Source organism: Simochromis diagramma, unplaced genomic scaffold, assembly GCF_900408965.1.
Source record: "Simochromis diagramma unplaced genomic scaffold, fSimDia1.1 OVJJ01000753.1, whole genome shotgun sequence".
Classification (NCBI taxonomy): domain Eukaryota; kingdom Metazoa; phylum Chordata; class Actinopteri; order Cichliformes; family Cichlidae; genus Simochromis; species Simochromis diagramma.
The window spans coordinates 18,586,028-18,649,604 of NW_024387523.1; the positions used below are offsets into that span (position 1 = coordinate 18,586,028).

Sequence of the window (63,577 nt, forward strand, 5' to 3'; positions counted from 1 at the left end):
GAGCCATATGTCTCCCATACCAGCTTCTCTTCGTTGGCTCCATGTTAAATCCAGAATCAAATTTAAAATTGTTCCTTACATACAAAGGTCTAAAATAATCAGGCTCCACCTTATCATAATGGTTAATGTACAGGTTCTTATATGGGACTTGTCTGCTGTACCTGAGCACACCAAGTGCTTTACCCAACTTGCCTCATTCACCCAAGCACTTTTTAATGCTGTTTTTAAGTGCTTTCAAATGTTCACTCATTCATCCTCAGATGGATGCTTCAGGGAGCAACAAGATCCTCTCATCAAGATCTCCCATCCCAACAATGGACTCTTCTCACTGTTGAGGTCTGGGAAGCGCTTCCGCTCCCTTAAGGCCAAAACAGAGAGAATGAGGAGGAGCTTCTTCCCCCAGGCTATTCGATCGGCCCTGAACCAGGTGTAGGACTGGACTCTCCCCACACACATTACATCACTATAAGACTGGACTCTCACACACATCACCACACGCACTCTGGGTTTTCTTCATGCACACTTCCTATAATTTATAATCTCTTTCTGCTATTTGCACATTTTTTTACTGTAAATTTCTAAGTTAAATCTGTCAATTTTGTATAACCTGTGAATTGTAAATACTGTAAAACCACTGTCATTTAATGGTCGGGCATTGCATTGCACAGCTACAAGCATTTCACCTCATGTCATACTGTGTATGGTTGTGTGTGTGTGTGACAAATAAAATTTGAATTTGAAGATATTTGGCATGCAGATTGTAATCAAACCACCAACCTTCCACCACCTGAGCTACAGCCACCGCAAATGGACATTTAAAAAGTAGAATGGGAAACATAGCTTTGAATGAATGAATGAATGAATGAATGAAAGCTTTATTTGTCACAAGCAGGTTGCCCTGCAGTGAAATGGGAACCCCCCCCCCCGACCTTACACACATAACACAGACATCACATGGGGTTACAAGTCGGAGATCGGTAGCGTTACAGAAAAACACTGAAATGTGCACAACAACGGGAAGGTACAAGAGGAAAAAAAGAGACCTCCACTCATGCTGTGCTTCCATGGTAGGACAGCACGAGAACAGGAAACAAAAAAAACTCCTCTGCACAAAAAAAGCACATGAATGTCCACAGCACAACATTGTGGAAGACATGACAAGCCACGGGGATGGGTAGGGGATGAGGAGTAACCCCAGGCAACACAGCAGCCATCCTGCAACGGCGCCGTTTCCAGCGCGGGCCCAGACCCGCCTCGTGTTCCCAGGGGGCAACAAGCATCGAAGGCGCTGGAAAGGGAGGGGGGATGAGTGAGTGCTTATCAGTGTAAGTGTATGTGTGTGCGTGTCCATAGTTCAGCTTCTTCTGTGGAAGAATCCAGCAGATGGCCGCTCCTCCCTGAGCCGGTTTCTGCTGAAAATTTCTTCCTGTTAAAAGAGTTTTTCCTTTCCACCGCCACACCAAGTGCTTGCTCAAGGATCATCTGATTGTTTAGGTTTTCTCTATTTTATCGAAGGGTCTTTACCTTACGAAGCACCTCGAGGGGACTGTTATAATTATGTTTCTGAGTAAAATCAGCTGCTCTGTTCTCAGCACACCTGTGCATGTCTCTTCAACGTGCTGCCAACACCAGCCCATTCATATGAATGTGCTGTAGCCAGACTAATAAATCCTGGGTTGATTTATTAAGCTGATAACCAATTTCATGTGACCTCCTGTCCTGACTGATGATGTTAGATTAGAGAAACCATCTGAAAAAAAAAAAAAAAACTTACTTCTTATTACAACTAGGTGTCAAACAAATCCAGATGAGACATCCTGTAATGTGAAAGTTGTTTTTTTTTTTTTAATTATTAAAAAACACCAGTGACATGTCAGCTGACATCTGATGAAGAAAGAAACTGAATCAGGCAATTCTGATATATTTTATTAACAATCAACTTAACTTTGCTTCTTAGTTTCAAAGTAAAAATTTAAATCGTACATCTTTTAATCTGAAAGTCAAAGACTGGCCCCAAGGTGGCAGACTCTTCATCTGTGAGCAGCTGCTTTAAATGAACCCTTTAGACCTTTAGAGTAAGAATATGACATCATCAGAAAGGGACACGAACCTGTCAGGGTTCAGTAACAATGACTGAGGGTTCAGAAAAAGGATTTTTAAGTTTTATTTATAAACATTGTATTTTATATGACCTACTGAAAAAGTAAAAGAAAGCTTCAGAATAACCATGAGCATAAGAGCCCACAGGTTTTTCAAGATGGCTGCCAAGTGTTGAGCCTGGAGGTTTGATTCAGCAAGAAATCGATGAGGACAGAGTAAGATCTTATCCAATCACCAATCAAACACATTGACTGTCTTTAAAAACACAAATGGGTACACGGATTCTGCTGTGTGCTGACTGGCTGGAATGTCACTGTGATGTCATCTGTTTCTAAAACATTAAAACTGTCTCTGGCAACGCAGTGAAATGATTAGTTGATTGGCTCGTAGGAGGCTGAGGATGCTCCCTTGCTTTTACGGATGCAGAGCCAGATTCCACCAACCAGCAGGATGATCATGGGAATTCCCAGACCAACTGCCATGATGGCAACAACCAGAGGAGAGAAGGAGTCAACAGGCGGTGACCCAACACCCACCAGCAGTGTCCTGGAGGAGTAAGGAGGAGATGAGAGCTGATCGGCTGAGAGTAAGAGATAAAACAACAAAGAAATAACAACAAGCCTACCAGCTGAGGAAGCGTGTGACGTTGTAGAATGGTTCCCCCGCCAGGCCAAAGCTCACGTTCAGTGCCATGCTCTTTGGATCTGAGAAGAAGCCTCGGATCAGACCGGACGAAGCCGTCACCATCGACCCACTCTGAGCCCGCGGCACCGAGTGACGGCATGGCGTGGCATCTTCCAGAGCCGGCCGTGCCTGACGGTACGCCACTGGCTTCCACAGCGCGTAACCCAGAACATCAGAACTGCCATTCACTGATGACACCCATTGGGAAACCTGAGGGGTCAGAGGTCAATACAGGACATTCAGTCAAACTTTACTCAAACTACATTGTAGACAGAATGAGCAGGACCAGAAACATATGGAAGAAAAACCAAAGTCATACTCCCGCCCACACCAACAGGGCCACTGTCTACAGTAAAAAAAAAAAAAAAAAAATCTATCGAACTATATTTCTGTGACTCAACATCAAAACCTCATTTGATGTGAGAAAATATTCAAAGATCCAATCTGTGTTTGTCCAACAAGAGAAAACCCATTTTCAGCAGCATTTCAGCAGGGTAGAGCACTCTTTTCTTCTGCAGGGAAGCTTAAAACAAGGTGGAGCAAACCTCCAAACCAGCCCCCCAGACTAAAGGAGTCCATCTGCACTCTGATGTGCAGATGGACACATGCGCACACAACCCTGGATGTGGCAGGTTATTGGTTGAGTAGGTCGTCACACTGGATGTCCCGCTGAGTTTATGTCTAATCACTGACTGGGTCTGTCGTCAAACAGCACACCATACTCAATTCAGACCACATTAATTCATAATAAAAAATAAATGTAGTTAATGATGGGCCAGATTTCTCATTTTGGGTGGTACATTTATTGAATTTAACATGATATTTAAAGGGTCCTTATCATTCATTGGTTTAGGGATAAGTCTTTTGATGAGGATGATTTCCTCCAAGAAGAAAATAAAATGATGTCAGAACAAGAAGAAGAACATAACGCACAGCACAAAGCTACCTTGAATATCGATGGCGTATACTCATCGTCGATTGATTGGTAAACGTCGACTGTGCTTAAAGGATAAGCTTCCCCTACTGCATGCATCTCCAACAGGAACCTGGACTGAGTGGCTCGGGCCGGTATGCCATCCAACCACACCTCCAACTGGGAAGAGTTAACAGAGTGCAGGAGGTGCGGCCATGCCTCTCCCCGCCCCTCAGAGTCAAAAACCGACAGCTGAAATAAAAATAATGACTGTCAGCGTATCGATCATTTTTGAATACTGATTTCACTGTGCTCAGCAACAGACCTGAAGGCAGAGCGAGCCATTGGTGAAGGAGGCATCGGTGCCACACAGAAGTGCCATGGGTTCGGACAGGTTGATGGGGTTCCAGGTGAAGTTCTGCAGGTTGTATGGAGGGAAGAGGTCAGAGGTCGGCTCAGCCGTGTCGTTCACATCGTCATACTCCAACAGCTGAGAGAGAAAAAAAAAAAAAAAAAAAAGGCTAAGGTCAGATGTATCCAGACATACCCTAAAGATTTAAGGTGGACTGAGCTTGTTCTGACCCGGCTGAAGACGACAGCACTGCTGTACATCAAGCTGCTCTCTGGCTCCACTTTCAAGCTGCCGCTGGTGTTACGAGCCACAAACTCAGGCCAGTTCACCTGGGACACAAAGCACACCCAAGGTCAGAATATTATGAACAGTCATGTGACTGTCACACATATATCAACATTAGGGTGTCAAGAATGTTACAAACAACAGAAATTACTTAAACAATTTATTTATTTTAATTTTTAATTTAATTACTTTTTTATTTTAAAAGGTTGGGCTCAAGTGTTTAGCCCCTTCTTTTGGCAACATTTAACCTCCAGCTGTGAGCCCATAGCCCCAAAACCCCCGCCAATGACAGGCTTATGGACAGACCCTGGGGTTCCCAAGAAGTCTCTGTGCCCTCTCAGCTGAGTTCTCCTGATATACTTTCACATTAAAAAGTAAAAAGTCTCAGTAAAAAGGAAATCCTAGGGTCTGCTAATGAAACATACAAATGCCTGATAAGTGAGAGAAATAAAAGGCACACTGATGTTATCGGCTTGTTAACTGTGGCTCAGTGTGTGGGCAGCAGGACCAAAAAGGACACTGAGTCTGAAGCACACTGGATAATGCAGGACAGGCTCATGTTCCCAGGTTCAGAACTGATTACCTGTACAGTTTGTATGCTCTGACTTCAAGCCCCACCCACGATGTGGATCTCAGTTCGTCTATAATTTGGAATTTGGGCCTAATTATTATTTGGTAAATACCTATTCATACATGCGTAAGTGCTTTCTACCTATTATTCACACTCCAATGAACACATCAGAACCAACTTGGGGTCTTTCCCAAGGATATTTAGCAATTAGACTGGAGCAGCCAGGGATCGAACAACCAACCTTCCAATCAGTAGATCCTCTAGCTCAGGAGGTAGAGCAGATCTTCCATCATCTTTTAATCATTATTATTAAGTGAACAGTGTTTGTCGGGGACAGATTTATTAAAATTAATGCAGCTCTTAGGATATAAAATAAAATAAAATAAAATAAAAATCACCCTCTCAGTAGGCTGAAGCTTTTCATCCATTTTTTCATTTTATCAGAAGTATATTTTTTATTCTCACAAAGCTGGCCGTTCACACTCTGTTTCACTTGATTGTTTACGCCCTTTCTGAAACTTTTCTCTGTCCGATGACATCACACTGAGTTTACCGACTTCCTGTCCATACCTGCACTTCAGAAGAAGTTGAGTTGGTGTGGATGAGCAGCAGCGTTGGCGCCCCCTGGCTACAGAACAGGAAATGCAGCGTGTCATTGTCTCCCACGGCTCTCACATGCAGCAGGTCACCAGCTTGAGGGGTTGAATGTGAGCTGGGGTAAAACTGCATTGAAATCTGCAAGACAGAAGAAGCAAACCTACTCAGAGCATTTCATCTTTTCTACAGCCATTGGTCTCATCTTGCTGAATATTTTTTTTCCCTTTATTGAATAGTACAGAGTACAAAAAAGGGCATTTTTTTTAGCAAAAATGTTCATTAAATTATGCAAACAGCAAAAGATATAAAAAAAAAAATCACTATGGGATAAAACCACGGAAGGCCCAATTTATTTTGTTTTTGATTATTTCTTTTAAGTGTAAAAAAGAAATTGTAATTTTGATGAGATAAACATCTGTGCCAATTATGGCCTGGAAGTTCCGAGCTCAAAATGGGAGACACCCCCTGGAGAAAGGCCGAGGTAAGATCCTGTGGCACTTCCAGATACAGACAGACAAAATGGTGGTGGCTCCCCAACCAGACATAGTGGTGGTAGACAAACTGAAGAAAACGGCCATAGTGATAGATATAGCGATACCGAATGAAAGCAACATAAGGAAGAAGGAACATGAGAAGCTGCAGGAGTACCAAGGGCTCAGAGAAGAGCTCGAGAAGATGTGGACGGTGAAGTTAACAGTCATCCCGGTGGTAATCGGAGAACTAGGTGCATTGACTCCCAAGCTAGACTAGGGGATCCAGCAGATCCCAGGAACGACATCCGAGATATCTGTCCAGAAGAGCGCAGTCCTAGGAACAGCTAAGATACTGTGCAGGATCCTCAGCGTCCGCATCACTGTTTTATTTGTGCCACTCCAAAAACTTGTTTGTTAGTGCCTTCATTGTTTTAACACACAAAACAAAACAACCAACTACACTAGTCAACACAACACATTAACTACACACTCCAAATATGCCAAATCTTAGAAATCTCTCACATCTCAAATTCAGTATCCGATGGCGCGATATGGCAGCCTCGCTTCTGTCAGTCTGCCCCAGGGCAGCTGTGGCTACAACTGTAGCTGCCTCCACCAGTGTGTGAATGTGAGAGTGAATGAATAGTGGAATTGTAAAGCACTTTGGGTGCCTTGAAAAGCGCTATATAAATGCAATCCATTATTATTATTATTATTATTTCTTCTCTTTCGCTCGCTCTCTCACCTCCGTCACTCCCCTCTTCCTAAACAACTAAACCCCACGTGGTGCCATATAATTTTTTTATGGTCGACATGGTACATTTTTCGACCAATAGGAAAGGGTTTTCTTTTTTGCACTGTGCTTAGACATTTTTTTACCGTTTTATTCGCACAATGAACATGATGATAGTATTCAGTAAAGAGCATTGTGTATATATACACAGAATATATTCTTTTATCATAACTCTGGTTTATTACTGTTATATAGTTTGAAGTCCGCACTTTCAACACAAGTTGAAATGGATACTCATCATTCTTTGCTGCCATGTCATCTGAAATCGGTCATGTGATTTGGATTTGCGTGTCCGTTGACCCCAGAGGGTTAATACCACTCACCTTCGTTCCATTTCCAGAGTGTAACAGTCAAACCACCTGTGTTAAAATCTAAAAATGCCCATGGTGTTGATTCAAAATGTGATCTAGCACAATTATGGCCATCGGTTGCTACTGAAAACAAGAAATAAAGCCAGTCCGCGCTATGGACTGAACCATTTTTTAATGGTGGAGGGGGGGGGGTTACACTATGCAATATATTCAGTTTTAGAATTTATATTCAATGTTAATAGTAGGTAGATCCACGCATTAATGGCTGAAAGCTCCGCCTCCCATTCTACTTGTAAATAATCTAGGAACCACAAGTAAGCCACAGTCCGTAGGATGACATGGTACTATAAGGTCATTAAGAAGGGTCCTTATTATTCAAGACCGTGTAGTATGTGAGGAGCAGGATTTTGAATTCAATTCTGGATTTAACAGGGAGCCAGTGAAGGGAAGCCAATATAGAAGAAATATGCTCTCTTTCTAGTCTCGGTCAGCACTCTTACTGCAGCATTTTGGATCAACTGAAGGTTTTTCAGGGAGTTTTTAGGACATCTTGAGAATAACGAATTACAGTAGTCTAGCCTAGAAGTAATACATGCATGAACACGTTTTTCAGCATCTCTGAGACATGGTATTTCTGATTTTAGAGATATTGCACAAATCAGAAAGTATTTATACATATTTGTTTAATATGTGCATTAAAGAACATATCCTGGCCAAAAATGACTCCAAGGTTCCTCACAGCGTTACTGGAGGCCAAGGTAATGGCATCCAGAGTAGTCATCTGGTTAGATACCATATTTCTAAGATTTTCAGGGCCAAGTGCAATAACCTCAGTTTTATCTGAATTTACAAGCAGAAAATTAGAGATCATCCAGGTCTCTATGTCTTTTAGATATTCCTGCAGTATAATTAATTGGTTATCTGCCTTCATGGATAGATAAAGTTGGGTGTCATCTGCATAATGTTAAAAATGTATATTAACACCTACAGCATGCTCTAATCACTGTAATAAAATATTATTGTCAACAATATTGAATAAAGGACTGAGGCCTAGCAGGAAAGGCACAGAATGAGTCCACTGTCAGAGGCCATAAGACACAAAGATTGTAACCTTTACCACTTCTGTACTGTGATAAGCCCTGAAATCTGACTGAAACTACAACTACTGTTTAAAACATTTTTGAGATAAAAGGAAGGTTGGAAAATGGCCTGTAATTAGCTAACACAGCGGGTCGAAAGATGGCTTTTTAAGTAATGGTGTACTTACTGCCAGCTTGAAGGCCTGTGGTTTGCTGATTATATTTAAAATTGAAACATTAATTAATGATAGAAGCAATCATGTAGGAATGGGGTCTAAAAGACATGTTGGTGGTTTGGAGAAAGTAATTACTGAAGTTAACTCAGAAAAAGGAAAAAAAGAATAAATATCAGTGGCACTGAAAGTAGCTGTATGTGTTACGTCCGTGAGATGATTATGAGCACATTTAAAATTATTTCAACTGCAGGACAAGCAGTTAAGGAAGTTTCATTAAGAAAAGAAAAACCTGATAGGTGTCTCCCCAAAAGTTGATTCTGTTTATCTGGACGTGGCATTTCAGTGGGAGAAACGTTTCGTCACTCATCCAAGTGACTTCTTCAGTCTCAGCTGTCTGCAGGTTTCTCCAATCTTACAAACAGTACATTTGCATAATGACTGAAACCAGCCCACTGAAAGGAACAATGGGCTGGGAGGTCAGTTCCTTGATCATTAATATGTAAATTCTCATGACCATTAATCAGCAACCACTGATCAGTGGACACTGATCAAAGGGACCATGAGTACCACTCAGAAAGAGTTGGGGAATGGCTGCAATCACTGCATTGTAAGATGGCAAAAGATGTACCCTTAGCCCCCCTCTTGGATTCAGAGATGGTCTTTCCCTTTTCACATAAACTACACAAAGACACAGCCTTAAGAAACAAGTGCGCCTCAACTGTTTAATACTCCTGACACATACAGGATCACTATGGGATTTCACTTAGGCAATGGTTGTCCTTCTCTACTGGATCGGCTGGAGCTTTCTTTAGGTGCCTTCCTAGCTTGATCCCATTTATCAATGGCTTTTGATCAGTGGGCTTTGAGCAGTTGTTGTTGATCAATGGTCATGAGATTAAAAACCAAGGAACTGACCTCACAGCCCATGACTTGCCACTGGTGCTAGTTTCAGTCATTATGCAAATGTACTGTTTAAGGTTGGGGAAACCTGCAGACAGCTGAGACTGAAGAAGTCACTTGGATGAGTGACGAAACGTTTCTCCCACTGAAAACGTCCAGATGAACAGAATCAAACTTTCTGAGATTCATTTACCTTGATGATTGAGCATGCATCAAGACTGATAGATGTCTCAGTAACTGAAAGGATTCCAACTGCTCTCTGATTGGAGGACCACAGGCGGTTCTACCCGCTGCGCCTCTTTACGACTCTATTCAAAACAATCGGGAAACAGCTAATCGATCACACGATACAACCTTAATCCCGGGTCTATAGCCCTCAGCTGAGCTGAGCAGCTACCAAACAAGCCTCCGTCACTTCCGGCTTCCCCTTCTGGCCCTCACGCTCTCAGCCGGTTCGGAGCCGGTTCCGGCTTCACCTGTGAACTCACCTGTCTGCGTCCGGGCTCCGCGGAGCACGTTACAGTGACGATCCACAGCACGAGAACCACGTACAGTCCGCCACTCCACGCACTCCCCGCTGCCATCGTCTCTGCTCGGTCTTTGATCACATGATCCGCTGGTTCCCTGAAGTCAGCTGACCTGGCTGCTTGTAGTGTCAGAAAGAGATCAGCCAACCAGAGCTGAACTCAGACTCACCCAGTCATGGGCTGAACTGCGCAGGCAGCAGGTTTATCTCACAGCTTTAAGTTTGTCGATCCTGAGTCGAAACTCCGGCTTTTTTGTTCCAGTCAGAGTTTCAGCTCTGTGAAACTGACCAAAGGCTTATACTGCAGAGTTAACCCCGGGTTTTCTGCCCTACGACCGTGGTTCACTTTTTATATATGAATTATACTTCTGCATCAGATCATTGTAACTTATGCCATTTTGCTGTTTCATAATTTAATGAACATGTTTGCTAACGCCCTCCTCTTTTCAAACTTTCTTTATTTGAACATAGAGCACAATCATACATAAGAAAGTCCAATCTGGGTGCAGAGTGCTTTCTTTATTCTTTATTTTGTTTAAGAATCAAACTGTGTACAGACAATGGAAACATTAAAGGGAAGAGGCAGAATTATGCAACACAAAGCCAGAATCTCAAAGCAACTGAGACTAGACCAGCAGCTGCAGAGGCTGCACCTATGACTCCACTTTTATATCCATCTTTGTCGGCAAGCTCACCTCCACCATATCAAGGTACAACTTTTGAGCAACTACATTGAGGCAACAAAGAATCCCAGAAAAAGAAAAAAATGTACAACTGGCTAAAGCAACATGAGATTTCAAAACAAACCAGAAAAGATAGAAGAAGCAAGAAGAAGAACCACCTTAGGTCTGTGGGAATGTAAGTGAATGGGAGATTTCCTGGAACCTTGGAAGGAAAACTTCTAAACGAGGACAAAACTGCTGATTGAGAGAGGACTGTTATTCTGAATCAGAAGAGGATGAAGAGGAGGGAGCTGCCTTACCATGAAAATATTATACAAGATCTCAGACACAGATTGAACAACAAGCTTGGAGCTTTCTTCCCAAAATACAGATGCCATTGGGAACTGCACCCACTAACCAGTTTGTGTATAATCCTTTTAGCCACTGCAACACGAAAGGACTAATTGCCAAACTCCCACCTTTGACAGGAGGAGCTTCAGCTTGGATTTCAGCTCTGAAAGACAACACAGCTGGAGAAATACATGCCTTAGGAGACATCTGTGCAATGTTCTCATGCATTGAAGGAGTTGATGTGACCATGAGATTGATGTTGGATGAAGGCATTTCACTCAGAGTGGGGCGACAACTTCAGTCAATTTAGAAATGGACTTGGCAGCACCTTAGTCACCTATCCAAGAACTATAGATTTGAGAACACAGAGAGTAGATTCACCCAACTAGGTTTAGATTTATGCCAGGCAAACCATTTAAACCCCATTCTGCACCTTTTAGATATCTGTTTGTTGTTAATAAAATCTCATCACAAGCTACCGGTAATTAAAAATCACCTCGTATCATCGCATAGTCAGTGGTGAATTCTGTCTACAGTTCCCTTATTACAATTGATGTCTGATGCAAAAAATATTTTTTTGTTCATTGTTGTATCCATAAATAAATGTTAATTAGAATGGATGTTAAAAATATTCAAAACACCAAATGTCCATCTTTATCTGCCTTGTCACACACAAGTTTTTTTTTTGTTGGTCCTTAACAAACAGAAAAACAGCCTTCCACTTAATGGAGTCCTTACGTCCTCTTGTTTTAAAAGAAATAAATGAAATATAAGTTTTTAACTGAAAGACAGAACGCATTACAAAACAGTCTTTGAAAAAGTTAATGGAGATGGAGTAAAAAAGTTTGATGCAGAAGTCTTCTGTGTGTTTGTTTCAACTTCTACTATCAGCCCATATCTGAATTAACTTTATTCATTCCTATTCTTTATTGCCTTCCATGTAATTAAGCTTTCCTTCCTAGCCTTGTCAAATCTCAGCCACGGTGCCTTTTTGTGTTTTTCAGTCCCTGGATGTATGGCAGGCTAGCTTATGTTAAAAGTTCTCTTGTATAATAAATACCGATTCGACAGTGTGCATTCAACTTTTCATTTTTTCGATTCCTCAACACACATGGCACAGAGCATGTTACACACCATAAACAATCCCACTCTAAACAATAGGTAGGAACAAAATGGCATAATAAAAAACTTAAACGTTACAAAAGTTTATAAACTCAGGCAAGTGATAATGAAATTATTAAATATTAAAATTTAAAGCTCACACAATCTTTTTTTTTTTTTTTTTTTAAATGGACACTTCTTAAAAAGCTGATTCAAATAAAAACATTACCTTCAGCTTTCCAGTAGCAAGCTAAAGATGTTGCACCTAGGTTCAACTGTTTATCGAAACATCAGGTGGGGATGGTGTTAAAGTGTGAAAACCCAAGCCCCTGAGTATGAGAAAAAATCTTTTACAGCTAGGCATGTAAAGGCAGAGATAATTGTAAGCTTCTTTGTTGGCAGAATGAAAAATAAATCTAAACCAGGTTTACAATCTCATAAAAAACATAAAAGTACATCACGCAGGTTTCAAAGGTAACTTTATTAACTGTTGTTACAGTTCACTGAGTCAACTAGTCCCCATCCATACACACAAACACACACGCACACACACAGAGGAAGAGAGACTGACGTGGATCTAGAGTGATGCGGACAGATGTGGGTCTACTCAGCTCCCTGTCCTCCCATCTGCTCCTCTTTGTTCTTCTTCTTGTGACCAGAGACGATGTCATCAATACGCAGCAACAAGATGGCCGTCTACAAACACAGCAGTATCATCAGTATCAATCACACTACTGATCAGTAATCATTGATATCAATCACACATCAGGATGTACTGCTGTGTGGGAAGTTCTGACCTCCACGGCGGTCTTGTAGGTCTGAGCTTTGACAGCGAGTGGCTCCCAGATCCCAAGAGCTGACATGTCGGACAGACAGCCACTCTCACCGTCCACACCCCAACACACACTGTTATCCTGAGTGTGTTTGGCCTGAACACACACACACAAATACAAACAACTGACTTCTCAACAACACACACGTTAAATAAAGTTTTATTGCTGTTACCTCATTTGCTTACCCTCAGTGATGTCAGAACGCGGATGGTGGAGGCACCACAGTTCTGGATCAATGTTCGGGGGATAACCTCGAGCGCCTGAGCTACAGCACGGTATGGCCACTGTTCGACACCGGTGAGAGCACGGGAACGCTCCGTCAGGTGCTTCGACACCGCCATCTCCACTGCGCCACCGCCTGGCAACAGGAAGGGGTCGAGCAACACATTACGGCACACCTGCATGGCGTCCTGCAGGTTCCTCTCCACTTCCTGTGGACAGTGAGACAGTGTTAACCAATCCTTGGATTTACCAATCACCTCACTGACTGATTGATTGATCGACCACCGCTCACCGCCAAGATCTCCTTGCTTGCCCCCCTCAGCAAGATGGTGCAGGCTTTGGGGTCTTTGCACTCAGTGATGAAGGTGAAGTACTCATCTCCGATCTTCTTCACCTCAAACAGCCCAGCTCCAACGCCCATGTCCTCCTCACGCAGCTCGTCCGTCCGACTCACAATCCGGGCGCCGCACGCCCTGAGAGAGAAACAGTTATTTACAGCTCACTAAAACTTCCTGTCTGAGGAGCAGAACGCTGATTGGCTGCTGCGTACCTTGCAATGCGGTTATTGTCAGTCTTCCTGACGCGACGGATGGCGGTGATGTTAGCTTTCACCAGGTAATGTTGAGCGAGATCTGACAGGAAACGGGAAGTAAATGCTACGCTGTTATTTTGTTTCAGGCATTGACCTCAGAGGACTTTCCCTTCATGTTTGTTCACCATCTTGGTGCTCTGCACCAGCTCCACACTCTGCTGAGCTGCAGCTGACATGTACCTGAGATCCCCTTCTCGGTGAAGAGCAAGTCTGGTTTGAGGCGGATGATGTCCTCACAGATCTGCTGGATGTACTCTTCCTCCATCTGCAGGATCCGGGCAAAGTCTTCCTCCTTACTGATCTCGATATCTGTCTGCAGGGGGCGGAGCCACAGACAAACATTAACACAAGTAACACACATACGCAAACAAGTGTAACTACCTCTGTCTGTCTGTGTGTGTGTGTGTGTGGTGGGTGGATCACCTGACTCTCTCCTTTCTTGTACTCAAGCGAGCAATCGAGCAAGACAATTCGTGGGTTCTTGATCATCCTCTTCATCCTTGGGTGCGTCACATCTTTGTTGATCATGACTCCTCTCAGCACGCATGAGTCCTCGATGAATCCACCAGGAACCTGTATGCAGCACACCATCATTGGAAACGGGACAGATAAAACTTTATTAACAAACAGCCTGAAGGCAGGCGAGCCAACCCTAGTTTAAAGCGACTGGCCCACAGTGATTCGTACCTTCTCCACCTTGGCGTACTTCTTGATGTCAATCTCTTTGCGACCGCTCTCCTCCAGTTCCACAGTGCGCACGGCGTCCAGCGCAATGTTACAGGCCAGCTCAGACCAGCGGCTCAGAGCTTTGGTGTTAATGGCTGAGTGGACAATCTTCAGCATCATGGAGCGGTCTGACGTATCCACAGGGGTGCTAAGAGGGGAGGGGGCAGAGTTACACATAGCATAGGACATGGCAACATCATCGCAGCTGGAACAGCCGTTACCTGATCTCCTTCAGGGTGTCCAACATGTCCTCCAGCGCCCGGCGGTAAGCACTGATGATCACAGTCGGATGCATCTGCTGCTCCAGAAACTGCTCAGCCACTGCCAGCATCTCACCGGCTGAAGGTCACACAGGTGACAGGGAGAGAGAGAGAGAGTGAGAGAGGGGGCGAGAGAGAGACAAAGACAGGTTTTAGATCAACTGAGAGATCGTGTGATTGTGTGCCACGTTTCTCGTCCTCTTCCTCACCCAGTATGATGACCGAGGTGGTTCCATCTCCCACCTCCTCATCCTGTGTACGGCTGATTTCAATCATCGACTTCGCTGCTGGGTGCTGTACCTGGATCTGTTGCCAAGGAAATGCAGAAGGTGAGGAATCACACGCCTGATTAGATGTTGAATGAGTGTGAGCGTGTGAGTGACTGACCTCTCTGAGGATGGCATTTCCATCATTGGTCATCACGATTCCTCCAGTGGGATCGAGCAGCATCTACATATACACAAACACACACAGGGGCACATGTTAGCATATTAGCATGCCGACAACACTTCTCTTGCTGTGCTGTGCATGTGCAGAGGGTCTGACCTTCATCATGGCCCTTGGGCCAAGGCAGGTCCTGATGACATCAGCGATGGTCTGAAACGCACAAAGAGATCAAGGGGTCAATCGATCACTCAATCAATCCCAGCGGGTCAGATCAATAGTTCCTTTCACCTGTAAGGTTCTGGCGAGTCTGTGCTCACGACCCACTGGGGATCTCAGAGTTAGCATGACATCTGTAACATGTGTCAAAGAGCCAGGTGTACAACTGCTTATTGATTATTATTTAGTCATGCTGATCACACTGGTCTGTGTTAATATGATCAGATTTTATCTGTCACACACAATTTGAGTTCATTTATCCTCCTGCAGTGAATCTATGTAGAGCACTGAGAGACCAGAATGCCAATATTCTGCCACGATAACTAAAAGTCAATAAAAGCTGGAGCTTCAGCAGATTGTGTGTGTGTGACAATGGTCAATAATGGAGCACACAGGAGCTGGCTCTTTGCTGAGATGTTTGTGATGGTACTCCTGGTCCTTGAGCAGCACCTGGACCAGCCTGAACCGGTCTAGTTATGTGCCGACTCAGTCTCTGAGTATCACCTTTTTGCTTTCTGTGCCACAGCCAGTCCGGCATTCAGAGGAAACACACAGCTCCCCGTTAGTGTCTGACGCTGTTAGCAGAATGAAACCCGTGTACACATTGTTTCAGATTGAACTATCAGCCAATCAGTGAACACGATTATGTCACTGTCAGCACTGTAAACTGCTCTCTGCAGGTGTTTTTTAGGTAAGCCATCAGTGTGCACAGGCTGTGTGTAACACACTAAAATCTAAATCTGAGTTTGACCCGTTCTGCACAAACTCTCTGCTGGTCTGTAGGGTTGTTATGTACACACACACGCACACAACTAACACATTCATTTAGTGTAGGACTGTCAGAAATCTTCATCAGACAGTAACATTTACCTTACTGATAAGTGCATTTTTAACCAATTTGTTTTTGCATTTAGGACAATGTTTTATATAAAAACAATTTAATACCGCATGTGAATGCGCTACACATCCTTTGGCAGATGTTTTCTGCAGCTTCTAAACAGAAAGCTAACAAAGCACAAAAATTTAAACACCTTTATAATCTTCTCCAAATTTTACTCTTCTTCATTTATGAGGAAATATATGTATAAATTCAATGACTAAATAATCATAAACACTTGGGTAAAGCTATTCATTATTTTAGTAACTGAGTATTCTATTAATTGCTCAGTGACAAATAAACACGTTCATCCTATTAATTACTAATATTAAATATTCAGGAGATTAAATCTTAGAAATGTATACAATCAAATAGTTTAAACAGCTGTCCAAACACAATACTTTTATTTTAGTTAAAAAAAAAAAAAACAACACAAAAAACTCTATCCAAGCTATGACAGGGTGAAAGGATGGGGACACACTGCACAGGTACTATGGGTTCTACATAGAACCAAGCTAAAAGCATGAGTAGAGGAGCAGAGGAGGCCCTGGCTAACCCAGGCTACTGTCACTGGTGGATTTCCTCAATTAGCCAGACCTGAGGTTTTTTGCTCAGACACAGAACATAATGTTTGTTTGCCTTCTGTGAGTGCACTTGGACACAGCTGCTTATTAAGTAACTAACCAATAACTTTAAGGACAGTGTGAAGCTCATCAAGAAGCTCATTGTGCTATGAGACCAATCCGGTCATGATTCTATTTTTTTTTTACCCAGCCCAGCTCCTACAAGAAGAGGAGCAGGCCAAGACTGACTACAACCAACAGCTGGAGCACCTGCCAGATTGGACATGTCAGTTACCACGGTAACAAATTTGATAGGCAAGATATATGTCAGCAGTGGTGCGGGGACCGCTGTGCACAGCACCAACACATCATCTGGATCACAAAGCAGGTTATTCAGTTCGTGACCTAAAGGGCACAGAAGGAAGTGAGCAGAGCCTTGTAGAACAAACGCACCTTTGCTGCATTGATGTTCCCGGTCTGGACTTTACGTCCAGACTCCCTCTTCACGTTCTGGTCTGCAGAGACACAAACACACACAGGAAGTTACTGCCCGCATACACGCAGTGCTGTTACTCTTTATTCTTATTCGTACAGTGATGATCCGTTTTCAATAGGCAGAGGTTCCGCCTGAAAAAGAAAACGATCAGTACTGATGATGACTCTTCTCTCTGGATCAATCACAATGATCAGAAACACAATGACATGTTCCTAATGACATAATCAATAAGTGAGTTCACACTAACACAGGTGGAGGATTCCACCTTCACTCCACATGAACGCCTGATTTTAGCCTCAAAGGAACCGTTAGCCTGCTAGCTCCGTGTTCATGCTGAGTAACGGGTTAGCTTAAGTTAGCCTATCATCCATCTGCTAACCGGGCTAACATGCTAACGCCGGCCGCGCCCCGCTTTGTGCGTCTCTGGGTTGTTAGCGGATCGAAGGCAGTTCCGAACGGCCTGCGTACGGTTGTCGGTGGTTTTGTAAAAGCTTTAGAGAAAAATAAGAATACTCACTGAGCACTAAAACCTGCTGGCCGATCATTTTCACAGCGCGTGCCGGACAACAGCCTGGAAGCTTCTGGGTGGCACGAGGAGAGAGGAAGGCTCCACCCACAGGGGCGGGCAAACAGCCCGGGTCCGACTAATCAAAGAGAACATTGCGTGACAGATAGGCAGATCCACCAATAAACTGAATGAGGCAAAAGGGTCGCTCTTTCATGGAGACTAAAATCAGCCTTTAGTTTCATATTATTTCCGTGTATTAAAACTGTTTCAGCTAAAAATAGAGCAGCTTCTACAATAAGCACCATCAGAATTCAGAGTTTTGGACTGAACTTCTAAAATGGCATTTTTTGCTTTTTTTATAGAAATAATTTATGCTCAGGAGCATGGGCGTCTCAGAGCTTTTTCTAACCCTCATCCTACCTACCTGTGGTGCGCCGTTTGTAAACTGAAAATGCTGAAATTAGCGGCAACAGTTTTCCACATTTAGCTCCAAACCTTATGAAAACATTTTTCGAGTCACTTTTTACAACATTTACGAAAATATTTGTAACGTTTTATATTTCAAACTTTTTATATTTCAAAATATATATAATCTAAATACTATATAAAATACAAATTTTACATCTAAATATTATATTTAAATCATCAGATAGTTTCTCAGATAAAAACGGAACATCCAACTGTTGGAGAAATGATGCTGATGGGACACCTGCATTCCAAAAATATAGTGGTTCAAAGATGGCGTCTAAGAGAGTCACTAGGGGGAGTGGACTCGGCTGGTGTTCTATCCAGAAGAGCTGCAATTGCTTGGCGAGTATATGCCGTGCCTCATCCAAATTTCATATGACATATAGATGCAAATCACAAGCTGATTCGTTGGAAGTTTGTTTTTCATGGTGCAATAGATGGATACAGCGGGGTGTTGATGTTTGATATCAGAGCTGAGACTGTAAAAGCCTCTTTACTGCAGCTGTTGGACAATTTGGCAGACCCCTGCATATCTGGGGTTACGTGAGAAGTCTCACATTTGGGAGGACATGTGCACAAGCAGGGGTGAAGGCTCTGGCTTAATGGGAAGTTCTGTGCACAACCAGAGGATTGAGCTTTTCAACCGAGACTTAAACAACAACCGCAGCTGGATTTATGCATCTATTTATTAAGTGGAATCGCTTGGTATCCTAGACTTAGAAAATGCAACAGACCTAATGTGATCTGCTGTATAAAGTGCTTTGAGCACTCAGAGTAGCCTACAGTTAGGTCCATATCTACAGTGGGGCAAAAAAGTATTTAGTCAGCCACCGATTGTGCAAGTTCCCCCACTTAAAATGATGACAGAGGTCAGTAATTTGCACCAGAGGTACACTTCAACTGTGAGAGACAGAATGTGAAAAAATAAAAAAATAAAAAAAATAATAAAAATCCATGAATCGACATGGTAGGATTTGTAAAGAATTTATTCGTAAATCAGGGTGGAAAATAAGTATTTGGTCAATAACAAAAATACAACTCAATACTTTGTAACATAACCTTTGTTGGCAATAACAGAGGTCAAACGTTTACTATAGGTCTTTACCAGGTTTGCACACACAGTAGCTGGTATTTTGGCCCATTCCTCCATGCAGATCTTCTCGAGAGCAGTGATGTTTTGGGGCTGTCGCCGAGCAACACGGACTTTCAACTCCCGCCACAGATTTTCTATGGGGTTGAGGTCTGGAGACTGGCTAGGCCACTCCAGGACTTTCAAATGCTTCTTACGGAGCCACTCCTTTGTTGCCCGGGCGGTGTGTTTTGGATTATTGTCATGTTGGAAGACCCAGCCTCGTTTCATCTTCAAAGTTCTCACTGATGGAAGGAGGTTTTGGCTCAAAATCTCACGATACATGGCCCCATTCATTCTGTCCTTAACACGGATCAGTCGTCCTGTCCCCTTGGCAGAAAAACAGCCCCATAGCATGATGTTTCCACCCCCATGCTTCACAGTAGGTATGGTGTTCTTGGGATGCAACTCAGTATTCTTCTTCCTCCAAACACGACGAGTTGAGTTTATACCAAAAAGTTCTACTTTGGTTTCATCTGACCACATGACATTCTCCCAATCCTCTGCTGTATCATGCATGTGCTCTCTGGCAAACTTCAGACGGGCCTGGACATGCACTGGCTTCAGCAGCGGAACACGTCTGGCACTGCGGGATTTGATTCCCTGCCGTTGTAGTGTGTTACTGATGGTGACCTTTCTTACTTTGGTCCCAGCTCTCTGCAGGTCATTCACCAGGTCCCCCCGTGTGGTTCTGGGATCTTTGCTCACCGTTCTCATGATCATTTTGACCCCACGGGATGAGATCTTGCGTGGAGCCCCAGATCGAGGGAGATTATCAGTGGTCTTGTATGTCTTCCATTTTCTGATGATTGCTCCCACAGTTGATTTTTTCACACCAAGCTGCTTGCCTATTGTAGATTCACTCTTCCCAGTCTGGTGCAGGTCTACAATACTTTTCCTGGTGTCCTTCGAAAGCTCTTTGGTCTTGGCCATGGCGGAGTTTGGAGTCTGACTGTTTGAGGCTGTGGACAGGTGTCTTTTATACAGATGATGAGTTCAAACAGGTGCCATTCATACAGGTAACAAGTGGGGGACAGAAAAGCTTCTTACAGAAGACGTTACAGGTCTGTGAGAGCCAGAGATTTTCCTTGTTTGAGGTGACCAAATACTTATTTTCCACCCTAATTTACGAATAAATTCTTTACAAATCCTACCATGTGGATTCATGGATTTTTTTTTTTTTCACATTCTGTCTCTCACAGTTGAAGTGTACCTCTGGTGCAAATTACTGACCTCTGTCATCATTTTAGGTGGGGGAACTTGCACAATCGGTGGCTGACTAAATACTTTTTTGCCCCACTGTATTTGGACACTGACAACTTTTGTTTTGTTACCTGTTTACTGAAATATATTCTAATTATAGTCATATTATAGAAATGACATTTAATTTAGGGTATCCATATTCAATGTGGATGAAGTGTTTAGGAGTTTCTTCTTCTTAATATGTGGCACCCTCTTTTTGAAGGGACCAAACGTTAATGGACAAGTGACTCAACAGCTATTCATAGGCAGGTATGGATAATTTCTTCGCTATGTCATTATCAATTAATTAGACAAAAAGCCTGGATTTAATTTGAGGTGTTGTGCTTGCATTTGGAAAATTTTATTATGAACAGACACCACGCGGTCAAAGAGAACAGAAAAACCCATCCGAGAAATTGCTACAATATTAGAAGTGGCAAAATCTACAGTTTGGTAAATCCTGAGAAAGGAAAAAAAGGACAGGTGAACTCAGCAACCCCGAAAGACCTGGGTGTCCAAGGAAGACAACAGTGGTGGATGATTGCAGAATCATTTCAATGGTGAAGAGAGAACCCATCACAACAGTTAACCAAGTGTAACAACACTCTCCAGGAGTGGTTCCCAAACTTTTTTTGCTGGGCCCCCCCTTTGTTTTACAAGAAAAATGTTCGTGGGGGGGGGGCACACACCCATATTTTGCTCCATTGTGGTTTATTTCACATTGTAAATGTGAGAGTGAATGAATAGTGGAATTGTAAAGCGCTTTGGGTGCCTAGAAAAGCGCTATATAAATGCAATCCATTCTAATCCATTTCACACCTCAAACATTTAGTAAGCAATTAAGCAAATACAAGTAATCTGCAATAAATTACAGGTAGTAAGAAAGTAAACTACTAACTCTTTTACGCTATGTCCACACCTAAACGGGTATTTTTGAAAACACAGCTTCTTCATCCACACATAAACGGTGTTTCGAATCACCGAAAACTGAGATTTCTTAAAAACTCCTTTTTTGCGTTTACATGTGGACGAGGAATACAGAGTTCATCACACAACGTCAAAGGTATGTGCCTTTTTTCACGTCACGCTGTGCGCCACGTTATTGTTTACATGAGATTAAATTGCAGAATGGCAGATAGAGACAAAATACTGTTAATCTGACTATCTTCAGGTTTTACACCCTTACATATACACACGCAGTTACTGTCCCTCCATTTAGAAAGGCAGAGGCGTGTGACATGCAGGCACTGGAAGCTTTCCTGGCAGACAAACAGTGTGAGTTTGTTTTCAGTGCTCCTTCTGCAAGTCATGCAGGTGGCCATTAGGACCATTCGTAATGTGCTAAATGCCACTACTGCTCAGTGTGCAGGAAGACTAGACGATGCCTCTTTTAGAACTTTGTTTTATGAAGCCATGGCTATTGTAAATAGCCACCCATTGACTGTGGACAGTATCAGCGACCCAAAAGCACCTGAACCTCTTACTCCAAACCATCTTATACTGATGAAGTCCAAGGTTGCCCTACCACCACCTGGGAAATTTGTGAAAGAAGACATGTATGCAGTGAAGAGGTGGCATAGAGTAGAATACTTAACTGAGCAGAAAAGAGAATACCTCATGAATGCCTCCACAAGACAGAAGTGGCACAAAACCCTCCGCAATCTAAAAGTGAATGACGTTGTTATCATCAAAGAAGGTATGTTACCAAGGTGTCAGTGGCAACTGGGACGTATAGTTGAAACTATCGAAGGGGATGATGGTTTAGTCCGTCGGGTCAAGGTTCAAGTAGGAGACCAAAGTCGGACCAAAAAACAGGACCGTGCTTTCAAGCCCCCCATTATCGAGCAGCCTATCCAAAAATTGGTGGTTCTTGTTGAAAAAGAATAATAACAAACATGTTATTGTCTGAGATGAACTGACATATTGACATAAACAATGTAACATTCCAAGCGGCAACTGCTCTATCATGGTCTGTACGCCTTTATATTGGCTGAAGTGGTTTCATTTTTGTTGTTGTTCAGAATCATGTATGATTTAGCTAGTTTGTAAATCATAGCATGATTGGTGGGAGTGTAATGAACGTCTGTACCATTGTCGGAGCTTTATGCACAGTAGCATTAATGATAGATGCGCTCAGAGGCGTGCCCTGTAACCTGTATAGAGCAGTCTGTCGTGCAGAGGAATAAACTGTATAAAGTCCATCTTAGACATGTGTGTCACTCAAGCTAGCAGCGCCCCATGAGAAATGGGCCGAATGTTTACGTGTTCACGTGTTCCCACTGTTGCCAAAGTACTTGCTCACAGGGGGTCATTTAATTGTTGTTTTTCCTGTATGTATTATTGTAGGGTCTACCTTAAAATTGACTGTTGTTGTGATTTGGTGCTGTATAAATAAAACTGAAAAAATTGAACCGTTTTAATCTGGCTTCCGTTCATTCCATAGTACAGAAACAGCTCTAGGAAAAATCACAAATGCTCTTTTGTTTGCAGCGGATTCTGGACTCATCACTATCCTCATTCTCCTTGACCTTATGGCAACTTTTGATACAATCTCCCACGGCATCCTTCTTCATAGATTAACATCTATTGGCATCAAAAATATAGCACTCGCCTGGTTTACCTCATATCTCTCTGGCCGTACAGTTTTTTTCAATTACTTATTCACAGATCACCATCTACTCCAGTTAAGTCCTGTGTACCCCAAGGCTCTGTCCTGGGATCTCTGCTTTTTAATATCTCCTACCTCTAGGTAATATTTTCAAGAAATATAACATTCAATTTCACTGCTACGCAGATGACACCCAAATCTACTTCCAAAACTATAGTTACTCTCATACCCACATCTATTTCTTATCGTTAAAGTGAAATCAAGGTTTCAGAACTTTCTTAAACTTAATGGTAATAAAACAGAATTTATTCAAATATGCACCAAATCTATACTGACTAAAGTTGGGACCATAAATCTTTCATTATCCATTGATAACTATTGTCATACCTTCCCCTCAGGTTAACAGTGTTGGTGTCATAATTGACAGCACTCTTTCCTTCACAGCACATAGAAATAATATCACTTGGTCTTATTTTTTATCATTTATTTTGTTGTACTAATGTAATTTTGAGGATCTTTATAAATAAAATGTATTATTATTAAATCAGACTTACTCCTGGTAATGAAAACCAATCTTTCTACAGGACCGGAAACAACCAAAAACATCAGGTGCTACCACTTTCTCCCTTCCTGTCTGTTAAGGAGCAAAGGTTACACTTTTTTCCAGCTCGTTTTCCCACTGAGCAGTGGGCAGTCACATCAGAAGTCTTCCTCACTCCCAGCAGGGTTGTAGCAGCATCACGTCTCCCTTTCATGGGTTTCATGACCAGGAACCGACCCAGCTGTCTGAGGTTAATGCAGTAACATCTCCAGTGTTCTGGTAATTTCTAGACTGGATCAGGTGATTCATGAAACAATGAAGCCTTTCTTCTTTAAAATGACTGACAGAATGCCCCACCACCTTTGATATTGTGTGATACCTTAGTTTAGGATCCATGGCAAGCATGAGGTGAATAAATAGTTTCATTTATTGAAACTGCATGGGAGGAGGGGGTGTTTTTGACTGGGGTTCCCAAAACATTTTTATTAAGTACTTCTCAAAGCAGAAAATGGACTACAGTGCTTTTCTACTCTATGTAACATTTAGACTCATGAATGCATCAGAGAGTTGGTTCCAAGAACCAACCAGCCATAAATACAATAAAAGTGGGATTACCGTCATGAAAATGTGGCAAATAATGTGAGCAGTCATATGTGAATTTAATTATGCTTATATCTAACAGGCTGATTGTGAATGTCTCCTTCATTGAGGAGACTCAGGGCTAGTGCTCATGTAGCACTTTCTGCATTTCTTGTGACTTATTTGTACACCAAGCTGAGAATCAATTTTGACTGATTTGCATTCTGAAAACACACGTGGATATTCCCATGAGTGTGTTTACCTGTGTCCAGTGACATCACATGTGCCTAAAGCATATTGGGACGACAGGTCGATAAGCAGCTGTGGGCCTGAACGAGCACAAACCTGTCCAAGTCTCTGAAATTCATACAAAACTTTATTGTCCCAAAAAACAGAAGAAAAACACCTGCAACCTGTTTGTGCACGAAAGGAGGTCGACTGAAGTTAACAAACAAACAAACAAACAAACAAATAAATAAATAAATAATGAGGCTGACAATGGCATGATTAATAGCGGTGTGTTTCAGGGATGAGTGAGCGATTTGATTTGATGCAACGAGTGTCCTGATGTAATGTCCAGTATTGGAGCTCCAGATTCAGGCTCTCCTCCTTGCTGTTGGGGGTGTCAGAGTTCATCTTTGAAGCCACTCAACACCAAGCTGTGACTCGCCTCTCGCTTGAGGAACCGGAGGAAGTCTTTGAGCTCGCGGGTGCCCTGAAAGCACATGGGAGATGTCATGTGACCCCAGAAGGAAGTTAACAAAGACTTTATCTTGTAAAACCTGTCAGTGGCTCAAGCACCACCCTTACTGTGAAGCCTTGCCTTCACAAACTGCACAGTGTCCACAGTGTCTGTGTAAGCTTCAGCAAACTACCAACTATTAAACACTAGACTTTAGCTCCACTTCCTCCACTTGCAGCTCTGGATGAATGAGGGTGTATTAAAAAACAGACTGGTCCGAGCAGGAAATGTGGCTGTGTGTGTACGTAAATGACAACAGACTTTCAAAGTAAAATTCTTCATTTATAATCCCTGTAGGCTCTTCTTTGGCGGTGTATGAGCCTATTGTTCAGAAACAGCTGTAGTGCCGTTTCTGAACAATAAATGTTGAGTCAAACAGTATAAACACGTTGGGTTTTCCAGGAAAGACCACAGCCTGAAGTTACAGTGCAATCAAAGCAAATATTTGTCACCAGGAAGGATTTTTAACATCCAGCCCGTTACAGGCTCACATTAGTTATTATTATATATACACACTTTTATTTATATAGACCAGCTGAGGAATAAGACGAGGATTTAATTAATTAGTATAAAATCAGGACTTTAGCAGCAGTTGGCAGACCCTGAGGGTACTGTGTCCGTATGCCCTGTGGATGATAAATGAGAGCAGTAAAAAGCACACTGGTGTTATTGGCTGCTCAACTTTTAAGATTAGGCTTAAAACTTTCTTTTTTGCTAAAGCATATCATTAGGCTGGATCAGGTGACCCTGAATCCTCTCTTAGTTATGCTGCAATAAGTGTAGGCTGCTGGGGGATTCCCATGATGCACTGAGTCTTCTTCACCTTTCTCACTCACTATGTGTTAATAGACCTCTCTGCGCTGAATCGTTGAATGACTCACTTCTGCACTTTGAGAAAACGCCTCTTCTGATCTGCGCACAGATGTGGTTGTACCTGTACCATATCAGTCAAGAGCCTGTACAAGTGGAAGCAGGTGCAGTTTAATGGACCAAATTATGTCCTGTGTTTCTTCTGAGCTGACCATGAATGGCTGTGGAGAAAAATGAGTGTCTGTACTTTGCAGTGCTCACACTGACCCGGGGGGTTAGAAAATTATTTAAATGTGAAGTATGAATGGGCAGACTCTGTGTTGACAAACAGGATGTATGTAAATGAGAAAATGTAATTTTTAAATCCCATTGGCATATGCTGAGAGAAGCCGCAGACTGCAGGTGTGGACCTGAGCTGGTGCACATAGGTGAGCACAGAGCATAATTAACTACCCATAAAACCCTGAGACAAGGCAGCTCAAACAGCTGTGAGGGAAAACTACAGCACAGGCGAGTGGGCTGCTGCAGATAACATTGACCTTAGATAAACTGAGAGGAAGCAACTTCGTCTAAAACTGTAGCTGAGGTCCATCTAGCCTCAAGTCTTGGGTATGCACTCAGGTGTCTTACCTGGTATCTGACGGGTTCGTCCTTCCTGCTTACTGGAGCAAAGTAGATGGTGGGAAACCTGCAGGCAGACACAGCGACATCAGACTCACACCTGGCAATGACTGAAGCATGTCACGGGAAACCTGAATCTCACCCTTGGACGTCGTAACCCAGAGGGACGTCATTGGCCAGGGCGTTCATCTTGGCAATGACGATTTTGGGGTCAGAGCGCAGCTGAAGAACACAAAGGTTTGACAATGATTTCACACAGAAATAAACCAGTAATATCTCCTTCAGTACAACAGGTCATTTTAAGACCTCATAGGCAAACAGGAACCAGCACCAGGTCTGAGACAAGTCCCCATTTGAGGAAGACGGAAGATGTTTCAGAGTTTCTAAAATGTCATGTGACCTTTTGCAGATGTTTTACACACTCAGGAAGGGGCAGAGCCTAAGTGCAGCTGCAGTGTGAGAGTAGTTCATAATAACCACACACGATGCTACAGAAGCATGAGCTGGCAGCTTTTTGTGGTTTGTTGTGCACCTGCTTATTTGTGGTGCTCAGCTGGTGTTGAGAGCAGGAAGGCCATGTCACACAAATATATAAGACCCAGCCTATTCTTATTCTAGCACCATTTCCTTATTGTGTAGAGAAACTGTTCAAACTGCACTTTTCTTATACTGAAGATTAAATGTATAGTTAATAGTAAAACCGCCAAGGGGTTCATTTTAAATGTCAACTGTAACTCTGTTAAATAATTAACATAATTTCCTCAGGGATTATTCAAGTATTCTGATTCTGATAAATCTAAAACACCATCATCTCAGATTTCTAAGGAGCTTGGAAAGAAAAATCTGGGACACCCCACCATTTTACCCTAAAACTGAAGAAGCTTCTCGGATGAGAGGTGAAACGTCTTCAAGCCGCTTTTCTTTCCAAGCTCCTTAGACTACGATGACTTGGATGACTAAGAACCTTCACAGACATCTCAGATTTCATAACTTTTTCTGACTGGTATTTCATCAAATATTGAATTTTAGTATGACCACTTTTACCTAGAACCACCAAGAAGGGTATTTTAACTCATAGAAATTAATGTAAAACCACAAGTGTAGCATGCTGGGTTGCCTAGCAACATCATTGTTTGCACACATTTTGACATGAAAGCTGCTGTAACATGAGCCAGAGATAAAATGTGACTGACAAATAAATCTCTAGGGGACTGCAGTCAAATAAAAGACCATTACTGCAGGGCTGAGGATGGGAGTTTGAGCCAGAGCAGACGTTCTTCATTTACACTTCATCAAAAAAAGATTTTTGTAATTTCTCTATTTGACATAATGTATTATATCATATTATTTTGATACAATCAAATTAAATATATACACTTCTTTTTCAATTAGTTAGCATTTTAATTATTATTATTTAATTTAATAATTTAGAACATAACAGCCCAGTACATGCACACTAGGGCTGCCACAAACGATTATTTTACTAGTCACCGATTATTTTTGCGATTAGTCAACTAATCAGATTATGTATCCATTGGACATAAAACGTACAGCTTATTGCGCCAGCAGCATCTGCTCTTATATAACTATCATTAGCTTACAGCTTTAAGTGTTTAAGGTATGTGCTAACTAAAAATAAAGACAAGATGATGGTTTATTAAACTCCACTGAAACAATCTGCAAATTTCATTTAAATTTAATAAACTCAGCCATCTACTCCTTGCTATCTAAAATATAACAGGACACCGGAGTATATTCTCGAGCATCTCACACTTCTGATAATCAGTTGTCTGATTGACGTTTATTCTGCTGTGTAAAAACTATTAACGGCAGCTGGCATCCTTGTACATGCAGTGCTGCCATCTTCTGTTTCAGTCTGTTATTACACTCTTAAATCCTACTACTTATTCCCGCGTCTTTTGGGATCTTACAAAGCTTCAAACGACGCGTCGACTATTAAATTAGTTGTCGACAATTTTGATAGTCGACGTAATCATGACTATTCGACTAATCGTGGCAGCCCTAATGCACACCACACCACAAACAGAATGCAGTTTCTTACTGAAGCACAATTGGGAATACCATTGGCAAGTCTGCAGGGCAAGTAGGTTCAAGTGTACAAAGGAAAGAAAAAGAAAAGAAAAAAAAGCAGACGCTCTGAGAAAGAGATGTCATACTTTTTGGAGATGTTTTCTTTTTTCCTTACATCATCTCACTGACCGGATTATTTCATATTAGAAGTGAGGAATGAGCCCAAATGTGAGTGAAGGAGACTGTAACGTGGAGATTAGATTTTTTTCCTGCAGAAATGCTGATGGATGATGGGATTTGCAATTATCTTCGATAGGAAACAGTTATGTTTTTGGTGTGATACGCATGCAGTAAGTAACCTGTGTTGTAGTAATCTGTTTGGTTGTGTTTGGCGAAAGAAAATATTTTATTGTGTAAAATAGCATTGATCACACCTTGCAAACATCTGCTTTGCCAGCTGATTGCACAGGATGGTACACCTGGTGCAGAGAAGCTAGAGTGTGGACTCAAGCTTGTTGGTCTGGTGACTAAAACAGGGTCTTCACCACACAGTGCTTATTTATAAAGTGCTTTACAAATCCGCACATTACGGCTACAGTTGGATTTTCCTGTTTGAGTGAAGCTAGCCAAACAGCGAACACCCAGTTACTGCTAAAGCGACAGAGTGTGAGAGTGGACATTATATTCTCAGTATATGAATGAGCGTACCGTTTCAGCGAGCTCTCCATAGACCGGCTCCAACTTCTTACAGTGAGGACACAACGGAGAAAAAAACTGGATCAGAACATTTTTATCCGGGTCATTCACCACCTGATCAAAGGACTCTGCTACCACCACCTGAGGCACACAGGTCAGAGGTTACAAAGAGGTCTACAACGTCATTGATACTCACACAAGAAGCTTTGGCGTGTTTGTTTTACTTACTTTGACAGCCCCAGAGTTCTTTTCAGGTATCGGTTCTGATTTGATGTAACGTTTGAGTCGACCTGCAAAGTAATCTTCCAGGAACCTCTGCAGAGACGCACCATCCCTCCTAAAACAAACAAACAAACACACACAGTTACTTGTTGGTGCTTTCATTGTGAATGAGGTCAGAAAGCTGAGAAATGCGGGTCAGCCCCCCCAAAAGTTTGAAACAGACTTGGATCAGATAGTTCTGGTTTATTGTGACCCCACCCCCTCACCTGCAGAACAGGTGACATAGTGGTATGACTTGGCTACGCACGTGAACTCCTCCCTCATGGTGTACTTGTGACCCAGTCGGGTCCGGATGGTGATAAAGGGCAGCTCCCCTCCATCTGACGTCCCCATTCCAAAGTCTTCCTCCAGCTCCAACAGGAAGTCCTTCTTATTGGCTATAGAGAAGGTTAGACCCCGCCCGACATACTTAGACGCCACCTTCATTACCCTGAGAAGAAAACACACAGGGGAGAGGATTACACACAAACACTTTAGTCAATCAAGCTGTACATCTGGAACACATCCCCTCTGTGTGCTTGCGTTACCTGTTCCTCCAGTAGTTGGAGCCGGGGATGTTGTGATGGTAGTCAAGATCGTAGTACGCCGTCAGCAGGTCCCGGACTCTCAGACGGTCTCTATTCTCTATTGTCATGTGAGGACACAGACCGTAGCTGCACATAGGTGGACACACAGAATGAGGCTGCGGTTCCTCTAATGACGTAGGACAGTTTTCCAATTTCATTGTACTATTGTACTATATATGACTGTGCAATGACAATAAAGAGTTATCTCTTATCTCTTAAAGACTCACATGTGATCTCTGATGAAGCGCCGCAGTGAGCCGATGGTCAGGTAGTCTCTGAAGATGACAATGTTGTCCTCAAAAGCATTGGCGAGTCTGGGAGGTCTGAACAGCAGCACACATCTGGAGAGAGAGACACACACACACGCACAGAAGTGAGAATAACACCTTTAAACTGTGACATCACTACGGTGATATCACTTAGGTGTGAACTCACTCTGAGTTGGCCCCATGCTCTTCGGCGAGCTGCAGGTTGGTGGTGTGAGCGAAACGGAACTGTTCTCTGAGTAGAGTGGCTGCCTTCAGGAACTCAGCCAGACGGAGGCTGTCCGTACCTGAGAACACACCTGATGCAGACACATGCACAGGTAAGGGAGCTAAAGGGGAGTCAGAGGACCACAGACACCATGTGTTTGTCTGACCCTGAAGTTAGCATGGCCATGTTTACTTTAAGGTTACTATAAGGTGATCATGCCATGCAAGCAATAAAACCTCAAAGGTGTACAGGTATCCAGACTGCAACAGTGTGAACAAATTCAACAAAAATGGTTTATTTGAAGAGTTTCAATTAGGTTTCAGAGCTCATCACAATACAGAAATGGCTTTAGTGAAGGTTACAAATACAAAAAAACAAAAAATTCATACACTAAGGTTAATTATGGAGTACCACAGGATTCTGTGGAAGGACCAATTCTGTTTGCATTATACCTGCTTCCCTTAAAAGGCATAGCAGATGACACCCAACTTTACCTATCCATCAAGCCAGATAACACACAACAACTATTTGAACTGCGTGAATGTTTTAAAGACAAAGACCTAAAGAGACATAAAGATAAAACTGAGGTAATTGTACTTGGCCCTAAAATTCTTAGAAACACTGCATCTAACCAGATGCTTACTCTGGATAGCATTACCTTGGCCTCCAGTAACACTGAGGAATCGTGGAGTCTTTAACCAGGATATGTCCTGGTATGTGAGGTCGAGCATTTTTATACATTTTTGTTTTATGCACATCCTTCAGATTTTGCCTGCAGCTTGGTGAACAGTGATGAAGCCCGGAGTGGGCGTGCAGGCCATTGTTACCATTGCTCTCAGTTTAATTCTGCAGGTACACATAGAGATGTACCTGCAGATGTACCTATGTGTGAAATCTAACTAAGGATCATGCATCTTATGATTCTGTCTAGGTTAGGAGTGTAAAGGCTAGTATAAATATATTTGGCTGCACTATGCCCGAGTACATTTAGAAGTCGTCTGTGCAGACCAGAGCGTAAGCCAGCACAGAGACACGTAACCAGGGTAAAAGTCATTACATAAAAATAGGAGAGGCAGGTTGCTAACCTAGATGTGACCTTGTCTGTACAGTGGAAAGACGAGTGCTATGGCCTCCGGAGGGGAAGAGGACTGCCAAAAGGTTGTGATCATCCTGTCCACCAACGAGGGAATGCCAAGTCTAAACCACGGCCTCTCCCCAACAGTTTTAACCAAACAGATAGAAAGACAACTCAATATATAATCCTGTGTAATGCTAAGTTAGGCTTATTCTGTTTCAGGAAATTGGCTACAGCTAGCTGCTTGCAGACTATGGTTTTCTGATTGAAGGAGTACATGTTTTATTTGAACTGTTTAAGGTGAATAAATACTTAAAGATTAGATTAAGACTACATCCCTCTTTTTTCTAGCCACCCCTCCAGGAGCCTGGTTCAGCTGGAGGTTTCTATCTGTTAAAAGGGAGGTTGTCCTTCCTACTGTCGCTAAAGCGCTTGCTCATAGGGGTCATCGGATTGTTGGGATTTTCTGTTTTCTTTGTATTATTGTAGGATCTTTACAATATAAAGCAACTTGAATACCTTGAAGCAACTGTTGTTGTGATTTAGCAATATATAAATAAAACTGAATTAAGCTGAACTGAGGGTTACCTAGGCAACAAGAGCCTGGAACTTTCACCTGTGACCAAGCAACAGCTACATTTCCCCATCGTTTGTTTCGTCTTCTGCTGTTTTGTTTATACTGATTTTATTCTTTAATGTCTGTATAACTTGACTTTGACAAATAAGAAGCACTCAGCCTAAAGCATGATGCAGCATACAGCAACACGCAGTTGCGGTTTTAGATACGGGTGACACGGGCGGTTGGCCGGGGCGGCATCACGGGCATCGGCAAAAAAAAAAAAAAAAAAAAAAAAAAAAAGCTCGTACTCGTGCTGCCCCGACGTCAGCCAGCGCATATTGGGAATGGCATAAGCACCGATCGGTTTTCTATCGCCCATTTGCTGGGAGTAAGGGCGCCCTTCGTTTGCAAGGTGCGCCTGCTGCTTGCGGCGCAGAGAGGAGAGGGTGGGGCGGCGGCAGATTTTCTGACCGGCTGGAGCAAAATTTACAGTTTGATGATTTAAAGTCTCACACACAAGCCGTCGAAAGGGGAGGGGGGCCTGCTGCTTCCAAATAGAGCACATTTCATTTATAATGTTGTAAATCCAAGCCCATTATGTATTCATGATTAGAATCCTGGGTTGTGTGAAATCCCAGAAATAAACCCTAGACAAAGTGAATCTGTGAACTAAGGTGTAGGTCTATTAGGTTATGTTGTGGTGATCCTCGGGTTGAGGGATGGGTGTTCATACTGGAGTGCAAAATTAAAACCAATGGAAGATGGACAAGAAAAGTTCAAAGCCATCAGCTCCTCAGTTTAGAAAAAAGAGAAAAGAGGAGGAGAAACGAGCAAAAGATACAGGTAAGCAGATGTGTCATTGGATAATGGCAGGTCATCCTGAAACAATCAGAATACTTTATTAATCCCTAAGGAAATTATGTGTGTTACAGTTGCTCCAAGAAGAAATAGTAGCAGTAACAGACTAAACTCCAAACAATACATTATGTTACAGATTTTAATATTAATTAGTCATCGTCAATTGTTGATTTGTCCTGTTCTCATTGTATGACGAATTATGATGGCTGTTTGGTAGCCGTTTGCATACTATGCATACTCTCTCTCTGTTCATGTGTGTGTGTGTGCAACAGTTTTATGTTAATGTACAATCCTTAATATGTTTTGTGTGTGTGTGTGTGTGGGGGGGGGGGCAGAGGGAGTGTTCGCCCAGGGCGCCAAACAGGCTAGGACCGCCACTGGCAACACGTGACCTCGTACCTACAATGCTGGCGTCATGGTTATTGACAAAGGCCTTCAGATCGTCTTTGGTCTTCAGGTGCATCGAGTCTGGACCAGTCTGCCTCCTCATAGTCTCGTAGATCCCCTCTGAACACAAACGCACACACAGACAGAGGTTGCATCACAGAGTCAAGTAACAGAGCAGGATTGGGATGCTCATAGTGTTTCCTACCTGCAGTGCGAGGACCATCATAGGGGGCGGAATCTTTGCCGTACCTAAAAATTCTCAAGGTGGGATAACCTGAGACCCCAAAACGACTGCACGTCTCAGAGTTTGTCGTACAGTCCACCTGCCGCACAGGTGAGACAAACAGATAAGACTGTTGTGAACACCTGTTTCACAACAGTAATGAACACGATGGACACATTACCTTTGCTAATTGAACACTTCCTTTCAGTCGACTAGCAGCTTTCTCAAACTCTGGGGCCAATTTCTTACAATGACCACACCTGAAGGAAGGGAAAAATAAAGGGATGAAGGAAAGGAAGGAGAAATAAACAAAGGAAGGGTGTAAAGAAACAGGGAAGGAAGGAAGGAAGTTGGAACGCAAGGAAGTAATGCGGAAAAGACGGAAGGGGAGGGAAGGCAAGGAATGAAGGAAATAAGAGCCACAGTATAATAAATACAAAATAATTAAATCAAGGGAAATGACGTAGGAAAGAGGTGGAGGAATGGAACGAGAGATGGAAGAGGACAAGCAGGTTGTTAGTGCCTCCATAACAGCAGAGACACGTTAAAAACAGCAGAAAACCAATAAAGATGGAATGATTTCATTAAAAAAAAAAAAAAAAAAAAACTCAGGAAAAATCTCCCGCCGCCGGCCGCGCTAAACTAACGCCGATTCTTTACCAAGGAGCGTAGAATTTCACCAGCATGGTCTCGTGCTCTGTTGCCAGGTAATCGAAGTCCGCGTCCCCGAACTCGAGCACGTCCCTTCGCGAGGACACAGCGGCGGGAAAACCAGACAGCACCACCAACGTGACGACAGGAAAAAAGCCCAAAGTGGGCGCCATGACAGAAGTAGAAGAAGAGCTGAGAGAACGGAGGATGAAACCGGTGATCGTTACTGGAGACTTCTTACAATGAGGCGGTGTTCCGGTGACCTCCTTCAAATTAAAACGCTTCACCGTAACAAATAGTATTTAAAATGTGTAATAACTAAAATCAAACATCTTTATTGGGAAATTAAATATGTGTAAAACGAGAGCCTTTACAGACACCAATCCACGCCATTTTAATCCAGAGGAAAAACCTAGCAACACATGAAGGTCTGGTTACTGCAGATTCGGTAGTTTCCGGTGTCGTCTTCTTCTTTAGTTTTTAATGGCAGCTTGCATTCAATACAGTTTTACTACTGCCGTCTCTTGGCTTATACTGCTACATCGCTTCTATTTCCCTAACCCTACAATGCCCTTTGTATCCTATTTTTGATGCATGAGTTTCTGAGACCGCTATCTCATCAACATGATAAATACTTGCCATAATTTCAAAAACTCCTTTTTTGTCTAGAATTAATATTATTGTTAACAAAACGTGCCAAAAATGCCCAATGTATCAAATGCAATACAAAAATAAAAGATAAAAACAAAAATATATCATACATACATATAGCAAAAACATTTGTGGATTTTGTTAGAATGGTTAATCAGAATCAGAATACTTTATTGATCTCTAGGGGAAATTATTTTTGGTTAAAGTGCTCCAGTATAAACAAACAGCAGAGGTGTGGACTCGAGTCACATGACTTGGACTCGAGTCAGACTCTAGTCATTAATTTTATGACTTTAGACTTGACTTGAAAAAATGTTCTAAGACTTGTGACTTGACTTGGACTTTTACACCAATGACCTGGGACTTGAATTGGACTTGAACCGGTTTACTTGAAAAGACTTGATATTTTACCCCAAATATAAAATTTAACATGCATATTATATAGAGATTGAAAATGTGACGTCATTCACGGGTAGAACCGCAAAGGATTCTGGGAACTCGTGGCAAGCGGTACTAGCGCACGCAGGCTTTCAATTAAAATCAGTTATACAGCGATAAAAAGAAACACAAAAATGTCAAGAAGCTGTTGTATTATTAACTGCAATAGCCGGTCGCATGACAGCCACGGGAAGCCGACGGGTAAAGAGATCAGTTGTTATCGGATTACGTCGTTGAAGAGAAATTGTTCGAGCCATGTTTCCGAAGTAACAAAGACGCGACGGATGGCCTGGATTGCAGCCATTCAAAGATCAAATATAACGTCCCAGAACACTTCAGCTCACAGGTTAGTCTGCTCCAAGCATTTACACGAAGGTCAGTGTTTTTTAGTAGTTAATACGTCATTTTCATAACATAATTGGTGATATAGGTTACAAGCAAGTCTGGCGCTGAACAGAAAATGTCGCGCTATGCTCCTTTGTTTATTGTGCATAAATAGTGAATTGTCCTGACACAATATTGCGTTTCGCTTCTGTTATTATGGTACATTGACAAAAACATATACTTTTATTCACAGGATAAAACAGGTTTTTTGTATCACTAATTGCCCAGTGCGATTACAACATACAATATTATTGTCACTGCTACATTTCTGTGATGGGTACCAGAAATTATTTCCACTGCTAATTAATTACCGTTGAGCTCAAAGGTCCTATTAATAAACTGTTAAGGAATGTGTATTTATGACGACAATTTGTGAGACTGGTAAACTTATGATATGTACGATGGTCTTTCGTTCTACACGGTGCATTTCAAGGTCCTGTACCCATCCGTCGGTAAACTGTACCTGGGCTTGTTGCAGTGACCTGAAGTTACTAAACTTCATGAGTGTATGCACTCACTCCAAGAACCGTATGATTATAAATATGCATATAAATATGCTAAGATGAGATAGCTGACTTCATCTAACTAGCAAATGTTGTCCAGGCTACGTTGGTGATGCAGTTTTTTTTAATGTGTATGATATTTTTGTCATGCGATTTTAAAGCTGGTCCTACAACCGCATCCAAGAATAACATGCAGCTTATCTCAGAACTGTCGGTGAAAATTATTCTTGGAGCTAAGTTTAATTGAGCTGCATTTTAAAGAGGTGCAATTTCACAATTTGTGTATATTTTCTAAGTTCACTATTTTGTCATGTGTTGAGAAAAACACAGATTTTAAAATTACATGGTCTAATATTTACATTTAGCATATAACTGCAACATTCTTTTTTCGTTTTTTTTTTTTTTTTTTTTTTTAAAGACTCGAAAGGACTTGAAATTCAAAGTTTCAGACTTGTGACTTGACTCGGACTTTTACACCAGTGACTTGAGACTCGACTCTGACTTGCCTGACATTACTTGAGACTTGACTTGAGACTTACTTGAGACTTGCAAAACAATGACTTGGTCCCACCTCTGTCAAACAGTAACAAAGAAAGACAATACACTAAGAATAACAATATATACATAATAACCATCTCAGTTCCAAAATAAATAAATAAATAAAAAAAATCGGAATTTTCTGGCCATTTTTTTTGATGGGTTGGGCCTTACAGGGTTAAATCCTCTTGATGAGTCTGGCATTTCTCAAAAAACGTCGCCGTCGCTTCAACTTCGGTGGTGGCTCCAGTGAGCCGGGCAACTCCAAGTCCGGCAGGCCGGGCAGCACATCCTTCTCCAAGCTGGGTGGGTAAGCTGTAGTGGCAGGGGGATGCAGATGAAGCTCATTAAGGAAAAATTCCTGTATGAGTGGGTGAAGCGAGTCCAAAAGTCAGGGGAGACCGGAAACCAGTCATTGTAGCTGGTTGGGTACAGCACGCCGAAACTCCTCTGGATGATTCAGCCACAGGTCACATAATCTATTCACTGAATAAATTATATCCTCCTTAAGCTCATCAGACAGGGTGAGTTCTGCTGGGTCCATATACTGGTCGAGTCGTTCTGTCATGGAGGGCTGTGTGGCAGGCAGACAGGAAAGGTGGACCCAAGAGCAGGACTCAAACACGGAGGTAAAACTCAAAGCGCAGCTTTATTGCTGGGAAAAACCTCTTAGTAAATTAAACTCACCAAAAAACAAAACTCTGGACAGAGGAACTAAGGACTGAAACGCTAGAAGAGGAAACCCTAAACAGGAGACTGAAACAAAACACACAGCATGTTGAGGGTACAACACAACAGAGAGCAAAGGCAAACACAGGGCTTATATACACAGGGGAGTAATCAGGGAACAGGAGGGAGACAGCTGGGAGAGATTAGGGCTAACGAGACAGGGGGAGGTAAAATTGGATACACTGTCATAGGACTGGGACTATCAATATAAAACAGGAAATAAGAAACAAATCACAAAAACACAAACTTCACACTGAGAGACAGACATAAAGAATATAACACATAAAACGGAGAAGACAGTGATTTAAACTAGAGGCCAGAACACCAAATAATGTACAGGTCCTTCCTGATTAGAGAGCTGGCGGCAGCTGATTGGTCCCCTCATCAGGTGGCTGTTTTTAAAAGATCCCTGCCCAGCAGTTGTCAGTCGTGACTGTAGTGATGGGATTTCTGGCTCTTTTTTTATTATTTTATTTATTTATTTATTTATTTTTATTTTAATAAGAGAACCGGCTCTTTCGGTTCGGCTCACTAAAAAGAGCCGGCTCTTTCGGCTCCGAACCAGCTCTTCAGGTTGTTTTGTTACTTTAATTGATTTATTATTAACAATAATATAAAATTATAATTAATTTAAAAAAAAAAAATGTTCATTTATCTGTTACTACCACACACCAAATCCGGTCGTTGGTATTTCCTGGCTTGTGTAGCTCTAGGTAACAAAAGCTCAACACTGCACCTAGCATTCTGGAGCACTTCTGTTGTCTTTTGTTTTGGAGTTTGTCCGTGTTTTGAAGGAAGACAGGCCAAGTAACCGTATCATTAGGGCCTTCTCTTCTTTTTTAGTAGTTTGAGGAGGTTCTTTTGCTGCATAAGCAGTGAATCAGAAACAGAATAATTATCTTCACAATTACTTAATGCATGCACAATCATCCAGGTAAGTCAGTCCCGAAATGTGGAGTCTGTTCATCTGGATTTAGCGTTTTCAGTGGGAGGCGTTTTCTCCCACTGAAAACGCTACGTCCAGATGATCAGAATCCACCTTTTGGGGTAGCTTCATAATGTTCCATAATTTACAAACCTCCTTTCAAAAAAATTGCTACACTTTCAACTATTTGTCATTTAACACAGGTTGTGGCAGGAGACCTCCCCTCACTGAGCCTGGTTCTGCCGGAGGTTTCTCCCTGTTAAAAGGGAGTTTTTCCTTCCCAAGTGCCAAGTGCTTGCTCAGAGGGGGTGGTCTGATTGTCAGGGTTTTTTTTTCCCCAAACCGCAGGGTCTTTGCCTTGTAGTATTGATTAGACAATCAGACCACAGGACGGGTTTTAAAATCTGACTCTGTCCACCATATAGTGATTTTGAATGACTCTTTTTTTGTAGGGAGGATTGTAACAGCAGCATGGCAGCTCTGTGGGGCCTCTCACACTGCAAAGATGTGCACTTTGATTGGACACTCTAAATATCTTACATAATTTGCTTCTTAATTTGAAAATAAAACTTTCATATCAGAAAATGAAACAAATGTGTGTATGTCAGAACATTCGAGTTGTTAAAGTTAAATAGGTATAATGGTTTGTAGTAAATCTAATCTAAGTGTTGGTTTTGTCGTTGTAGGTTAAATGTAATAATGAGTGTCACAATAGAGTGTAAATCAAACAAGACACGTAGACTTTCAACTTTAATTCATCAGTTTTAACAAAAGTACTAACTGTTTAGGATTAAAAGCCATTTTTATACTTCTATACTCAAAAGTAATGCAAGAAATAGTCATAATTTTAAGTATAACAGTTTTTTTTAATGAAAGAAAATCTTTCAATTAATTTAGTCTAATTAATTAATTATTAAATTAATGAATAACGTGTTATGTCATGTCATTAATTAATAACATGTTGGAATAGTGCAAGTATAATTTGTCATTTTTAGAACATGTCTACTACCATCTTGTGCCAATACAGAATAGGATGTCACCGGGTTGGTTGCTGCTAATAGACTTAGCTGTTAGTTAAGTTAGACAAGTTTCTGGAAAACATCCATCCATTTATTTCTATTTTTTAACCTTTATACTGCAAACAGTCTCACAATTTTTCTTCTTCCTTCAAATAGTCTAAACCTGATTAATATGGCAGCTCTTTTCCAGTCTTACTAACCAACGAGTTTACACACATTTTTACAGCACTTTTAACACTAAACTATAGAGTGCCTTTTCTCTCACAATGCTGAGTTATCTGTAGCAGTTGTGTTAATTTCATTCTCTATTATGTGTGGAACCTCTTTATATTTTATTATATATGATAATACATTCTTTGTACAGATAAGCAAAAGATAGTGTGCCGTTTGGGGGGGGGAATTAGCTGCACAGCTGCCAGTACACTATTACAGTACACTGTGTTTGGTTAGATTCTTCCAATGTGAACACACCCAGACTTAGATCAGGAAATGCTGGTGCGGCGGGGCTGCGGTGCCGCTGCAGGGACAATGGACACACCTGCACAACATTGGCAATCACGCCTCGCCTGCATTAAAAGTTGTTCCTGACTGTCATTGTTGTTGTTAGTGTGTGTGGCTGGCAGCTGCAGACCTGCAGCCACCTGTGAGTGTACAGCAACCGGAATAAAAGTGTGTGTTTGAAAGTGGTAAATTAAGAGTATGCTGAAAAGCATTTAAAATGTGGACCGGTCTGCCGTGGAGTTATTACACCTGGTTAACTGCTAATAAGAAGCTATTAAGAAAATGCCTACACAGCAAAATCTCCAGTGTTAAATTAACACTGGAGATTTTGCTGTGTTTTTTAACACTGAGTTACCATCACCATATCAGTGTGAGTATTTAAATCAGTGCAACAGCATAAAAAGCGCCAAAGTTCATAGAGTTCACCCCAACCGGTCACAGCAGGTGGCCGCCCCTCCCTGAGCCTGGTTCTGCCGGAGGTTTCTTCCTGTTAAAAGGGAGTTTTTCCTTCCCACTGTCGCCAAAGTGCTTGCTCATAGGGGGTCATATGATTGTTGGGTTTTTCTCTGTATCTATGAAGCGCCTTGAGGCGACTTTTGTTGTGATTTGGCGCTATATAAATAAAATTGAATTGAATTGAATAGAAAATCACACCTCACTCTGTCCACTTAGACCATATTCTGCAGTAGGTATCCCTCTGCAACTGTTCTGAGAAGGACAGTTTTCCCATTGTGGATATCTGGATATCTTCTCTTGTACAGAAGATATCCAGTCTTCAGTTGTTGGTGGCTCAGGCTTGAGCCATCTCCTTGTGAGCACCTTTTTAATGAAATCAAATCACTTTTATTGTCACGTCACATTACTGGTACATTGGTACAGCACACGTGACTGAGATTCTTGTGTGCAAGCTTCACAAGCAACAGTGGTGTGCTAAAATACAAGAAAAATAAGAAACAAGCCAAATAATATGGCATATAACTCTATTTGCTCCGCATTCATACTAAAAAAAAATTATGTTCTTCTTGAAGTTTATATATTTTATTCAGGAATGACAACTGCCACACTAGCTGTTTCAGTTTTTGGATCTTTATAAATCTGCAAATAGTCACTGTACTTATTCTCCACACTATTATACAATTCTTGACAAATATCTGTTGTAATTCATGTCTTCTTAATATCTGATAATGATCTATCTACATTAATGTATTTCCATGCAGACCTTAAAGGCCACAATACTGTCTGATTAAATTCTTTGTCACATACTTTAAATGCTCTAGCTCTATTATCCCCAATCCACCCAAAACTATTTTTTAAATCTTTTCCTCTTTCCAACAGTTTGTAACACTTTCTTAACACGATGACTTTTATTATGACCTTTCAAATGTATCCAATAATTTACCATTGACTTTTGTCTTCTAAAATATAGTGGCACTCCACCTGATTCTACTTGTAGGACACATACTGGTGTTGCTTAAAGTCTCAGTGGTTGAGCTTGGATAATATCCAAGTTTTAGCCGCTGACCAATATACCATACACCTATAATCTATTCTTGAGTGAATTAATGTGGCATCAAAATTTGCACCCCATGTCAACCCTGCTAAACCCCTTATAATATTAAGTACCTTTTTACTTTTCCCCACAATGTGCTCTATGTGATTTTTCCAAGTTAATCTCTTATCAAAAACCACACCCAAAAAACGAAACCAATCAACCCTTTCTAGCCCCTTCCCATACTAGTAAAACTGTTTATTTTCTCCTATTTTTTTTTTTTTAATTTGTGAAAAACATGACTTTAGTTTTCTCAACTGAAAATTTAAAAATCCCATTCTACACCTCACTTTTCCACTTTACTTATCCCCTCCTGGAATTTCTTAATGAGATGGTCTACTTTTCCCGCCCTTACCTATAATGCTCCATCATGAGCAAAAAGTAATTTACCATAATTTACAGACATATCTTTAAAAATACCATTGATCATAACTGAAAATAACGTTGGGCTTACTACACTTCCTTGAGGAGTTCCATTTTCTATTTTTCTTGGCTCTGAAACATGTGATCCTATTTTAACTTGAATAGTTCTGTCACATAAAAAAAATCCCTTAACCAACTAAACATATTTTCTCCTATTCCTAACTGATGTAATTTAATCAGTAAACCCTTTCTCCAAGGCATCATATGCTTTTTCTACATCCAAAAACATAGCAACTACAATTTCTTTATTATTCTGAGCTTTCTTAATATCATCTTCCAGACATAAAAGAGGATCCATTGCTACGAAAACTACTCTGATAAGGCGCTGTTATATTTCTTGACTAAAAATTGCACCGACCACTCATTCACCATCCTTTGCATCAATTTACACATATTGAAAGTCAAAGCAATGGTTCTATATTTCCCAGGATTACTATGGCCTTTTCCAGGTTTCTTTATTGGCATAATTATTGCCTTTTTGCATCTATATGGGAAGAGCCCTACTTGTCATATCTTATTAAATAACATTAACAATTTATTTAACGCTACATTACTTAAATGTTTCAACATAATATAACATACCTCATCGTTCCCTGGAGCACTATCCTGGTGCTACCCAGAGCTCTTTTCATTTCTCCAATAGAGGGGGCAATTCATTATATCAGTACTCTCTTTCCTCCCTAAAGCTTAAAGATTTCTTTCTTTAGCCTTCACAAACAAACACTTTGTTTACAAACACTTTTGAGTAAAAAAATTTTAATGAGTTATTTTCATTCAATGTGAATAAACATTTGTACAAAACCTTCACACAATGTCTCCTTCACCAACATGAGAGCATGGAATCATGGGAGTGATGAGGTGTCCTCAACGCAGAGCATAATGGGAAACCAGAAGACAGGCCCGTCACCAAGGTCACATGACCCAGTTTAAGCCAACTGGAGCTGGTTTCTACTTTCCTTCTTTGTATTATGTGACCACAGAGGCCCCTCCCTCTCTAGAGGAGATAAATTAATGATAAATATTTTTTAAATAAAGCTCTGCTCTGATTGGTCAACAAATCGGAGTTGAAGTATAAACAGGAAGTGTCTCTGAACTCTTTCACAGTAAGCTACAGTCCTGCAAATGAACTCTTTGATCAGCCTCAAATCTGCTCCAGAGAAAAAAGGTCTGAAGAATCCATCATCACCCAGATTGTAGAAGGGGGGTGTTATCCTGAGGCTGTAGAACTTTTAACTGGTTCTAGATTTTAAATCCACAGCTAAGTCTCTAAACCTAAAGTCCAGAACCAAAGGCCAGCCAAGGAGGTTCACATGTATCCTGAATCATTCATCATCTCTGATCTAGAATGGAACTCTTTGATCCTCTCGTCTCAACACATTCTAGACACGTTCTCTAAACAGTCTGGCAGAGGTGAGCAGAGCGCCTCCTGCAAGACTCCATTCTTTCATCTAAATAAACTCCTCTGGATTCTCAAAGTCGGACAGCGGTGGATTCGCATCATTTTGGACTCTGTAGTCTATTTGCAGGTCTCTAACTGGTCAAGGACTCAGTCTGGAGCATCTTGCCTGCTCATTGTTTGTGCCTCAAAGGAACAGGAAGTGGACTTTGCAGAGTGGAAAAGCTTCATCAGGTCGAGGAACCGAAGGCGTACCTGAAGGAAAACATCGGATTTAATACTTAGAAGAAAAACACAGACAGAGCTCAGAGCTCTACACTTGAATGCTGAGGCGTTGCCTCATCTCACCTGTTGGGCAGTCTTGTTTCCCAGGTGGGTAGACACCTGTCTGAACGTTTTCCAGGTGGCTCCCCTCTCCTGACAGGCAGTCAGGATAGCTCGGTCCACCTCGCTGGAACAGGAACAATCAGAGTTAGTTTTTCCTCTTTTCTTATGCTACTTTTAGAATCATCTTAAAACATCTGGCTCTGAAAGCTTCGATGCTTAAATTCATTTTATTTTCATAATGTTTCAAGATCAGCGTTTATGTTTGTAGAACATTTCAAATGAAACATTTCTACAACATTTACAGTTTTATACAATACAAATGTCTTTGCTACTAGAAGATGTATGCTTCAGAAGTTTTATTTTTTGGGTTTACAGATGTTCCGTGTCATTTTTATTCCTTAAGGATTTTTTATGGAGCATTTAATGAATATTGTTTTTAGAACACGTTTCCAGAGCACGTGAACATTTGCAGGGTGTGTAATGTTTTATGCAACACAGATTTTGAGTGTGTGATTGTGGCTGGTGCAACACTTATTGATGACTTTCTGCCTGCCAACACTTTTTCAGGACACTGGAGTTTTTTGTCTCTAATAGTTTCAGAACCTTGAAATGATGTTTCATCGTTATGTTTCTTTAGTGTTTTCTCTGACCGTGTCCACATGACGACTTTCTCCCCAGTGGCTGTCAAAGTGATGTTTTTGGCACAAACCGCTTGCCGCTGCCCCTCATCCTGTTCCTCTCTGTCGGTGCCTTGGTTCCTGTCAGGGGAACTCTGGGCAGCAGAGTTTGTGGTGTGGAACTCTTGGTAGAACTGGCGGAGTTCCTGCTGCAGGTCAGGATGATGGCAGAGCAAAGAAGAGAGCTGACAAAACAAAGAGAGGATCAGACTTCGGTCTCTCTCTGTTCCATTTTTTATCAATAACTTGATAAACCCATCATTCCGGAGGAAAATAATCAGTGTTTAATTATTTTATCAGTAGAAGACAGATTTAATTGACAGATTTCCTCAGGTCAGATCAGCTGAGGGGTCAAATGTCATCTACCTTACCTTGTTTATGTCCTCAGGTAAAGGGGCAGAGCTTCCTTGCAGTACTGACACCACCTGTTGGTAGAGTGAGGAGCTTTCTCCCAGGCTCCATCTCAGTTTCCATAGAAACACTCGACTGCGTTCAAATAGCTGCTGCTCCAGAAGCTGCGGAGATGAAGAGAGCTGATGAGTTGCACCTAAGTCACAGCACACCTCTGCGAGGTCACAGTGATGTCACCCACCAGGCCACAGCGGCGAGCTTGTCTGCGGTTCAGGAAGGCGGCAAAGTCTCTGAGCAGCTGAGGCCACGGCCGCAGAACGCTGCTTATTCTGTCATACAGGACATCAACTGCAGCAGTTGAGAACTCGTCCAACACACACATCAGTTCCTCCCACAAGCCCGGATACATCTGCACCGCCTCATAAACCTGACCAGGTAACAGGAAATACAAACAACTGCGGTTACACAATCTTTCTAAATACAATTCAATTCCAGAATTAAAGCCTCACCCTGTAGAGATAATCATGAGCGAACAGCACGTCTTCTGACTCTCTCTGATCATCTTCATCACTTTCTTCTGACAGTGGCTGAAACCAAACAGGAAGTCAGATATCTGCAGATATTAATTGGTTGATTGACTGAGAGCTGACTTTGGCCACTAAAGGTTTCACCTGCTGAGTTTTTCTGTCTCCATCTTCATCAGGATCACCACTGTCTTCTTCTGCTCCTCTAGGTGGTGTCAAGATTCCGTCCTCTTTACCCTCTGACCCCACCTCCTGCATATCGTCACTGACAGCAACACTTCCTGCAGCACTGGGTGAAGATTCAGACAGAACCAGGATGATGTCGCCCTCTTCCTCCTCCTCTTCATCAGTTCTGATGACATCATCCCCTGTCACCTGATGGGAGGTGGGGTCATCGCAGGAAGGAGGTGTAAAGGATTTGTGCTCCCTCCCCCTCCTCAGGGCTGCAAGTTTCTGACTGTAGCGTCTAATTTGATCTCTGGTTGCCATGGACACAGTGGCAGTGCAAATGTCAGTGGGGGAATCGGTCCTGGTCAGGAGCAGGCGGTGAAGGAGGACTCGAGGAGGAGTGGGAGCGGAGGGGGCAGAGTCAGGGGGATGAGGGGGGTTGTGGTTTTGATTCAGCAATACAAAGCCGATCCGTCTGAAGTCCAGGTTCTGAGGGAGGCGGGGTGGGTATCGGGTCCCAGGGGGGACGCTGTAGGAGCTGGAAGGGGTTGGGATGTTTGAGGCGGAGCTATTATAGTGCCTAATGGTTGGGTAGATGACGGGGAGAGAGCGCTGAAGACAGAAAAGAGATGTTTTTATATATGCACATACATACATACATACTCAGACTTCAAACAGATTACACACATGAAAGCAGTGTTCTCTTCTGATTCACTGTAAAATCTGTTTAAGCACATTCTTAATCGCCGAGGCATCCCAACAAACACAAATGCAGTTTCAACAAAGTGTGTCAAGATTCCACATTAGAAAAGGAAAAGTTGCTGCAATAAGTCACAGAAACGCTCCAATTACAAAACAGATTTTTTGGTAGTTCAAAGAAAAGATTCTATTTTTGCAGGAGGATCTAGTGTGAAATAAAGTGTGGAACTTCTCTGTTTGGTTTGCTAAAAGTTCAAAGGTCACAGTTGGTTTTGTTTCCATCACAAATGGTCTGTGTCAGCAGCATCAGCTAATCCTCATCACATCCTTTCTTCAGAATCTAAAATACCGTTCGTTTTTATGACCTCTAAGTGAACCTCATACCTATCAGAACTAGTGCTTCTCAGATTACACAGAGGGAGACACTGCAACGGCGGGAAAACCTGCAGCTGATGGGGAACTGGTTCCTGAGCTGCACGATAACACCGAGGAGACAGTGGGAGGACCACAAGGCTGATTACTGACCAGTTAACTACGTTTGCTATTTCCCTCTTCTCTTATAATCCATTCCATGGAGCAGCAGTCTAAGCAGAGACTCCCAGACCTCCCTTTCCCTGGGCACCTGCTTCATCTCTCCAGTGTCACCTGGGTCTCCTCGGTCAACGGTTTGACACCATGTCATCAGTGCTTATTCTGGAACTAGTTTTCCATAAAGAGAAGACGGGCAGGAAAAATGCAGAGAGGAACAAAGGAAACACAAGCAGCCTTCCTACCAGCAGCCACAGAGGCATGACGCTCTCCTCTCTCTCCACAGGAGGTCGCCAGTCTGCTAAATTCACGGGACGACATGCCACTGGCATTGGGAGAACCCGCCGCTGGTACCTGAAGGTCTGCAGAAGACAGACAGATGGACTGTGTGTTTTTATGTACAGAGGTGTGATAACGCAGATCATTTTTCGAAAAAAATAAAGGACAGCTCAAGTGGAGCGGTCGAAGAATAAATTTTTTAAATAAGTACTCATTTATGCAGAGACACAAATGTTCTAATACTGAAGAACATGAAAACATTACTTTTAGCTACATGCCGGCAAAGTTATGTGACATTAGTGATGTTAGTACTAGTGAGGTTCCACTTGCTTTTAAAGCCTTTACTGTAAAAGGCATATTGTTCAAAAATTGACTTTAATTTTACAGAAATTGTGATATTCAAACCTGAATATCACAGTACTAGCAGGATTCATAGCACTGTTAATGTTAGTTCGGTTATTTTGCTGGCTCCGTTTGGTGGTGTCTGTGTTTTTTTAAATGAGCTGCTATGTTAAATTTGTGTTTTAATCCTGTAGCTTTGCACACATTTGATTTCCATGTTTGAGTACTGCAAGTGTTCAGATCATCTGCGATCATCTCTGAGGGACAGCTGATTGAGACCGAGGCTTTCCACCCTTGATGATACAGGACAAATTCAGCAGTGTGTGAGGAAGAGCCAGCACCAGCTGAGAGATGAAGAGAACAGACAGACTGTTCTCTCTATGAGAGGGACTACTTTAAAAAAAAAAAAAAAAGTTTAAAATAACTAATTATCTGTCCTAAAATCACTCTTATTAGATAAAGTCATCATTAAATCTATCAAAGTGTTTTCAGTGTGGAAGAAAATACTCAGGGCGCTCAAGTAAAAACTATGAAAGGCAGTAAAAAGTTCTATATTCAGAAACTTAAAGTACGCAAATATCAGCAGCAGAATGCACCTGAAAATAAAAGTCTGTGTTTCTTTCAGTAACATGAAACATGGAGTGTTTTGGATTAGTAGTACTGCTGTTTGTTGAATTATATTGCTGTAGATGTTTATATGCTTTATGTATTTTGGGATAAGTTGATGTATAGTGCTATAATTTATAAGGATGTTGTGTTTTTTTTAATCATTTTTGCCAGGTCAGTCTGTTTAAGGCTCTGATATCTATTCAATATGACTTAAAACAGTTATGGGATGATTTTCTCAAAATCAAAATAAATTTTTCACAAAATTGACAAATCGATAAATCAATCTACTCTTCATTTTATCTAACAAACACATAGTTATCACAACTCATAAATTGTCTTTTTACCCACATAAGTAAGCTTTCAGACAAATTTGGTATTGCCAATATATTAAAAGAACAATATTTGTCTCTCTTATTTGAAACAGAGTTAAAGTTCACTGCTGTACATTCTTAATTAAATGCAATACATTTAATATTGGCCATGTTATATTTACATGACCAAACTAAAATGACACTAGTCTCATTAACAACATTAGCTAACTAGTTAATGTTAAAATTACTGTTGGGTACAGAAATTAAGCCCAACAATATTGTATTTACAGTCCTGTGGTCTTAGCCTCAGATACTTCACAAACCAAAAAAATCTAATTAAAAAACATACATAATTTTCGCTTTCAAAAGGCCAGGTGCTTGGAAGGATGCAACCCATGAATTGGGACGCACCATGTATGTGTATGTATGTCTGCGTTACCTTGACAACATTGTCAGGAAAACCTGGCCGGCAGCACTGCAGGATCCTTCGTCGAACCTGAACCAAAGATTTCCTCAGCAGGAACTGGGACACCAGTTTGGGTGGGTCACATGACCCTTCCATATTCCTGAGGCCGAGCACCAACAGACTGAAACACACACACGCACACACACTAAGGGCATGGTGAAGGTTTTTCTCGGGCCTCTTTGTGTTACAGTGAGTGTGTGCTCACCAGTCCTCAGCCGGAGTGAAGGCTGCTGTCCTCCGGGGGCAGTACAGCGCGGGATCTAGGCTAGCACAAGGCAGCAGCTCCGGGTACATGAAGACGGGCCGTGTGGCAAAGAGCCAGGCAAGCTCAGCCGGCATGACGGGGAAGCAGCGCACTGTTAGCATGTAAAAACAAGTTTCAATCAAAGTTTCAAGTCGATCAATCAGGAAGCCCCGCCCCCACCTGTACTCACTCCGTCCCCGGGCATCACGGGGGCGAAGCTGTGGCCGGTAGCTGATGGGAGCCTGACGCAGCTCATCCAGCAGCTGCAGCGCCACCTGCAGGTTGGATGCTCTGAAGACACTACAGAAACCAGGAAGAGCCAACAAACCAATCAGCTCGGCCCGCTGCGCCAGCAGGTCTACCTCACACTGAAAGACAGGAAGTGAGCTTCAATGGGTGCATTAACAACAGGAAGTACATCACAACACATCCAGGTGAGTTACCAGGAACTGCCGGCAGGTCTCCGCTTCGCTGTGCAGTCTGGGCACAAGTGAGGTCAGCAGGTAAACCTGAGTAAGTAGCTGGACATGCTGAAAGAAAGACGACAGGTGAGTTCAGTTGCTGTTATCATGGTAAAAGCATGGTAACAGCTCTCAGCCGCCATGCTGAAAGAGGAGAGTTTACCTGTTGGAGCTGCTGCTGCAGGCATTTCCTCTGCTCAGCGTTCAACTTGTACACGATCAGCTCTGTGTGCGTGTCATGTGGCACTCCAGTCAGCTGTTTCCTTCTTATCAATGCCAGCTGCTGCTTCACCGTGCGCAGCTCTGCAATTGGTCCATCCTCAGCCTCATCATCAGGACACTCTCTGATGTGAAAACACACAGACAGTGATGTATCTGTGTGTGTGAGCATGTATTCATGTCTTTGTGGGGACCAAAAATTGGAAGTTTACTATACTTGTGGGGACCAACAGCCCTCATGCGGACCAAAATCCCAGTACCCACAAGTTTGAAGGCCTTTTAGGGAATCAAAATGTGGTTTTAATGTCAGGGTTACAATTGTGTTATGGTTAGGTTAGGCATTCATTTTTGATGGTCAGGGTTCGTTGCTAGTGAAAGCATGTCAGTTAGACGTCCCCACAATATATGAATACCTGACTGTGTGCGTGTGTTAGTTACGCACCTGTCCTGCTGCTCCTCAGGTGTGTGGGTCTGAAATGTTTGTGCTTCCTCCTGTGGCTCTTCCTCTTCCTCGTGGCCTTCATCATCCACTTCCTGTCCAGCCAGGTCCTCTTTCAGCTGAGACACACAGACAGGTGAGGAGACAGGTGAGGAGACACTGAGGAGACAGGTGAAGAGACACTGAGGAGACAGGTGAAGAGACAGGTAACCTGAAGGTGTTTTATACCGTTTCAAAGAGCTCCTCCATCAGCTCGTTCACCTCCTTTTCTGAAGACATAAACACAAATTATCATCTTCAGCAGGTATTAATCACATTTATTGCTCACTTATGATACATTTAATATTGGCCATGTTATGGATGCACCCTTGATGCATCCATCAGAGTGTGTGTGTGTGTGTGTGTGTGTGTGTGTGTGTGTGTGTGTGTGTGTGTGTGTGTGTGTGTGTGTGTGTGTGTGTGGGTAGACCAGAGGAGAGGAAAAAAAAAAATACAATAAAATTTTTTTTTAAATCCATGGACCTTTGATTGTTAGCCGCCCACTGATTACTGATTTCTCAGATATTACGGCTGATCACCTGAGGCACCCTCCCGAAGGTGTGCACTGAGTTTAAACAGATGACTGAGCAGCTCCTTTGTAAATTCAGGGAAAATCTGAACACATGTGTGTTTGTGTACTTACTGGTGATGCGGACAGCCTTGTCATCACGGTAATCCTCTACGTCGGGCTCGTCAATGTCAGCCAGGAAGTTGTACTCTGGATCATCCTCGTCATCACACTCCTCTGTCAGAAAGAGATTCCTGATCAGTTTGAGTCCAGTCAGAACTCGAATCCCTGCTCTGTTATGAACCCTCACCTTCATTGTCCATGTCTGAGCTCATCAGCCCTCTCAGCCAATCGGTCCACTCCCTGTCCTCGTGGGTGGAGCTAGAGTCGTACATATCAGGTGTGATGTCAGGAGCTTGGAGTTCTGCCTCCAGCCGGCCCAGCGGGACATCCCTGAGAGGACGTTTGGACCGAGTCCGAGACGCCATGAGACCGGCCTCATCCTCCGACTCAGACAGAGGCTGACGACACAGAGATGATCCATAATGATCTGTCGCTTTGATCTATATCGTTGTCGTATATTGATGCATCACATGACCAGATTGTCTCCATGTTTACCTGATAGGGCTCCATACAAACAGCCAGCTCCTCCTCCACAGCATGAAGCTTCTCCAGGAAGGTCCTGTCAGTCACAGGTTTAGGAAGTGGAGCTTTGGGGGGAGGAGGCGGCCCCATGGAAACAGACCTTGCCCTCACAAGTCTGGACCGACTCCGCGACTTCTGATAGGATGGAAGACAGGAAGCAGGCTTTAAAGTTTAGGTAGGCCAGGGCTCTCCAGCTTCAGTCCTCGAGAGCTACTGTGCTGCAGCTTTTAGATGCATCCCTACTCCAACACAGTTGAATCAAATGGTTGAGCTACTTCCTCAGTATGCCATCAAGTTTGGCAAAGCCCTTAATTTGATTCAGGTGTGTTGGAACAAGAATGCATCTAACATTTGCAGGACAGAAGCTCTCAAGGACTGGAGTTTGAGACCCCTGGGGTAGACAGTGTCCCATTCACAGGTTCAGAAAAAAGTAAAATCAGAGCTTTTAGGGAAATCGGCAAATAAAAACAATGTTTTATACTCAGGTTTCATAAACCGGTGTGTTTAAAACTGCTGAATATTTCTGTTTTCACTCAAATCTCCATGTTTTACCATTAGATCAACAGAAATAATTTGATCAGTAGTTTTGCCATTTGGTCATCAATAAAGTTTTTGAATTTGTTCATTTCTAACAAGCTGACGTTTGAGGGACCAGCCAACACTGATTGTTTCACACATTTTCACTTCTAAAGCTCTGACTGATCAGCAGACTGACAGCGATGATCACACTCTGAGGACCTGCCATGGGCTGGAGCTGTCCTCCTCAGCACGGGGCAGCCGAGTCCCTCGAGGAGACGAAGCTGTGCTCTCCATGTCACTCTCCTGGAACGTCTACACAGACACACAACCAATGAAAAATCAGTAGCCAGTCAACATCAACATCACAGCACGCTGCAGACGCTTGGAGCCTCACGTCTTCAGCCGTCTCGTCCTCCTCCTCCTCCTCGGGATGGTACTCGTCATCAGAGGAGTCTTCCTCAGCCAGAGGGATGTCGACAAACTGCGGAGCCTGAAGACAGACACATGTAGCTGAAACTTCATTGACACTGTAATTCCACACAGAAAACAATGGAGGTCACACACATCCTACAGCGTTAGTCTCAGCGTTCAGCAGAGAAATAAGAATCACATTTTATGACTACTACAAAAACACTAGAGTTGGAGAAAAAATGACTTTAAAAATGCCTCTTTTTACTTTTAATTATTTTTAAATTGCTAACCTGCTTTAAAACTGTTCATACTCTGACTACAAGTCAGGTCAGATATACACTACCAGTTAAAAGTTTGGACACACCTTGTCATTTAATGGTTTTGCTTATTTGAACTACTTTCTACATTGTAACTGCAAACTGAAGATATCAAATATATAAAGCAGGATATATAGAAATGTAGCAAAACAAAATAAATAACTCTAAATATGCCTTATAGTTTAGATTCCAGAAAGTTAGACACAAACTTTGTTGACAGCGCTGCAAACCCTTGGCATTCTCTCAGTGAGCTTCACGAGTAGTCACCTGAAATAGTTTTCACCACAGGTGAGCCTTTTCAGGGTTCATTTGTGACATTTATTGTCTTCTTACAACCGATGGTCCCCAACTGTGTTATTGTGCATAAGTCAGGTTGGTACTCAGCGGACATAACTATTTGACAACTATTAGAATTCATATAAGGGCAAGAACCGATCAGCTAAGTAAAGAGAAACGACAGTCCATCATTACTTTAAGAGTTGAAGGTCAGTCACTCTGGAAAATTGCTAACATTTTGAATGTGTCCCCAAGTGCAGTGGCAAAAACCACCAAACCCTACGATGAAACTGGCACACACAACGACCGCTGCTGAGGATAAATTCATCCGAGTCACCAGCCTTAGAAATCACAAGTTAACAGCACCTCAGATTAGAGTCCAGGATAAATGCCACATAGAGTTCCAGTAGCAGACACATCTGTACATCAACTGTTCAGAGGAGACTACGTGAATCAGGCCTTTATGGTCAAATAGCTGCTAAGAAACTACTACTAAGAAAAAGCAACAAGCAGAAGAGATTTGTTTGGGCCAAGAAATACAAGGAATGGACATCAGACCAGTGGAAATCTGTGCTTTGTTCTGATGAGTCTAAATTTGAGATCTTTGGTTCCACCCGCCGTGTCTTTCTCATCCGACACAGAAAAGGTGAACGAATGGTCTCTACATGCATTGTTCCAATCGTAAAACATGGAGGAAGAGGAGTGATGTGTGTGAGGTGGGGGTGCTTTGCTGGTGACACTGTTGGAGATTTATTCAAAATTGAAGGCACACATGGCTACCACGGCATCCTGCAGCGACATGCCACCCGATCCGGTTTATGTTTAGTTCAAACACACCTCCAGGCTGTGTAACGGCTCTTTGACCAAGATGGAGAGTGATGGAGTGCTGCGCCATGGCCTGACCTCCGCAGTCACCCGACTTAAGCCCAATCGAGATAGTTTGGGACAAGATGGGTCACAGAGTGAAAAACGCCAATAAGTGCTCAATATCTCTGGGAACTCCTTCAAGACTGTTGGAAAACCATTTCAGATGACTACCTCATGAGGCTCATCAAGAGAATGCCAAGAGAAAATGAAGAAAGGTATAAAAGCAGTTTGTATATTTTTACAAATCGTCAAGAACACAGTTAAAAATATATATTTTTAAAAATACTAACATTAAAAATTAAAACAATTACATAATCTACTTAAAAAAAAGAAAAAATTACAAACTCATTTTTTAAATTTTATGTTAGTTTCAAATGTTTTTAATATCTAGAGATGTAACTAAAATAAAATAAGAATTTTAAATCTGAATTGTTTAACATTTAAGAACTGAATTAATGTGTAATTGAATTAATTTGATGGCTATTTCTCCAAATTAAATAAATGAAAAATGCCAATGAAAAATTTAAAATGATTAAAAAACACTTTACGGTGTTAAAAATTGAATTCAAGTCAAATGCTGACAAAATGCCATTAAAAGCTTTTACGTCATTTTAAAACATTTCGAAAAAATGCAGGGATTCAAATGTTTTTCCACATGATTTTAAAAAGTTACACTTAACTGAAGACTTTATAAAGATTGCAGTCAGGATTTCAGGTTTGACCTTTGACCTTTACCTTGACGATGTCACTGGTTTTCTTGATGGGCGAGATGGTCCAGGTTGGAATCACCTGACAGAAAACAAAAAGTTCAGAGTGCTGTGTGTGTGTGTGTGTGTGTGTGTGCGCGCGTGTGTGTGTGGGCTGCTGTAAGTGGACTCACTACGCCTTTCTCCACCACCTCCTTCAGCTTAGATCGAGTCATTTTGGGCTCCTGCAGAAAAGAAAGAACGTCTGTAAGCAGGGTCAGGACTCACGTGATGGCAGTGAATGGTTGATTTTGATTGGATGATAGACTCACAAATGGAGGGACAGCCTCAGTCTCATTAATGGCAGCTTTCATCATGGCCACCACATGCTCATTGGTGATCACTTCCTGTGGGTCAAAGGCCAACGTTTAAACTGTAAGTTTCCCATATTCTTGTTGAAAGCCTTTGAGTTTGTTACACTTCATATCTTTAAAAGAGCTCAGAGTAACCTCAGAGAACTGAATATACTAAAGACTGTCAAAGACTGACAGTATTCTTTAAAAAGTCGTTACCATCTAACAGGCATCCTACTCCAAGTCATTAAAGGGTAAGTCACATGACACTTCATGGACAAATACTTCAAATTAAACTGCTTCAAAGACAGTAGGCTTAAAAACCTGAATTCAATCAAAAATCGTGATCACACCCTCTCCCTCTCCAGGCATGTGGGTGGAGGCACTCACGTGGATGATGTTTTTCACGTTCACTGTGGTCAGGTTGTGCTGTTTGGACTTTGTCTCCAGTGACTGATCCAGCTGTCTGTCAATCTCCACCTCCACTCCTGCCTCTTCCTCGCTCTCTGAGGCCCCATCCCTTGGCTCCTCCTCCTCAGCCAGTTTCCTCTTCCTCCTTCTGGCGGCCTTCTTCTTGGCAGCCTTCATCTCCTCCTGGCTGTCCTCTGATGGAGAGATCGGTCCATCAGAGACACGGGTCCTCACAAAGCCACCAGCGTATGTGCATGTGTGTGCATTACCCATGGTGATGACGAGTCTGGAGTCAGTGGTGTCTTCCTCCGCCAGCTGGTAACGCTGCTCCTCCTCCTTCTCCTGTAGCAAAGCATCATGGGAGGCGAACTGCAGCAGTGTAGTAGCAGTGACGGCAGGAGTCTCTTGCTCTTTGATACACAGGTATCAGATGTCGTACCTGACAGATGCCTGCTGGAGTCCAGTCAGACCCTCTGTCTTCTTCACAGTGAAGATGGATGGCGTGCTGGATGTGTGGGACATCCTGTTCAAACAGAGCGACCCCACGCTGAGTCTGAAGGTGCTCCGACGTGTCCTACAGCTGGCTGATGTTGCCGTTTCTTGCTGTTTCTGATGTTAATGTGTGTTTTGGGCTCCAGGTGTGTGACAACTCTCTGTACAGCCTCAGTGTTCAGGACAACGGGCGCTTGGTGGCCTGTGGCTCTCAGCTGGGTGAGGCTACGCTGCTGGAGATCTGCTCTGGGCTGTCAAACCTGCAGAAGAATGAAAAGAGTCTGCTGGCTGCTGTAAGGAGACACAATGACAAACTGAGCTGAGGTCTTCTGACTGCATGATGAGCAGCTGTGTTTCTCAACACTTCTGCAGATGTTTGAGCGGGAGTCTAAACGCGAGAAGATCCTGGAGGCACGGCAGAGGGAGGTCCGTCTAAAGGAGAGGAGTCGCTCGGAGCAGAGCAGAGAAGAGGAGGCGGGCCGTGAGGAGGGAGAGGAGGACCCCAAGCAACTGATTGCCAGAGCTGAAAGTGATTTCTACAGCCTGGTGGAGGCAGAGGTGAAGAGGAGGGAGAAGAAGGACGAGGTGATGAAGGTTAGGAGGAAGAAGAAGAGTTTTTCATTTGGTTCCTTTAACTCTGTTCTGACTGCTTTTTGGTCATTTATTTTCCAGGAAAAAGATATATGTGAAGAGAAAGATGTGAAAGATGAAGAACAAAGAGGAACATCAGAATGAAGGAAAACGGGAGACCACTAGGGGGACGTAAGGAAGATGGCAGCATAAGCTTGCAGCTCCCGGTCAAAAGTCGAAAGAGAACCAGAATTCGAATATTTCCACCGCTAAACCGTGTAATAAATGCCATGGAAGGTGGAAGAAGGTCAAAAAGACAAAGAATGAAGGAAAACACATTTCTTTTTTAAAGTTAGCAGCTGTTTTCAAGCAGATTCTGTCACCGTTTTACATTTAGTTCAGTAAATCTGTTTAATGAGCACTTTGTGTGTGTTGGACTGTTTTATACCAGTATTGATAATATTTTGTCTGTCTTCTGTGTTAATGGGTTGTCTAAATTTCCATGAAATGAAGTCTCAGATTTTAAATAATTAACTTAGTGGTGCTGTTGAAGCTTATCAGAGTGAGAACAGTCCACATGTAGTCATGAAAACCATCTCATACCCAGTGCTGTGGACACCCTGAGACTTGGATATGTCTCAGCTTTGGCAGGTGGAGAATCATCTTGTTATGTTTACAAGTTCTGATCCTATACGCAACTTCCTGCAGATCATTATCACATTCAGTCTTTTTATATCTGACTGCACTTAGTTTCTTTTTTTTTTTTTTCAACTTTTATTTAACTTCCCCCCCCCCCAACAAATACAAGACTGGTTCACATCCAAAATAATAACACTACACAGCACTAGAATATTACAACATTACGTCCATAATTGTTGTCCACTAGGATCCAGTTTACAGGTTACTCCCAGTGCTTCCAGTGGTTTCTTCCATTTGTCCACAAAAATTCGGGAGCTCCCATCATTAAAGTGTCCCAGCCTGATCAGAGTCATAACTTCAATGATGAGCGACTTCCATAGAGAAATGGAGGGAGGCTCAGCCCCCACCCATCTCAACATAATGCTTTTCCTGGTCAACATTGACAGTGACTGAATTACATGCTCATGTTGTACCAGTGAGACAGGAATATATCCCAATATACACATTAATGGGTTTTCTGTCACCTGATGACCAATGCTGTACTAATATTGGCGCAGACCTCTTTCCAAAATGACTGGATAATAGCACATTCCCACAAGCAGTGGAATCTAGTGCCCACTCTGACCTTACACTTGAGACAGTTTGGAGATGTTCCCATATTATACTTACTATAAATATACGGAGAAATATACACATTGTGCAAAATTGTGTACTGCAGTTCTTTAAATCGGTTACAAACAGAGATTTTAGATGGAAGGAGCAGAATTTTGTCCCATGCCTGTATATCTATTTCTCATTTAAGCAGCGTCCCCCAAGATTTTCTCAACCATGCCAGTTTATCCACAATTAGGGCATAAATCTCGGAATAAAACTGTGATACAAAATGTTTATGCTCCCTATTATCCAGAAAAAATTTCTCCAACCGAAGAGAGGCAGTCGAGATTTGTAATGATTTAGCATTTTTTAACACATAATTTCTCAATTGCAAACTCAGTCTTTGACATAGAATACTGGGACTTCAAGGATTCAAATGATTTAAACTCACCATGTTTAAAGAGGTCATAAAACCTCTTTACACCTACTTTATGCCATCCCACAAAGCTTGACCCTATGTTTTGTGGCAGGTCTGGATTATTTATAAACGTTGACAAGATATTAAACGGAAGACTACTGTTAAAATTTTTTCTCAGTTTTCCCCACGTCCACATAGCATTATATATCAGTGGGTTATGCTTTATTACGTGAGGTAAGTCATTTAGACGTTTCCCTAAAAAGTTAACAAGTGAGGATGGTTTACATAATACTTCCTCAATATTTAGCCATGGCAGATCAGAATGTTCATGTATCCAGGAAGAAAGAATCCTCGCTTGTATTGAGAGGACATAAGCACTTCGTTTCTTATTCCAGAATTTACTTTGGGTTCCTATATAAACCAGCTGCTGGATGGGCAGTTTCTTTGTAAAAGCCACATTAATTTAAACACAAGCTGCAGTTTCATAAAGGATCTTGGCTGCTGAGAACACTAAAGGGTTATCAACAATGAATGAATATCAAGGATCAGATTAAGCTGAATACTTTAACCAGATCAAATCTTCACGAGAATTTCTGTAACCTGTAAATGAGAGTTTAAAAGCTGCAGAACTTGTTGAATGATGTTTATGATATTTTGACGTCCACTTTTTGTTACCCCTGGGCTTTAAAAGGCTGATGGGGTATTTTCATCATCCTGCAGGGCAGCCGGCTGGCTGGCAAGGTCATCATGTTTGTGAATATGATAACCTGAGACTGAAGTGGTTTCCATCCCTCCACCCATCCATCCATCAGTTGTCTTCTGCTTTTCCTGGACCAGCTATCACAGGGCAAGGCAGGGTTAACCCTGGACAGATCGCCAATCTGACACAGAACCAAGTGGCGTAGGAGCTTCAAATTGATACCGTAGGTGTATGGTATCAAATGGCATGGTATGGTGTCCTCTTGGACAAGTTCAAATCTCAATGACCACGACCTCAAGGTCAAGTTTTCTGACAGTCTTGTGACTGTGATAACTTGGGAACGAGGTGACATGTGCTCTGATAAATAATAGGGCAGTAAGCCAGAAATGGATTTATAGATAAAGTGATACCAATGAACCATCATTCGTAAGGCCAGTGAGGACCAGCCAGAGAATATAAAGTACAGTGGTGATTAGAGCCAGTTATAAATCTTAATGCCCCTTGATAGACAGACTCCAACAGATAAAGAGACTGAGCAGAAGCGTTCATTTAATTATGTCACCGTAATCCAGGAGAGGCAAAAAAAAAAAAAAAAAAAAAAACAGTGGCAGCAACAGTAAAAGAGAAACATGATCTGTTTCTGAAAAAGAGCACGAACTTCGGCCTCAGTTTCTTTAATATATGGTCAATGTGTGACTTAAAGAAAAGATTGGAATCAAAAGTCAAAAGCTTTTTATAGATCAATAAAAAGAGCTGGCTTCATAGACGTCATTGAAAAGTTTTAGGGAAGCAGTTACAGTACTGTGGAGGAGATAAAATACTATTTTCATCCAGATAACTTTTAAGTTAATTATTTACCAGCCTGTCAAGAACCTTAGCTAAGATAGGGAGTTTGAAATTTTACCTGTAATTATTAACTATTGAAGAATTACCACCTTTCAGTAGGGTCAGTTTGGTAAGATCCAACAGTGGACTTGTGAGTATCCCCACTGCTGCCTGCTGCCTTTCACACTGGATCTCTTCATTCTAGTAGTTTGGTTTCAGTGATGGAGCTATGTGTAGGGTGATCCTAGATACATCCAGTCCGGATCACTCCACTTCCTGCACCATGATAACATTTAAAATGATGTGAGGAATCCTATTATCATTTAAACAAAGAGGAAGATCTGTTCGCTGATTATAGAAAATGTTCTGATACAAAACAGCTGAAGCCAGAATGGCTGTACAGCAGACAGTTTACAGCAGTGAGGTGGATCAAGTTTACCTGAACACTCACTCCTTTTGTATAGTCAGTTTCACTTTCTTATTCTGGACAAAATCCCAGAGTACCGGGAGAAGCCCCCCCGAGTAGACCTGGGACACGCTGGAGAAATGAAACCTATTGGCTGGCGTAGGAACAACTCAACATTTCCGTAGATAAGTTGGAGGAGGCAGTGACAAAGAGGTCACGTCCTTCCTGCTGCTGCCCCTGTGACCCGAATTCAGATAAGCAGAAGAAAATAGCCCGATGTTTTATTGTTTTGTTATTTTAAATTTGAACTTTTATTGACCTTGTTGTCATGAATTTTTCAAACAGCATGCATCATTCACAATGCATGGCACAATAATGGATTGCATTTATATAGCGCTTTTCTAGGCACCCAAAGCGCTTTACAATTCCACTATTCAGTCACTCTCACATTCACACACTGGTACAGACAAACCACAGTTGTAGCCACAGCTGCCCTGGGGCAGACTGACAGAAGCGAGGCTGCCATATCGCACCATCGGCCCCTCTGGCCAACACCAGGAGGCGGTAGGTGAAGTGTCTTGCTCATCTGTAATGAGCATCCCAACTCCCTGAACCACGGTTGCCCTAGCACCACACCTTTCAGCCACAGTTTATTAGTTTTTCGGTTATTAATTTGGCTTATTTTAATAATATGCCCACATCTTGTGTAGTAACATGTTTTTGTATTATATTGGTTTATTTTCAGTATATTTCTTTGTTGTTGACTATTTGGAATATAACCTGTAATGTTGATAATGGATCATATGAGGTACTGCACAGCATCATGATTCATTATTGAAGAATGTGATAAATAAATGCTTTGGTTTAGCGTTTTTGAGATTAAACAGTTCTCAGATTTAATTTATCTGAGTGTTTCTTAATTTTAGAGTAGTCAGCTATGTTTCCTGTTTATTTTTTATTTCTTTATTTTTAAACTAAAATTCTAATAAGCACTGTTATATAAGATAAAATCGACACACCTATGCATTTCCATGAAGTGGAGTTAACAACCATTTCCTGTGAGGTCTTTAATCTGTCAGACCTATGATGAACTCACAGAAATGGACAACTCTCCAAATGGAGGATCTGGAACATGGAGAGTGGAATACGGAAACAAAAAAAATGTACCATGTCGACCAATTTAAAAAAAAAAAAAAGTCAACACGTGGGATTTGGTTGTTTAGGAAGAGGGGAGAGTTTTGGGAGTGACGGTAACGCCAGCGAGACAGAGCGAGCGAGTGAGAGAGAGAGCGAGAGAGTTTTTAGATGTGGGATATTTGTGACGTTTAGTGTGGAGTGTATACTTAGTGTGTTGTGTTGTGTAGTTGTTCTGTTGTGTAGTCGTTGTTTTGTTTTGTGTGTCAGTGAGGGCACTAATGAAGGTCACAGAGGCACATTTGCAAGGTAAACACTGTCACTAAGTAGAAAACCAGCGGAGTGATACACCTCCTGTTGTCAGGCCTGCAGGTTTATCCCTGAGCTGTTCTCCTGTTTTTACTGGCACACATCATTTGTGGGGCATCTTATTGCAACACCTGATTGTTCTCTCATTTGAGTTTTAGTAATATTTTTAAATGGTTGTACAAAATTTTAAAAAAAAAGAAAAAACGTCAGGTGTATTGGCCGCATTTTTAGATAAATTGTTGTTTATGTTTCCAAAATATACATTTTATATTTGCATTTCAAGTTATAAAAATTTACTCAACATGGCTGTGGGTTTTTTGTTTTTTTGTTTTTACAGTAAAGAAATACTACTAGGATTTTAAGTTCTCTGTGTGATTTCAGATCAGTAATACTAATGCAGTATGTCAGTGAAAAAATCAGTTAAATTCAGTTGAGCTGAAAAGAAAGATACCAAACAAGGCAAGGGGAAAAAAATAAAATGAAACAATTTGAGGGTGAAATACAAACGTAAACTCAAAAGGAATCAAAAATGGCCGGTTGTATTTCAGACCTCAGTGGGTTAATCCAACAAATCATGAAAAATTAGGTTTAAATTTTTGTTCATGACAGTGCAGATTTCTGACATTTTGTGTAATTTAAGCTGTAACAATGTGATTGTTTTCTAACAAAAAACAGTGTGAAACTTAAGTTAGACTTGTGTTTGTAAATGAACCGCCCCATGTTGTGTAGCTTTCTGGGTTTTATAGTTATTGGGCTACATATTTATTTATTATACAGGCTATACAGAAACTCACATGTTTTATGTAACTAAAGTGTGTAATTATGTGGGCTACAGACAATAATCAAGTTATAGACTATTTATATGAAAAACGTGTATACTTACTGCATTTGAATTATTTTAACCATATGTAACCACCTGGATATGTGTTTGGAAAAAAAAAAAAGGCTTTGATTTTGCCACCCCATTTGATTTCCTTGCCACCCTCATGCCACCCTAAGAAAATTTCTCTAGATCCGCCCCTGCTGCTACCGTCACACCCCGTTTACAGACACTGCAATCAATCTACCCGTGGGCACGCACTGCACATAATTCGGGTCTCAGCACAGCTGGGAATCAGCGCTATGCATGACCTGCAATCTAGGACATAAAGGGAAGTGGCACAAACAAAAAAACTAAAACAAAAGAAAGGTTAGTCCGCCCTTACACAACTCACTCTCAGTCATTAACCGCCTTTACGGCCGGACGTACTAACCAAAACAAAATTACAAATCAATCAAGAGAATGAAAAAAGGACAGCAGCGACAGCACAACAACAGCTGAAAAACACAAACAACATTATCGATTAAAATGTTACCCAATAAAATATGAGTTTTATTAAACCATTCAAAAAAAAAAAAAATCACAAAACTTAAAACAAACACTCAACATACCTACAATATTGATCGGTTTCCCTGCGCGCAGTCGATCTAGACCTTGATCAATTCCTCCATTAAAACTCGAAACTAAAAAAGTCCAACAACACGCATTAAAAATGGGCACCTATAATAATAATTGATCCAAACAAAATGGTGAAAGTTTCTTACCGAACTATATACCCACTCGCACCCGAGTGAGTTAATCACCTCTGGAATTTCCCACAGAAGAGCGCTAACCTCACCCCTCACACCCACTACCTTTTCAAAGCTCCTCTGCTGATCACCTGGCAGAGAGCAGCAAACTGCCAGGTGACACTTGTTACATTCATAAGAACAAGAATAATTTAAGGAGAAGGGAATTATTTCAAAGAGACTCGGGGAGCATAGTTTTTTTGCTGATATTTTTACATTTTTGAAAGAAACATGAATTTTAATAAGAAAATAACGGTGGTACTGTAGGTTCTGATAAAAATTACAATCTAGTACGTGGCGCTAATGCACCTAGAATTTGTTTGCCAACCGCCATGAAACTGAAGAAGAAGAAGGAGAATTACGCCGCTCCATACGTCACAGTGAGGGCGCCGGAAATGTAGTTTTTGGAGGCAGACTCGTCTGACGTTGTGGCGGTAAGTTAGTCTGTGCTGCACCAGACCATGCCCGTTATCGTGTGGGTACCGAGAACGGACAAGAAGGCCTGCTGCCCCGTGCACTCTTGAGCTGGATCACCCCCGCGGCCCACGGACCTCTGGGGCTAACGTTAGCAGCTAGCCGGCGGGAGGCAGGACGGAAGAGCCGAAGCGGCTAAAACAGGTAAACACAGGTGAATTCAGGTAGTTTAGCACGGTGGCTACTGGTTCCTTGTCTGCCCATTCCTCTGCTGGTTCAGGTCTCATGTCTCTCGGTCTTTAACAGCATGTTCACACCGACAGGAGCTTCGAAAAGAAGCAGCTAACCTTTTAGATTTGCTAAAGGAGGTCCACCCTGCTTGCCTGCACCAGGGTCTCCTTCTGGGGCTCAGTTCAAAAAGAACTGTTATTGATCTTCTGATCTTGTTTGCTGTGATTGGTCAACTCTTGGAAGCCTGCTGAGGGGCGGGAGTTACAGCTTGGGTGTCCCTTCAATACTTTTTATTCTCATCTGTATAAGTTGTTTGAGTCTGATGTCACTGTTTCAGAGGTCATGTTTCTGCACGATGAACTCGGGCCGAAAGTGTCTTAAACTCAGCCTGTCCGGCCCAGCTCAGCCGG

The 63,577-nt window shown here is 42.0% G+C and overlaps 5 protein-coding genes across 9 annotated transcripts; 1 reads left to right on the forward strand and 4 right to left on the reverse strand.

Annotated features, from left to right (window-relative positions):
- Positions 1–1,905: 1,905 nt before the first annotated feature.
- On the reverse strand, positions 1,906–9,930 carry LOC120726781 (glycosylated lysosomal membrane protein). Of its 2 annotated transcripts, none has more exons than XM_040020714.1 (7): positions 9,723–9,930; positions 5,476–5,640; positions 4,280–4,378; positions 4,023–4,187; positions 3,731–3,949; positions 2,726–2,994; positions 1,906–2,646 (listed from the first exon to the last, which is right to left on the reverse strand). In XM_040020714.1, the coding sequence occupies exons 1-7, from the start codon at positions 9,816–9,818 to the stop codon at positions 2,472–2,474; spliced, it is 1,188 nt and encodes a 395-aa protein (XP_039876648.1). In that variant the 5' UTR covers positions 9,819–9,930; the 3' UTR covers positions 1,906–2,471. The 2 variants fall into 2 exon arrangements, with proteins under 2 accessions (XP_039876648.1, XP_039876649.1); XM_040020715.1 differs by lacking the exon at positions 9,723–9,930 and adding an exon at positions 9,428–9,450.
- A 2,406-nt stretch (positions 9,931–12,336) lies between these two features.
- Positions 12,337–17,695, reverse strand: cct3 (chaperonin containing TCP1, subunit 3 (gamma)). The gene is made up of 14 exons (XM_040020713.1): positions 17,564–17,695; positions 17,004–17,065; positions 15,054–15,104; positions 14,895–14,957; positions 14,717–14,813; positions 14,469–14,586; positions 14,209–14,395; positions 13,945–14,094; positions 13,702–13,834; positions 13,480–13,561; positions 13,222–13,402; positions 12,893–13,138; positions 12,672–12,803; positions 12,337–12,570 (listed from the first exon to the last, which is right to left on the reverse strand). Exons 1-14 carry the CDS (start codon positions 17,589–17,591, stop codon positions 12,478–12,480), a joined length of 1,623 nt encoding a protein of 540 aa, XP_039876647.1. The 5' UTR covers positions 17,592–17,695; the 3' UTR covers positions 12,337–12,477.
- Positions 17,696–23,994: 6,299 nt separating this feature from the next.
- Positions 23,995–34,827, reverse strand: LOC120727042 (protein disulfide-isomerase A3-like). Of its 3 annotated transcripts, XM_040021168.1 has the most exons (13): positions 34,106–34,827; positions 33,627–33,705; positions 33,428–33,545; positions 33,235–33,342; positions 30,305–30,434; positions 30,097–30,210; positions 29,831–29,956; positions 29,551–29,733; positions 29,250–29,358; positions 29,034–29,162; positions 26,437–26,516; positions 26,304–26,361; positions 23,995–24,836 (listed from the first exon to the last, which is right to left on the reverse strand). In XM_040021168.1, the coding sequence occupies exons 1-13, from the start codon at positions 34,267–34,269 to the stop codon at positions 24,747–24,749; spliced, it is 1,488 nt and encodes a 495-aa protein (XP_039877102.1). In that variant the 5' UTR covers positions 34,270–34,827; the 3' UTR covers positions 23,995–24,746. The 3 variants fall into 3 exon arrangements, with proteins under 3 accessions (XP_039877102.1, XP_039877101.1, XP_039877103.1); XM_040021167.1 differs by lacking the exon at positions 34,106–34,827 and having other exon boundaries at positions 33,627–34,059; XM_040021169.1 differs by lacking the exons at positions 23,995–24,836; positions 26,304–26,361; positions 26,437–26,516; positions 34,106–34,827 and having other exon boundaries at positions 29,045–29,162; positions 29,510–29,733; positions 33,627–34,061.
- Positions 34,828–42,721: 7,894 nt separating this feature from the next.
- gon4la (gon-4 like a) lies at positions 42,722–55,231 on the reverse strand. Its single transcript, XM_040020772.1, has 25 exons — positions 55,097–55,231; positions 54,807–55,021; positions 54,396–54,470; positions 54,258–54,308; positions 54,113–54,166; positions 51,901–51,996; positions 51,726–51,818; positions 50,961–51,122; positions 50,653–50,863; positions 50,478–50,579; positions 50,024–50,064; positions 49,799–49,914; positions 49,301–49,481; positions 49,120–49,206; positions 48,867–49,044; positions 48,638–48,788; positions 48,406–48,553; positions 46,671–46,787; positions 45,178–45,810; positions 45,016–45,093; positions 44,748–44,933; positions 44,527–44,670; positions 44,129–44,340; positions 43,500–43,602; positions 42,722–43,406 (listed from the first exon to the last, which is right to left on the reverse strand). The coding sequence occupies exons 1-25, from the start codon at positions 55,098–55,100 to the stop codon at positions 43,302–43,304; spliced, it is 3,543 nt and encodes a 1,180-aa protein (XP_039876706.1). The 5' UTR covers positions 55,101–55,231; the 3' UTR covers positions 42,722–43,301.
- A 4-nt stretch (positions 55,232–55,235) lies between these two features.
- On the forward strand, positions 55,236–56,310 carry LOC120726816 (dynein intermediate chain 2, axonemal-like). Of its 2 annotated transcripts, none has more exons than XM_040020777.1 (5): positions 55,236–55,386; positions 55,466–55,612; positions 55,692–55,913; positions 55,992–56,056; positions 56,219–56,310. In XM_040020777.1, exons 1-4 carry the CDS (start codon positions 55,258–55,260, stop codon positions 56,052–56,054), a joined length of 561 nt encoding a protein of 186 aa, XP_039876711.1. In that variant the 5' UTR covers positions 55,236–55,257; the 3' UTR covers positions 56,055–56,056; positions 56,219–56,310. The 2 variants fall into 2 exon arrangements, with proteins under 2 accessions (XP_039876711.1, XP_039876712.1); XM_040020778.1 differs by having other exon boundaries at positions 55,692–55,904.
- Positions 56,311–63,577: the final 7,267 nt, after the last annotated feature.

Coding starts and splice junctions, on each gene's coding strand:
- LOC120726781 (XM_040020714.1), bottom strand. CDS start 9,818: ATGGCAGCGGGGAGTGCGTGGAGTGGCGGACTGTACGTGGTTCTCGTG. Junction 2,995..3,730: donor ATACGCCATCGATATTCAAG/GTAGCTTTGTGC, acceptor CTGACCCCTCAG/GTTTCCCAATGGGTGTCATC. Junction 2,647..2,725: donor GTCACACGCTTCCTCAGCTG/GTAGGCTTGTTG, acceptor TTACTCCTCCAG/GACACTGCTGGTGGGTGTTG.
- cct3 (XM_040020713.1), bottom strand. CDS start 17,591: ATGATCGGCCAGCAGGTTTTAGTGCTCA. Junction 14,095..14,208: donor AGTACGCCAAGGTGGAGAAG/GTACGAATCACT, acceptor TGCTGCATACAG/GTTCCTGGTGGATTCATCGA. Junction 13,139..13,221: donor CAAGCAAGGAGATCTTGGCG/GTGAGCGGTGGT, acceptor CACTGTCCACAG/GAAGTGGAGAGGAACCTGCA.
- LOC120727042 (XM_040021167.1), bottom strand. CDS start 33,974: ATGGAGGCACTAACAACCTGCTTGTCCTCTTCCATCTCTCGTTCCATT. Junction 33,343..33,427: donor TGATGGTCCTCGCACTGCAG/GTAGGAAACACT, acceptor GTTTGTGTTCAG/AGGGGATCTACGAGACTATG. Junction 29,734..29,830: donor TCCAACTACTGGAGGAACAG/GTAACGCAAGCA, acceptor TTTTCTTCTCAG/GGTAATGAAGGTGGCGTCTA.
- gon4la (XM_040020772.1), bottom strand. Junction 54,167..54,257: donor AGGTGGTGGAGAAAGGCGTA/GTGAGTCCACTT, acceptor GTTTTCTGTCAG/GTGATTCCAACCTGGACCAT. Junction 51,819..51,900: donor AGGACGAGACGGCTGAAGAC/GTGAGGCTCCAA, acceptor GTGTCTGTGTAG/ACGTTCCAGGAGAGTGACAT.
- LOC120726816 (XM_040020777.1), top strand. CDS start 55,258: ATGTCGTACCTGACAGATGCCTGCTGGAGTCCAGTCAGACCCTCTGTC. Junction 55,387..55,465: donor ACCCCACGCTGAGTCTGAAG/GTGCTCCGACGT, acceptor TTTGGGCTCCAG/GTGTGTGACAACTCTCTGTA. Junction 55,914..55,991: donor AGAAGGACGAGGTGATGAAG/GTTAGGAGGAAG, acceptor TTTATTTTCCAG/GAAAAAGATATATGTGAAGA.